At 61.7% G+C, this 67,591-nt stretch overlaps 1 protein-coding gene across 9 annotated transcripts; it reads left to right on the top strand.

Annotated features, from left to right (window-relative positions):
• Positions 1–16,055: 16,055 nt before the first annotated feature.
• Positions 16,056–41,795, top strand: Tpcn2 (two pore segment channel 2). 9 transcript variants are annotated; one of them, XM_027944066.3, is made up of 26 exons: positions 16,459–18,030; positions 18,162–18,224; positions 19,305–19,369; positions 20,005–20,081; positions 20,422–20,599; positions 21,783–21,899; positions 23,578–23,684; positions 24,429–24,504; positions 26,639–26,738; positions 27,612–27,677; positions 28,020–28,084; positions 28,571–28,647; positions 29,144–29,225; positions 29,346–29,432; positions 32,774–32,893; positions 33,014–33,073; positions 34,265–34,393; positions 35,025–35,074; positions 36,251–36,350; positions 38,267–38,338; positions 38,935–39,008; positions 39,330–39,411; positions 39,527–39,609; positions 40,087–40,168; positions 40,561–40,626; positions 41,240–41,327. In XM_027944066.3, the coding sequence occupies exons 1-25, from the start codon at positions 17,976–17,978 to the stop codon at positions 40,579–40,581; spliced, it is 2,088 nt and encodes a 695-aa protein (XP_027799867.2). In that variant the 5' UTR covers positions 16,459–17,975; the 3' UTR covers positions 40,582–40,626; positions 41,240–41,327. The 9 variants fall into 9 exon arrangements, with proteins under 9 accessions (XP_027799866.2, XP_027799873.2, XP_027799871.2 ...); XM_027944064.3 differs by having other exon boundaries at positions 16,463–18,030; positions 40,547–40,626; positions 41,240–41,795; XM_027944065.3 differs by lacking the exons at positions 16,459–18,030; positions 18,162–18,224 and adding an exon at positions 16,056–16,226 and having other exon boundaries at positions 40,547–40,626; positions 41,240–41,795.
• The last annotated feature ends 25,796 nt before the right edge of the window (positions 41,796–67,591 follow it).

The following is a 67,591-nucleotide window of genomic DNA, read 5'->3' as shown; positions in this document are numbered from 1 at the left end:
AGGACAATCACCTCAGGCGAGGAGGACACAGGCATGGCCACAGTGGGGCTTTGTTCCTGAGGTGCCAACCAGGCAGATGCCACCTCCTCTCCCTCACGCCCTGTGCCCTCGGCGGTGAGGGTCTTTGCCGGGCGGGGTGGTCAAAGCTTCACTCCCACGGGGTCCGGCCAGGGTGGGCTTGCCTCTCTCAGTCCCCGTAGCTCCCCACGCGTTTTCTATGGGACAGGGGGGTACTTCGGGAGCCTCTGTCTCCTGGGTGCCAGGCTTGGGGACACCATGGCCTCCAGCAACCAGTGTCCCCCACAGTTGGGACTGGGCACACCAGCGGGGACGGGGACTCCCTCTGTACCCAGGCCTAGAAACTGTACCTCATTCTGTGGCCCCAAAGCATCGTCGCCAAGCCTGGAAAGGCCACTCCTGTGTTCTGAAGTGTTCAGAGAGGCCGTGTTCAATGGCACGTGGAGAAAGGAGATCCTTGACCAGAGGCCATGTTGCGGATATAAGCGCCAACCTTGATCCGACCCACCAGGCTCCCCAAGTCTAGGGGTGGTGGTTTGGAGAAGTGTTGGGGGCAGGGAAGACAAATCCACAGTAGAGCAATTGATTTTTCCAGGAGAAGTCCCTGCTGTCCCTTCCATGATGGAAGATGGAAGTGGCCCCATGACACCAACCTCCCCAGGGCTGGCTGTGCCCCGGGGAGAACGTCCTGCCTGGTCCTGCCTGGACATAGTCATAGGAAGGGCAGGCCAGCTTCTTCCTCTGTCAGTTGGTCACAGGGAATCCCCATGGGGTCATTTGTGTGGCCGTGCGTGAGAAGTCCGTGTAGTGAAGTGGACGTCATTAGCTCATGTCCCCAGGACCTGCTCACATCTGACCTCACAGCTAATGCTGGAGCTGTGGCATGTGTGGACCGTTATCGCCCATGGGGCTGGTGACCACCCATTCGAGGTGGCAGCTGGGAGGTCACCACGGGACCGCATGGGCAGTTCACACTCCAGGGTGGCATTGGGTCTCACCTGCAGCCTGACAGCCAGGCCGGAGCCGGGTCTCCCAAGGAGACTCGTTTCTGTCAGAAGGGGATGTGTCCCACTCCAGGCCTGGTGTCCGCCCGGTGCAGCTGCAGGAGCCCGCCAGGGCATCCGCACGAATCCACTGGACTCTTCATGATCTGTGCATCTGCTGGGTCACCGGGCTGGACGGTGCAACAGCTGCACAGCAGCTGGACGTGTCCAGAGCCCTCCCTTGCTCCAGGCCTACTCCACACGCAGCCTCGAGGGTTAGCAGAACACCCTAAAGCACGAATGCGTCACACCCAGATCACACCCAGGCCCCGGGCAGCTGCGGCCTGAGTCAGAGGCGCTTGGTGCAGCAATGGGGTGCTTCCTCCTGGAGGGGACAGCTCGGCTCGCCCCCACCCTCGCACCTGGAAACTTCACTGAGGGGCGCTCTGACACACCTGTGTGTGACCGAGACTCCTGGGTGGCCCATCAGGCCCAACTCCATGCTGCTGTCTGAGGGGGACCATCCCAGACCTCCGGGATGCCTGAACCGGCAGATGATCCCACACAGGCTGGAAAGCAGGCACAGCGAAGGGCCAACCACCACAAAAACAAAACAGAAAAGTGATGACAATGTCCTGCAATAGAGTCGTGAGTGGGGTCTTTTCTTTGCGGTTCGGGGCCCCCACAGCAGGGCAAGCACCCTTGGCCGGGCTGAGCCTCCATCCCTCCGAGGACAGTGTGAGTTGGTACAATGTCGGCACGACGAGATGAGGTGATGACCTCGGTGACTACCTAAGGGTCCCTAAACACCAGCATTGTGACACTGCGACGGAGGATCTGACTACGACGGGGGACGGTGAGCGAACTTTCGGTCACTGTAAGAGAACACCTGAGAACACGCAGAAAGGAAACGGCTCCTTGCGGCTCATGTTTCAGAGGTGGCAGTCCCCGGGCGCTTGGCCCTGTGGCTCTGGGCCTGTGGGCCGCAGAACGACATGGTGGGAGGAGGCCAGTCCCCTACCTCACGGTGGCCGAGAAGCGAAACAGAGAGATAGGAGGGAAACTGGGTTCCAAGAGCCCCTTCAAGGGCATGTCCCCAAGGTCCTGACTTCCTTCTAGGCCCCACCTCCTAAGTGTCCCACCACCTTTCAGTAGTGCCATTGATGGAGGACCAAGCCTTCATCACTTGTTGGGCTTTTGGGGGACAAGCCACAGCAGTAGTCACAGGTCGGATGCGCTGGACAAGAGGATGGCTCATGTCCTGGGTGGGCTGGGGCAGCGTGAGGTTCATCATGCTCCTCAGAAGGGCATATCATCAAGAACTTGTGAATGTTGATTGCTGGGATTTTCCATGTAGTGTTTGTAGACCATGGTTTTCGGTTAGGGGAGTGAGAGTACAGAAAGCAGACCTGTGAATGAGGGGTCCTACTGCGTATTGGAGCAGCTTGTCCTGCGCAATGCAGAGGTAAGTGATGTCCCGTGGGCCAATGTGTGACAGGGCTGGAGTGTTGATAGGTCCAAGGGAAGGTGGTGAGCTACACTGCCGGGCGGAAACCCACTTCTCAGTAAAGAGTATAGAAAACAGAAATTGCCAGGTTTCGGAAGCTGTGTTCATCTTCTCCACCCAGGATACCATCTCTAAGCCGAGCACAGTGGCACACGCCTGTAATCCCAGTGCCTCAGGAGGCTGAGGCAGGAGGATGGTAAGTTTGAGGCCAGCCTCAGCAACTTAGCTAGACCCTGTCTCAAAATAAAAAGATCTGGGGATGTGGCTCAGTCGTAGAGCATCCGGGTCCAATCCCCAGAACAGTAAGACAAAGCAAAGGGTGACCAGATCCCGGAGACCATGTGAAATTGGAATCTTATTAAGTTCACAGTGTGACATGGTTTTCTGTTTCAAGACAGGAAGAGAGGCGCCCTGGTGGCTTTTGCCCAGCTGTTTCTGCAGAGCAGTCCCCATCTACTAGTCGGGAAGCCACTGTGAGGACTCTGCCAACCACGGGGGCGTCTATTCCACGCTGCTTTACGGGATCAGGTGCAGCAGCCTGTCACCAGGAGCCTCCCGTGAGATGGCTCAGAGCCAAACCCACCAATTCCTTGGCTTCCTCAAACCCTGCTCTGACTGTGGGTCATGGGGTGATTTGTGCCAGCCGGAGTTGGCATTGACCCAGGCCCCGTGTTCCCCCAGATCTGAGAACCGCTTTTCTCTATCCACCCCTCCCAGGTAACAGCGCCAGTTCTCTGGGGAAGGTGGGGGACGTATGTGTCATGAGCTTTGGTAGAATGACAAGGTCCTTCCTTGAAGAGACCCAGCCTCCTCTTCATTCAGGGGCTCTGGATAAACTCTGGGCGTTGGGCGAAGGGCCTTGGGTGTCCACTGTGGCCAGCTGAGTCGGGTCTTGGGCAGCAGGTGTAGAGCCTCACCTTGGGTTGAGCCAGGTGGGACTGAGATGATTCAAGGCACCCGGGAGGAGGTGCCGTTTCACACGGGGACCTGAGCCCTGAGGACCCTGGTGTCTGTGGGGTCCGGGGGCCCATCCCCCGTGGATTGGTCCCCAGGTCTCGACTCTGTGGCTATAAGAAACACGGGTGAGTTGCTCGGGCGGCAGAGGGAGTTTTCCGGCCCTTTCCCAGGCCCTGCGCTGGGTAGTTACAGTCTTCCCACCAAGTCCTCGGGGGCAGCTGGGGGGGGCTGAGCCCACCCTGGCCTCCCGTGGAGGCCTCACCAGCAGGTCTCTTGCAGTGGCTGTGGCTGTGGTCCCTGTGGTTGGCACCTGTGGCACTCACTCCCTGTGCCCAGTAGCAATGATTCCAGGGGCTGCTTTGGCCGCTCTGTGGTGACTAGCAGGTCCCTGCTCCAGTGGCCATGGAGTGCATGCCAGAGGGTACGTCCCAGGACCTCCTCTCTAAGGTCCCTTCTCCTGGTCCCCCTCTGTCCTTTCCATCTGGGCTGGGAGGGGAGAGCGGCCACCAGGGCTTGCTGAAGTGAGGGCCTTGCTGCAGGGGCTCCAGGGTGCGAGGGTCCGGCTCTGGGCATCTACAGCCAGAGAGCCCAGAGAGACCTCTTCACGCACTCTTGAAAGCCCCTCTCATCAGGGCCAGGCCGTGAAGGGCATGCTGGGTCGCATGGCCACGTCAGAGGTGTGCTCGTGGGGTTGTCGTGGTTACCAGGTGTGCTCGTGGGGTCGTCGTGGTTACCAGGTGTGCTGGGAGCCCTGCTCTGTCCCCCTCTGTTCCGGTTGGGTGTTGACATTCGAGTTCGTGGTCCTGTGTCACCTCCGTCACGCTGTGCCCCAGCCCTCTCCTGGACGCCCCTGCTGCCGGCCGCCCGCTCTGAGCTGTGCGGCTCTCTATGACCTTCAAGGCTCTCTCTCTTCGGGAACTTTTTCCTGAGTTCTTTTTCACGTGCTCTGTGCTGTGGCTTTGGTTTTCTCCGGGGATTGCTGCCGTCTGTACCCTGGGTCCTGCTCGCCGTCTTCTCTGCCTGATGTTTCCCCTCCCCGCGACCTTGTTTCAGTGTTTCTTATCGACCTTAAACGCTTCCTCTTTTCCTGTTCTGTTTCTCTTCGGGAGCTACTTGTAGCAATGATCGGTTCTTCGGTTCTTTCCCACTTTTGTCTTCATTTCTTTTTCCTTTTGTTGGGTCTGGGGACGGAACCCAGGGGCGCTAAACCCCTGAGCCGCACCCCAGCCCTCTTTACTTTTTGTTTAGAGACGGGGCCTTGCTAAGTTGCTCATGGCCTTGCTAAGTTGCTGAGGCTGGCTTGGAACCTGCGACCCTCCTGCCTCAGCCTCCCCAGTAGCGGGGTTACGGGCGTGGGCCACTGGGGCTTCATTTCATAGTTTCCTCTGTTATTGACATTCCTCTTTTCGAGTTCTCCTCTCCTCCGACTGCTTGCCTGCTTCGTCTCTGAGGTTTTCTAGCTCTGATTCCTGCTCTTTCCACACCTTCCTGGTGTATGGCATAGTGGCTCATTTCTGAGACGGCGAGGTGACAGCTGTGGTCTTGTTGAGGGTGCATCCCTCTGGTATGTCCCCTCTGGCTCGTAGGGTGGTCATGCTGCTTCCTCGTTTTGTCCACCAGGTCGGAATGTGTCCCCAAGGTTCCTGTGTTGGAAACGCTGCGGCGACTGGATGGGGTTAGGCGTGCTGCCGCAGCAGAGGGTGGCTGCAAGGCCAGCCGGGCCCCACCCTCCCCTCCCGTGCGCCCTTTGCCCTCCCCCCTTGGAACGAGGCAGCCAGGAGACCCTCGCCAGATGCAGGCCTTCCACCTGGCCTTCCGGCCTCTAGGACCACCGGAAGCAGATCTCCTTTCTTTCAACACTACCCAGCCTCTGCCGCTCTGCTGTGACAAAACAGGGCCTGGGCAGCTCTGCCCGTAGCGCCTTTCCACCCCCAGCGAGATGACCTTCCTGAACACTTGAGAGAAAAGGTGGGGGGACGCCTGGCTACTGTTCAGCTCTGCTTGGGTTCCCTCACTCTCCACCCTGCCCCCTTCTCCCGCTGACCTCTGGACCTCTCCCGCCCCCTCCTGCCCTGCCCTGTTTGGATTCCACCCCAGCGCCCAGTCCCAGCGCTGAGCTCTGCTCTGTTGGTTTCAAGAGTCTCTCCCGCCTGTCACCGGGCCATTGACTTCCTCGCTGGGCCCTTCCCCCGCCTGCAGAGGGAGCCTGCCAGACCCACTCCCACTGGTCACTCCTGTCCCCTGAGGGGACTGTAGTACTTTCCAGGGAGCACCTGCTGGAGGCCGGGGTCTCTGGGTTCTCGGGACCACCAGGGCTGCGCCCCCACGGCCATCCCTCCCCCGACCCCCCAATCTCCCACCTGCTCGTCAGCTGTGGGCAGAGGACCCCTGGCCACCCAGGCCCTCAGGCGCTGTCACCGGGGGTTTGGGGTTTGCTGTCCTGGGTGCTCCGCCGCCGCAGGGAAGTTTGGGCCATTAAAACAGCATCGTGGCCCCTTCCCCTCAGAGCTGCCCGCAAGCCCACCTGCAAACAGTAGCAGAAACATTTTAAAAACTAAAGTGTCAACAACGGCCCGCGAGCTGTTCTTCAGTGGGACGAGCCGCCACAGAGGGCAGAGTGCGATGCATGAGGGGCTACGCCGTCCATTGCAGGGGGTGGGGGTGGGGGCTTCTGTGCGCCCAGAGGCAAGGTGAGGTGACAGAGGCTCTGTAGCCTGGCTTAGCCCCCTGGCATGCTGAGGAAGGACTAGCCCTCTGTGTGGCATCACCACCAGGCCCTTGGGGCCTCCCCTTCTGACCTCCAGCCTCAGGGCTTCTGCCCCTAGTGGTCCTTGGGCGTGTCCCACTGTCCCACTGTCGTAGGGTCTTTAGAGCCCGCAGCAGCTCAGAGTCTCTGGCAGTCTCACACATCTTCAATGCCCCAGTGGGGGACCCCAGAAGAGCCCCTCCCTACCACAGCAACCCTCACTTTTCTCTCCCTGCCGGGGGTCCACAGCCTGGGGCAGGGTGCCCCTTAAGACACCTTGGAGTTCCAGTGGCCACTCTAGTGGACGATGCCCCCCACAGCCCTTAAGGCTGAGTCTGAGAGCATCTTTGTTCCAGGTGACCCCAGCTGCCAGGAGGGGTTCAGGTGGCACTGAGAACCGGGATGGGAGGGTATCTGCTGCCTTTCCCTCTCATTCCTCCCTGCCCCCACCCACCCCCAGGGGCCCTTCAAAAGCACAAATCCACTGTCTGCCCCTGCTGGACCCTCCCCGGCCTTCTAATGCTCAGACAGGCAGGTTTGCACTCTGCAGCATACCCAGCCCCTGGGGGACCCTACTGCATGGCCAGGCCCTGGGGGGCCTGCTGTTGCCCCTCCCCTTCCCCTGGCCCTCTCTCCTTAAGGTCACCGTCCTCCTCTCTGAGCCACACACCTGCCCCAGGCCACCCCCACCCCTTGGACCTCAGCTGAAATCCCGAGGCCCTGTCTGCCCAGCCCATTGGAAGACGGCCCTTCAGATCTGATCCACTCCCTACTGAGCTCGCCCTGAAGTGCAGAGTGCAGAAGTTTCAGCGTCCCGAGGCCGTGTGGCCACCAGCAAGTCCACCTAGAAGCTGTGCTCTCATGAGGGCCCACCACGCAGCAAGGGTGCGTCCTTCCCTCCCAGGTGCAGCGACTGCCCTGGTGTCACCTGTGGTCAGGGCCCTGGTGGCAGTCCCCTTCGAGAGGGTAGGGCCTAGCCGTGTGCTGCCCACTGTGTCCCCGAGGCAGGCCCGGTGCTGGGCACTTGGGGCTGGTGAACAGATGTAAAGACCAGGTCCGAGCTGGGTGGTAGAGGCCACTGGTTCCTGTCCGAGCATGTTGTCACCCACGCGTGGGGACGATGACGGTGCCTCTCCATGCAGGGGATTCAGGCCCTAGGTGCAGATGGCACTGGACAGGAGCAGGGGGGCCCCAGCTTCTCGCCCCTAGGCAGAGGGTCCGCTGAGCTCATTCTACATGTTCCCCCAGAGGTCCCCAGGCTGACCCCAGCTGCCACCATCTGAAAACCCCTTTCTTGGCTTCCTCCCTGTCCCTGCCCATGCCCAACCCCCCCGCCACTCCTCCGGCTCTTCCCACAAGCCACTGGGGCGCCAGCCCTTGTCCCAGGCCCTCTTGACCTAAGAGGACACGCGTGTGAGGATCTGGCCTGCAAGGTCCCAGGTTCCGCCCCTTGGCCCTCCCCCCCCACCCTGGCGACCCCTGTCCCCACAGCCCTCCCTTGTAGGCCACCCCGGGCTGCCCAGTTCCCAGCATAGCAAGCCCCCCAGACCCCCAGATTCTTGTTGCTGTGCCCCGCGGGAGAGGGCTCAAAATAGCAAGTGCGGCCCGGGCCTGGCTGGGCAGCATCTGGCTTTTCCAGGGTGGGTCCCCTGACGCCTGGCTCTGGGCTCTGTGCCCGGCCTTCCTGCTCTCCCCCAGGCTGGGGCCAGGGTTGGCGTCCCCTGGCCTTGCTGACTGTGGGCCTCGGACAGCATGTGGTCCCCGAGCCTCTGCTTCTCCAAACGCGGCTCAGGGCTGGTCACCGGGCTGCTCTTGTGACCCTTTTATGGATAAAGTGGCTCCGGGGCCTGGGGAGGCTTTGAGGTTTCAAAACATCTCTCTGCTGTCCACCTGGAAACGGGCCTGAAGGAAAGGGGTGGCCAAGCAGGCAGGGCCCAGGGCCCACAGTGTGTGCCCACTCTCTGCAAACCGGGACACTTCACTTTGTCTCCCTCGTTTTAAGGATGCAGTAACAGAGGGGTTGGGGCTGGCAGTGGGGCACCGTCAAAGACCATGTCTTTTTCACTTGGCCACAGGCCTGGTCTCTGCTTTCCTCCAAATCATCTCAGAAATCATTTGAAACTTAAAACGAGGCCCCTCTGCCCTCTCAGTCCTGCCGTGGGCGGCTCCGGTTGCGTCTCGGGTGCTCCACGGATGAGGTTGCGAACAAGGGAATGAAGGGGTTAAGCCCAGGAAGCTGCCCAGGCTGGATGGGAAGCCCAGCTCCCTGAGCACGGTGCCTGAGGCCCCCAGGGAGGAGACAAGGCCAAGAGGCATCCGGAGCTGGCCTGCCTCTGGACCTAGATGGCCAGGGCTCCAGGATGCGAGGACGCTCAGGACCCCTTGGGGGTCCCTGGGGGCGATGGCTGTGCTGCGTCCTTCAGGTGGCCCTCCCTGAGCCGGAGCTGGTGCTCTCCTCTTCCGTCCCTTAGATCCGTCTAAAACGGCGGGGTGGGGGGGGACAAAACGCAGGGGCGGTGGGCACTTCACCCCAAGTGAAGCCCAGCAGTGTTTGGAAGCGAGGGGGTGTGTCGACGTTCCAACCAAGCTTGGCCTGACCTCTATTCTCTTGGGAGGAAAAGCTCACGGTGACGGAGGGAGCCTCCAGCAGAATCCCTGAGGACACAGGAAGCCACCCTTGGGCCGAGCCACTCAGTGTCCCCACCAAGAGGACATCTTGGTCCATTGCAGTTTCCAGAGTGCACTGCTGGACATAGGATCAGTGTTGGAAAGTGCGACCGACTGTGTGGCGTGGGTGGCTTCTTGGCTCAGCTGTGGCGTGGGGTGGGCTGGGGACGGGAGACATGAGGACAGGGTCCCCTTGGAACCTCCTGCTCTGTTCCATGCCTGGGAGGGGATGTCCCCCTAGGACCCCCTTGCTGGTCTACATCTGGGCTGCTGCTGGCTCTGCCTGGAGGCTTCATCTGGGTCAGTCACTTGCCAGAGGGAGTTGTGGCCCTTGATGGCCGTCCCAAGGCTGCAGGTGGTGGGCCCATCTGGGTGGGCTCTGCTCCCTGCTCCATCCCTTGCTGGTGGGGCTGATTGGGTGGACCCGCCTTGGGAGGGAGTAACAGAGAGCCCCTCTGCCCTCGGTTTCCTCTTCTGCCAACCGAGAGGGTGACAGCTCCCTCGACCTGGGGTGGGGGTGGGAACCGCATGAGAACTAAGCCCACGGGGGTACCGCAGGGGGCCCAGAAATGAGGGTCAGACCAGGTCTTCCTGCTTCTCCTGTGTTAGGCTGGCCTGTTGGACAACCTGGATGTCTGGATGTGGCGAGCCCCCAGACGCCAGGGCGCCAGGCTTGGTCCTCAGTGAGGCATCATTGAGGTGGAGGGATCTTTAGGAGGTGACTGGTCTGGGGCGCCTTCCTCGTGCACGTGGGGTGGGACAGAAGAAATGCAACCTGGGTGGAGTGTGAGACCCAGAGGAGGGACGAGCAAGTCAGATTCAGTCCAGAAGTTCTAGACGTCCCCAGGCCTGTCCCTCTCCAAGCCAGTCCCTCTCCCAGCCCGCCAGTGCCAGATTCCTGGGAACCCCACCTTGTGCACTATTCATTAAACCCCCAATAACTAGATTAATCAAAGAGAGACATGATGTCTTCAGAAACCTATAATTTAGGGGACTTTCCAGCATAATCAGGATCCTGGGACTGACCAGACCAACATGAGCCATCTTTTTATTTTTTTTCTTTTTTTTTTTAAGAGAGAGAGAGAGAGAAAGAGAGAGAGAGAGAGAGAGAGAGAGAGAGAGAGTTGTTTTTTAATATTTATTTTTTAGTTCTCGGCGGACACAACATCTTTGTTTGTATGTGGTGCTGAGGATCGAACCCGGGCCGCACGCCTGCCAGGCGAGCGCGCTACCGCTTGAGCCACATCCCCAGCCCCAACATGAGCCATCTTAAGGTCACCAGACTGAGGCCATCCCTACACACCAACACCTGCCCACCCGTCTCCAAGTTTCCTTTAAGAGCCAGGAACCCCAAAGTGTCTCTGGTTCCCAAGATGGTCTGCATTCTCCCTTGAATGCATGCTCCTTGCTTCACCCCAAAGGCGTCTCTCTCTGCATTCTCCCTGAACGGGCTCCTGCTCTCCTAGAGAGAGCTCTGCCTGTGTCCTGACTGGTGCATGTGGAAATTCTTTTCCATCACATATGACAAGAAACTTGCTCATCCTGAGTCGAATTTGCCCTTCTCTCTAGGAACTCCTGGGACCCTGAACTTCTGGGAAGACGCCTCTTCTCCCATGACAAGTGGTTCTATGTAAGAATTGAGGAGTGGTTTGGGGCAGTTGTTTATTTATTTTTGGAGCTGCTGTTACAAAGTGAGGCCACTCTGCTTCCCCAAATAATGAGCCAAATAAACCTCTTCTCTTTATACAGTTCCCAGCCCCAGTCATTTTGTTACAGCAATTCAAAATGGACTAAGACAACCCCTAAGGAGCCCCTGCTCCTGGCGATCATACCTGCATGATCCCCCCCCCTAGGGTGGGCTGGACCTGGTACTTTCTTCCCATACATAGAAATATAGAAAGAGTGATGGGATGACACTTCTGCAATTGGGTTATAAAACCTAGATGACAGTGTGTAAAGAGCTTCCAGGTTGAAGAATCCTTGGAGGTGCTGGGAAGGCGGTGAGTCCAGAGAAGTCATGAAAATTCCCTCCTCTATCTTGCCCTAGGCATCTCTGCTATTTGGGTATTCCTGAGTTGTGTGCTCTAATTAATTAGTTAATTATTTTTTTTGCTGTGCATGGGATGGAAGCCAGGCTCTTGCAGCTGCTAGGCAAGCACTCTATCACTGACCTACATACTAATCCTCCTCCTCCTCCTCCTCCTCCTCCTTCTTTATTTTTTTTTGAGATGGTCTTGATGAATTGCTCAGGCTGACCTCAAATTTGTGATCCTCCTGCCTTAGCATCCTGAGTAGCTGGGATTATTGTCCTGCATTCTGTGAACCATACTGGCAAATTATTTAATTTTAGAAGGGGGTTGTAGGAACCCTTTATGTCATAGCCAATTGGTCAGAAGTACAGAAGTACCAAGGATTGCTCTTTGTGTCTGAAACAGGGGAGTCTTGTGGGCCTGAGCCATAGCCTGTGGGTCTGCACTAACTGTAAACAGTGTGAGAATCAAGTTGGTGTCCAGTGAGTTGGTTGGCATTTGGAAAACCCCAAGCACATTTGGTGTCAGAAGTGTGAGTAAAACAGGTTGTAAATTCTGAGATGACCACCGCTCCTGCTGAGACCTCTTGAGAGCCCAGAGCCCATGGTGTCCAACTAAGCCACATTCAGATTCCTGACTACGAAAAAATGGGAAGATAATAAACATTATTTGAAACCATTATTCAGCAAGAAATAACTAATGCATACACTGATTTTGATGTATCTTGGAACAAATATGACTAGCAGTTCAAATCGAGTTTGTAGTGTTTATTGCTTGCAACACAACTAAGTAGAGAAAATGAGTCCATTCAAATCAATTTGAAGAGAACTATCAGTCAGAGGTATGAGTCAGGGTAGGGTCCCAAGAGTCAGGAGCTGGAAGGACGTGGACGGCAGTTTGGGGATGTGGGGACGCCTGATGTATCAGTGATTCAAAGGCACAGTGGGCATGTTCAGTGCTAGGGATAATTCAGGGCTGTTCCCTGTGTCTGTATGCACCTGTCTGCAGGGTATAGCAGGTTTCTTCTTCCTGGGCCAAGTTCTACTCTGCTGGGGGTGGGCTGCACTTGAGAACCACTAGGTGCCGCCATCTTCCTCCCTTTGGGGTGACAGTTGCATAATATTATGAATGCATTTAATCCCATTGAACTGTGCACTTGAAAATCCGACCCCAGGGGAAGAAGGACAGAGATGTGGCAGAAGGAGAAGTCAGATTTCAAGCTCTGCCGCAGTCTGGCTGGGCACAATCAGGAGCCACTTGTCAAAAGAAACTAACTTTATTTTTAGAACCACACACGCCAAACAAAACAGCCTCTCAGGAAAAACCCTCAGAGCCCCAACTGCCACCACCGGCTTTCCACAAGTCTCTCTCTCCAACCCAAGCCTCTCTCCACCTCCCACAATCCTCCTGCTCTTGAGGCCGATTGGCTGAGTTACGTGGGCGGAGCCAAAAAAGTCCCCCAATGAGCAGCTCCGTGGTCTGAAAGGGCAGGGAAACAGCCCAATGAGCATCACTGCAGAGGAGCCAATCAGCTAGATGTTGCTGGGGCCGCTGTGAGCCAATCATCAGCCGGCAGCTGGAAGTTTGCTGGCAGCTGGAAGTTTGCTGGGGCCCCTTCGGCTGTGGCTCTCAACATCTCCCCCTCTCTGTTTAAACAAAAAGCATGTGGCTTAGGGACCATGCCTGCCTTAGGTTGTCCAATAGTACATATGGTCCTTACCCGTTAGGTTGGTACCATTGCAATTGGATCTTACCCGTCACTGACTACCGGTCCAGTATACAGCCACACCTGTGGAGAGGTCTTTGTACCTTTGACATTGTTTTATTATGTGTCTAGCTTGTTCCTTAGTTATTTTAAAACGCTTTTGTAAAGTGTTAGCATTGACATGGAACCGTTTGTGAAAATTTATAGCTTCTTCAAGTGTAGAGAAAATATGTATGTCATGTGTAGTTTTATCTGCTAAATCATTGCCCAAACTAAGGGCTCCAGGCAATCCTGTATGTGCCCTGATATATCCTATAAAGAATGGATCTTTTCTGTCCCAGATTAGACTTTGTATAGTGGAAAGCAAAGAGAAAACAGTAGAGGAAGGGGAAATCCTACCAGCATCTTCAAGGGATACTATAGCATTAACTACATACTAACTATCGGAAAATAAATTAAATACAGAATCTTTAAACATCACAAAAGCTTGTAATACTGCATTAAGCTCTACCTTTTGAGCTGATTGTTTGGGTACTAAAAATGTAAAAGTTTGATCAGGGGTAACTATTGCTGCTGTACCATTATTTGATCCATCAGTGAATATATTTGGAGCATTCATGATAGGTGTTTTTCTTGTCATTTTTGGAAAAATTACAGGATGCGATGACCAAAAAGACAACAAAGGATTAGATGGTAAGTGGTTATCAAGTGAAACATTAGATTTGCACATGATTATTGCCCAAGTATTTAACTCATTAGCTAACTCATCAATTCGATTCATAGTATATGGAGTAATAATTTTATTGGGAGAAATTCCAAACACTCCCTTTGCTGCTTTTATTCCTTTGAGTATTAACTGTCCTACAGCCTCAGGATACCTAGTAAGAATAGTGTTAGGAGAATAAGATAAATGTATCCATAATAATGGACCTTCTTGCCAAAATACTCCTGTAGGAATATTTTTTGTTGGTAGTACAATAAATAATAAAGGCAAACTTATATCAATTCTATCCAAATGCATATTTTCCATATATGTTTCAATGATTTTTAATGCCTTTCTTGCTTCAGGCGTTAACATTCAGGGTGAATTTGGATCTGATGGACCTTTTAGGATATCAAATAAAGGTCCCAACTCTCCTGTTGGTATACCTAAATAAGGCCTTATCCAATTTATGTCTCCTAATAACTTTTGAAAGTCGTTAAGTGATTTGAGTTGATCTACTCGTATTTGAATTTTTGGTGGACGGACCATGGTTGAGGATAATAGAACTCCTAAATAATTAATTGGAAAATTTAATTGTACTTTATCTATTGCTATCTCTAGATTATATTTTTTTAATAAGTTTGTAAGTGTGGCATAACATTCTAGCAATGTGTTTTTAGCTTTGTGTGCTAATAATACATCATCCATATAGTGAAATATTTGTAGTTCAGGATTTTGATTTCTAAGTGGCTGGATTACTTTGTTAACATAAATTTGACACATAGTTGGGCTGTTAGCCATCCCTTGAGGGAGTACTTTCCATTCATATCTCTGATCAGGACCTTCATGATTCAGTGCAGGGATAGTAAATGCAAAACGTGGACTATCCTCAGGATGAATTGGAATTGAAAAAAAACAATCTTTAATATCTATAACTAAAACATACCAGGTTTTTGGCAAAGCAGACAACTGAGGAATCCCTGATTGAGCAGGTCCCATAATAACCATCTCATTAATAATGGCTCTTAAATCTTGCAATAATCTCCATTTACCAGATTTCTTTTTGATGACAAAAATGGGAGTATTATGGGGAGATACAGAAGGTTGTATATGTCCTTCCGCTAATTGTTGTTTGACCAGGTCATGGGCTGCTTGTATCTTTTCTTTAGTCAGGGGCCACTGAGGAACCCATACTGGTCTTTTGAAGCATCCCATTCGAAGAAGCATCCTTGCCTAAGGGACCTAGCTGAACTCCTATCTGGACCAAATCTTGTTCATCTTTTAGGGAAGATGTGTGAAGGCTGGGGGTCCCTCTTCTGATGCACTAGCCAGAACTGGTTGGGTCTACGATTGTTTCCAGGCAATCTCTAACTTTATTTTAATCCCATCTGCATGCTTTATGAACTCCAGCCCCACTCCTAGAAGACACAAATATTCCTCTGACCCCCTTTTTGTAGTACAGGGGATTGAATCAGGGGCACCCTGTTTCTGAGCTACATCCTCAGCCCTTTGTATTTACAAAGACAGGGTCTTGCTAAATTGCTGAGCCTGATCTGCCTGATTTGTGATCTTCCTGTCTCAGTCTCCTGAGTAGCTGGGATTACAGGCCTTTGCCACTTTGGTTTCTGACCTCCTCCCCTTTATTAGCCTGTCCTTCCTCCTCATTTCTTTTACTAGCCTACTCACTCCACGGGTATAGGAACAGATTTGCAAGCCTTTCTTTCTGCTTCTTCTGTTCTTTGGCAAACAAACAACAACAACAACAATAAAGCCCCCCCCAAAGAAACCAAAACAAAAAACCTTCCTTCACTGCTCAATCTGGGCTGGCCTCCTTTATTGGTTCTGTGATTCCGAGAGGAAAAGGGACCTAACCCTGGTTCCCACTGTCATAGCAGGAAGGTTCAATATGCTCCTGCTGGCTGTGGTGATGGAGTGGGCCACAACGGGATGGCCCCCAGGACCTGAGAACCACCAGCCGCCAACATCCAGCAAGTAGAGGTGAGCTTCAGTGCTGGCGAACAAATTCCGCAGCACACTGAAGAGGCGGGGAGTACATTTTCAGTCTACAGGTGAAGAACCCAGAGTGGCCGGGAGGTCTGGAGACCAGAACTCAGTCCAGCCTTGGACTTTGGACTGCCAGGACTGCTAGGTAAATGGGAGCTGTTTTAGTTGAGTTTGTGGTAATTTGTCATTTCAGCGACAGAAAACCAACATGAGATTTTTACATATTCATGTTGAAAACACTTTTTAACATATGTTGTAAATATTTTTTCAAGTGTGTCAATTGTGTTTTTAAACTTTACCCTAGATTACATTTACCTTCTCTAATTATCCGAAGACAAACTCAAGTTCCACTTTGGGGGTTGGCTTTTGTGGATGTCCCATCTACCCAATATTCACATGCATCACAATCACCCAGAATGCGTGTTAAAACGTAGTCCTGGGCCCTGTTCCCCACTCAGGAGGTCTGGGAGGGCCCAAGGAGTTGCATTATTAAAAAGTTCCCAGGGGACGCTCAGTTTCTGGTCCCAACAGTAAGGGGAAATGCATTCTTTCCCAGCCCCGGGAGGTAGTTGAAGCCCGAAGGAGCTGCCCCTCCCGGGAAGGACACTGGTCCCACCAGAGGGGCGGGCCCTGTAAACTCCGCCCCCACGCTCGAGGCCTCAGTTCTCATTGGCTGCCAGTTTAGGGCTTCCCCGCTCACCGAGCGCTCGCTCCTCCTCCAGAACGCCCTGGCCCGTGCCTCGCGCCTGCGCAGTGAAGGGGCGCTCGCGGGTCCCGCGCGTGGTGTTTGGATGGCGGAGCTCCAGGCCGAGTCCAAGCCGCTACTGGACCGGGCCCATAGCGGCAGCGGTGACGGCGATTGCCCTCAGGCGCTGTCCACTTGCCGCAGCGTTCAAGTTGGTCCTGGTGAGCGGGCCGGGCTGGCCGGGGTCCCGCGAGGGTCCCGCGGTCCCCGCACCCGCGAGTCCTCCCGGGACCCCACTTGGCTGGCGTTCGAGCGCGGCCGGGCGCAGGGGAGCAGCTGTCCCGAGCCCGGCGGAGTTGGGACGCTGGGGGGTCGTGGCCGGCCCCGAGGGGCCGGGGAAGAGGACGTCGGGCAGCACCCGCGGGGTGCCGGGCTGGTCAGACGGCGGCGTTTCCGTGGTGGCCTTAAGGCTCCTAGGAGGCAGCACTCTCATCCCCTCCTTCTCCCTGTTTCTTGTGGGGGAAACTGAGGCCCAAGGGAGGTGTCACTCAAGGTCACAAGCCAGGAGTGGCTCATGGGGATTCCAGACTCCTGGAGTGACTTTCCTGGCCTGGTCACGGCAGGTGGGCCCCAGCAGCTGGTGGGCCTGGGGCCCTTCTCCCTCCCCAGCCTCATCCTGCCCTTCCTGTTTCTGGTCAGGGATTGCAGAATCTCTGGGAGGGTGCGAGGGTGGAGTCCACCATCCCTGGCTGACCGCAGGGGAATTAGGTGCTGGGTCAGAGGCAGGAGGAGCTGTGTCATCTTATTCAGGAAGAAACGGCTTTGGAGAGGCCCCGAGACTGCCCAAGGTCACGGGTGGCTGCTGCTAGAAACACACTGGACCGTCCTGCCTTGCCACTTCCCTCTCTGGGCTTCTTCCTCCTCTGCCCTGGAGGGGACTGTGTTGGGATAGTGACCACCACCTGTGGGGTGGTGGATCCTTGAAGGTGCCTGACATGACAGGAGATAAGGGAACTAGAGCTGAGCTGGCCACCAGCTGGCCACACTGTTTCTGCCCCCAGGGAGATTCTTGAGTTGCTTCCTGGGACCAGACATCCTTCCAGCCCCTGCCAGGCTGGGACAGGATACATGAATGGTTCAGGGGACACAGGCTTTGTGTCTGGAGGGCTGGGTGCGTCTCTGGGGCTGCTACTTCTTGGCTGTGTGAGGATGGCAGTTGCTTATCCATTCTGAGTCTCAGTAAAAGGGGGCCATGATAGGTGGAGGGGCCTGTGTGATTCAGAGAACATCTGGGAGGTGGTGTGGGTGCCGCTGGCCGTCCAGGGCAGGAAAGCCGTGAGGCTGCAGGTCCCAGCCTGGCCAAGTGGACTTCTGGCAGGTGTGACCCTGGCTGTTGAGACAGGAGCCAGGGTGGGCAGTGTTGATGAGGGGGGTCTCAGGGCTCTTGGCCTTGTCACTGTGGTGAGGGCAGTTTTGTGTCTGTCCCAGCACTGTGCTGGGCTCTGAGATGGCCCCTGTGTTCCACAGGGAGGGGAGCTGCTGCTATAGAGTGCCCAAGGACCTGGGGGGGCCCTGTGGCCAGGTCCTTCTGGCTCAGCCCACCTAACAGGGCTCCATCGAAGGTTGGGAAGAGTGCTTTTCCCTCCGGGTCAAAATCTCCCTCCACAGCTTGAGAAATAGTTGGAGTGAGGGATCCCCAAGCCTGCAGACCCACATTTAGTGGGGTGATGGGGTGTGGGCAGATGATTGCCACCGTGATGGGCAGGTGAGCTGCCCAGGGTGAGATCCCATTCCCACAAGGTGGGGCGGTGCCCCTGGCAGAGGCAGCAGCCTGGGTAAGGGCTTGGCGGGGCCACCGTCACAATGAATGGCATGGTGGGGGACAGGGTGGAGAAGCAGCACGAGCCAGTGGTGGGCAGAGGGGTCCCCCTGCAGTACCAGGCTGGACGGAGTGTGACCCTGGAGGACTCATGGGACGCTGTGTGGGCTTCCCGGGATTTGCGACAAGATCCCTTGGGACTTCAGGTGGGACTGCCTTGGATACTGAGGGCTGGGTGGGCTCTGATGGCTGGACCCAGAATCTTAGGACCAACAACCAGAAACCAGGTGAAGTGAACCACAGGGACAGTGTGGTTTGGTATCCGTCCCTCCTTTAGGGACCTGCGTGGTGGCTGGGCTCTCAGACCCTCTGCTTCCCCGGGCTGTTCATTGCCCACTGGGTAAGTCAGCTTTGGGGTCTGCCGTGTGCTGGGCACAGAGCCAGATAGCGTCTGTTTACAGCCACTCTGGGACACCGCAGCCCCTCTGTGGGAACAGTTAGGGTCCTGAGGGTGAGCCTGTGGTTGAATGTGTGGGGACTGAGCCAGTCAGCCCGGGGAGGTGACTTGCTGGCTGTGCTGTGAGGGGCGGGAGGTGCCCGTGAGCAGCTGGCCAGGCTCTTCCTGAAAGCCCCCCTCCGTCAGGGGCTGGCTGCGTCCATCACCTGGGCCTCCAGGAGGCCCCACCTCCTGTGCCCTGAGAACCAACTTGCACATGGTGAAGGACACAGCTCCCTTTGCCAGGGAGGGCCTGGAAGAGGCCTGGCATTTGGGTGCTGCCTGGGCTCTTCCCTGGGTGACTTGGGTTCCTGGTCCTGGGGCAGGGACCAGGAGGGAGTGGGACTCTGCTTGGTCTCTGTATTCGATGCTTTCCATTTTATGTGTCAGTGTTGATTCTGTGACCTCGGTGGGTGGAGTGGGCTGGTCGTGGTGGCCCATTATATTGTTGGGGATGCTGGGGACATGCAGGAGGCTGGTGGTGGGACCCAGCGGCTAAGGAGTGACACAGCCCTGTCATGGATCATACTTGGGTGCCAGACTGGCTGGGGGCTCTTGTACTCCGTATTGTACCTCACAGCGTCCTCTCAGAACCGGGCAGTGGCTGTCAGCACTCCTGCCGGGCAGAATGGAGTCACCTGTAGAGCCTGTTCCCGGGTGGGAGAGGTCTCTGGACCCCAGTCTAGCACTGGGGCTCTGCAGAGTTCTGCTGCTCTCCATAGGGCTTTGCTGGGGGCAGCTGTCCTCTGCACTCTGTCCTCTGGGCAGTGGTGGCCTGAGGGCAGAGCTGCCTCTCTCTAGGCCTGGTGCCAGGAGCTCAGGCTGCCATGCTCCTCTTCTGGTGGGGACCTGCGGAGGCCAGGTGTCAGGTGCTGAGCTCAGGGTGAGGGATCTGTGGCTAGTGGTCTTCTTCTGTCAGACCACCATGGAGGGTGAAGCCACATGATCCTACATGGTCACTGGACGTGTCCTCTCTGCCCACAGCCGCCGTGGCCAGTCGGGACCTCTGCATCGACCAGGCTGTGGTGTTCATTGAAGATGCTATGCAGGTGAGTGCGGGCTCCCTGCCACTGCATCTCCCTGCCCCTCCAGTCCTTGCTGTCCTGGGTCAAGGCCTCAGCTGCTGGCCTGCGAGTTAGAGTAGCATGACAGCGGGCCCTTGGCCTGGTGGCTGTCCTGGAGTTCTTGCTGTGAAGAGGTAGGTGACTGGGTACTGCGGTCCTTGAGGTGTTGATTCACCACATGCCAGGGCCTGTCCTGGGCCTCCCCGCTCCAGGTCCTAGGTGGGGCTACATCCCAGAGGAGGACATAGTGCTGGGGACAGCGGCAGGCCTCACACATAGAAGAGCCTCGTAGGTAGGCAGGGACATAGTTGTGCCTTCTGCAGATCTTCCCCAGTGTCCCCTTAGTCAGCTGGCCTTTGGGGAACTCCGTCTGCCTGGCAAATCTGGCAGCTTGAGAGGGTCTACAGCTGCAGCCGGGGGGCACCTGGGGCCGGGGCCACGCGCCGACACAGATCCTGCCTGAGAGGGACAGATTCCATCCCTACCCCTGGGCTTGTCCGAGTGGGTCGCCGGGTGTGCCCTGTGTTGGCTGTGCCTGTGGTAATGTGGGGACGCCCGTCAGGACTTCCGCATTGCCGAAGGGCCCTGCTCACGTCCTCCCTGTGACCCTTCCCTCCCAGTACCGCTCCATCTCCCACCGCATGGACGCCGGCTCGATGCGGCTTTACCGATGCTACTACTCGAACGCGTGCCAGCGGTGAGACTGCACCTATGGGGTGTGGGGTGCCATGTCCTGCTTGGTGGGGGTGGTGGCCTCACCCATTCTAGACTCTACCTGCCTCTGTCCAGGTGGGCACCCTCCCTGTGGGCTCAGACGGGGCGTTAGTCTCCCTGAGGCAGGAGCCCTCGTGAGGGCAGTGGGGCTCCGGGTGACGAGAGCTCCCTTCTCAGGATGCTCGGCCAGCCCAGGGCGGTACTGGGCCGGGAGGGGCCAGCTCCTGCTGTCCCCGAGCGGCCTGCCGTTTGCCTGCCAGGCACTTCTTGTCTCTGAGGGCAGCTGCTGCTTGTGCCTTGACCATGTTCTGTCTCCTTCCCAGGATCCTCAACTTCACCATTTTCTCCATCCTGGCCTTGGCCTTTATTGAGACCCCGTGTTCGCTCACGAAGACTGCCGACGTGCGCTACCGCTCCCTGCACTGGGAGCCGCCCTGTGGCCTGACCGAGGGCATCGAGGGGCTGTGCTTGCTGGTCTTCATGACCGACGTGTCTGTGAAGGTATGGTGGGCGGCCGGGGTGCCTCTGGGAGTACTCAGAGGCTGACCTTTGTCGGGGGACAGTGCGGCCACACAAGAGGACTGAGTGGTCTCACCTAAGGGCACCCTGTCATCCCCTAAAGAGGAGGGTGTGGGACAGAAAGGGGTCTCTTGCCCACACAGTGGCTGCTGCACATCTGACTCTCAATTCTGTCTGTGACAAGATCCCTCTGGAGGCTGCAGGTGGCCCTTCTGGCTCATGTGGGCCTGTGGCTCTGTCGGCCTAGGAGCCTCCAACTCCCCCACTGGGCACGGAAGGGCCGGCACTCTGGGGGCTGTGTGAAGCCTTCCAGAACTGTGGTCCCAGGGCCCCCACGGCCTGGGTCAGGCTGCACGTGCCTCCTGGTTGTGCGGTACCTTTGCTGGGAGCCTGCCTTGCAGTCCCTCGTAGGAGGGGTGGGTTGCGTGGCTGGACGCTGGGGGGTGTGCAGAGACACGCAGGCCCTGGCAGCTCTTCTATCTTTTTTTTTTTATTAGTTGTTGGTGGACCTTTATTTATTTATCTTGCTTATATGAGGTGTTGAGACTTGAACCCAGTGCCTCCCCCGTGCTAGGCAGGCGCTCTGCCCTGAGCCCTAGCCCAGCCCTCCCCATCTCTTTTTAACCCAGAAACGGTCAACGGGTCTGGGGATTTTTAAACTGGAACCAAAACTGGTAAGAAGTTGATGTGAGCTGTTCTGAGTGGCTGGTGCATTTGGTGGTCTTTAGACGAGAGTGGCCACCTGCTCTTATCTGCAGGGGTGACCTCAGGAGGCTGTCTTGCTGGTGGGAGTGGCGGTTAGGATGGGGAAGAGCAGACTAAAGCCCAGCCCACGTCACCTCCTGCTGTGGTCCAGGTGCCCTGTGCTGGGGCGCTGTCTTGTCCGTCCCCCCAGGATGCCTTCCCAGCCTGCCCTCCTGCACTGGTGGCTTGCATGGGCAAGTTGGGAACCCTGTGACCAGGGAGGACGCTGAGGCCCGCGAGGCTGAGGGCTAGGCCTGAGGTTGCACAGCTAGTGGTGGTGCTCTTGGCCAGAGGCTACTTCCTGACCACGTGGAGGTGGCCCTGTGGGGCAGTCTCCTGCTCTGTGGGCTCCTCCCGTGGGCACTGACGTCCCCGCCTGGCTGTAGGCGCGTTGCTCACCGCTCCCCCTCATCTCCTGCAGTGCTTCCTGGTCGGGCGCGCCCAGTTCCAGAGGAATGTGTGGCTGCTGGCCTACATCGCGGTGCTGGCTGTGTCTGTTGTGGACTGGACCGTGTCCCTCTGTCTCCTTTGTCAGGAGGTGCGTGGTGAGGACATTTTGAGGTGGCGGAGCTCCCTGGGGTTGTGGGGCACAGGTGCTGCTGTCCGTTTGCCTAGCGCTGCCCTCGCCCTGAGCCCTTGGGCTCCTGCTGGGCAGGGAACATGCTCCCACCTGCGCATGGGGACCCGCTGCCTGGAGAAGGCAGGAGGCGTCCTTGGGCATCCCGAGCGTGAGAGGGTGTCCTGGGAGCACATCCTGGGCCTCTAGCTCCTGGCCCTCAGCCCGCCTGGCAGCCAGACTCACTTGCCTGGGTCTCCATGGAAGTGCCACCCTGGTCCCTTGCTATGCCCAGAGCCCTACCCCAAGCTCTGTGCAACCTAGCAGCGTTGCACAGCCACAGCCACCCCAGAGTCCTGACCGCAGGGCCTTTGTTCCCTGCAGAGCACCCTTGGTGCCTTGGTGGTGTCGAGCGGTGACAGGTTGGCCGCTCTCAGCCACGTCTGTCGGGGTCTGTGGGGGAAGGAGACCCATCGGGTGCTGTTGTAGGGAGAAGTGGAGAAAGACCACGCAGATACCGGGGAACCAGAGGAAGAGGTGGGGTTGTTGGCATATTGGCACCTGAAGCCCCTGGGAGGGGACTCCAGAGCTGGGACCTTCCTTGCCTTTGGACCTCTGGGAGGGGTGGCCCAGCGGGGGCTGCTGCTGGGAATGCAGTAGAGGAGGAAGTGTGGTGCCCTCCCACCTCCAGCTGGCAGACCCAGGCCCATGAGCGCAGGGAGCCACTGCCCGAGAGGGAAAGCCCCCTCCACGGCCTCCTGCTGCTATGAGGGGCAGCCTCTGGCTCTCCCATAAGTGCTGCCCTTCTCTCGTCTGAGAAGGGGAGGACAGCCCAGCAATCGTGAAGCTGAGTGACAGTCAGGGCATCCGCCTGACTGGCCAGCAGATATTCTAACCCATGGGCTGAGTTACCAACCTAACCTCACTGAGAAGGGCGAGGAGGGGTGGTGGGAAGAGTCCACTGGTAAGCACGAGCAGGCCCCCGCCTGCCAGGACCCATGCACGGCACGGAAACAGCCCTGGCTGTCCAGCTGGTCATATCCTAACTGACCTTTGTCCTTCCCTGCTGCTGAGTGGGGCTGTCATGCTACATGGCCTGTGGGGGGAGCCCTGTGATGCTGGACCACAAGACCAGAGCCTCTGCCTGTGGGCAGCCTGTGACTGCGTCTGGGCATGCGGGGTACCCATGCCTCTGCAGAGCCGGGGCAGGCTGGAGCCCCTAGCTCTGTTAGGTCACCTCTATTCCCTTTGGCCTGCTCAGCCCATGCCCGGGGCTGGGGCCCTTCCAAGGATGACAGATGCAACCCAGAGAGGGCCAGCAAGTTCCTGGATGGGTCACTCTAGAGGGCCTGCCGTGCCGGGTGCTGGTGGACCTTATCCAGTGGGACCCAGGTTCTGTGTGAGGGAGAGGCTGCTGATCCCTGAGGAACGCCAGACCCAGGTGTCATTCCACAGTGCAGCTGGCTCTGTCATGGGGGACCAGGGCAAGCTAGAGAGGAAGGGATGGCCGTGACATGCCACTGAGCTTGGCAGGCTGGTGCTGAATCCAGCAGGGCCCTCGATGGGCCTGAGTCCCCTGGGATGTCTGCCCCTGGGATAGCAGGGGTGGGTACAAGTGAGGACACAGACAGGGTTCTGAGTCTGCCCTGGGCTCTTCCAGCGTCTGCGCATCCGCCGGCTCCTCCGCCCCTTCTTCCTGCTGCAGAACTCCTCCATGATGAAGAAGACCTTGAAGTGCATCAGGTGGTCGCTGCCAGAGATGGCCAGGTGTGCTCTGGGTTCCTGGGGCTGCAAGGCTCCCGTGCAAGTGCATAGCCTGAGGGCCCGAGGATTGGCCTGGGCACTCCTGCCCAGAGTGCTGCCCGAGAGGCCCACTGGGTGCTTTGGCGCTCTGAGGAGGTCATTGGATCTGGCGGCCCCCTTAAAGGCCCTGGCAGACCTGCTGCTCCTCCCCTGTGGCTGCTGGTACTGGGGTGCCCCCTGACAGGTCTTTGCTTGCCCCTGTGCTCCCGTGGCGGTCCCCTGCCCCTGCTCCGCCGTCTCCTTCCACTCTTTCCACCCGCAGTTCTGTGGCTGCTGCTGGGTGTTAAAAAGTTCAGATGGCGTCCCTGCTTGCAAGTCCTTGTCATCACCAGAAGGTTGGGGCTTTTGGGGCCAGTCTTAGCTCTCCATAAGTCCCCTCCCCTGCCCACAGAAATGTCACTCATGGTCCTCCCTCTGCCTTGAATCCCTTCCTTGGTGGCACATCTGGCTGATGTCCCTCTCATTCAGCCGGAAGGATGGAGGTGGCCTTGGGCCCTGGGTCATGGCCCTGGGGTTGTCTTTGTCCCACCACAGAAGGCCGGCTCTGCGAGGCAGGAGCAGGCCATCTTCCAGCCTCTTGGGCTGAGTGCTCAGCAGATCCTCTGGGGACAGGAGGGGATGGCTGTGCCTGACTCTGCCCCAGGTGCCCCCTAGGCCAGTCGGCTGGGGCCTACACCTGGTGGGTGCTGAGCCCCGCCCTCTCCCCAGCGTCGGGCTGCTGCTGGTTGTCCACCTCTGCCTCTTCACCATATTTGGGACGTTGCTGTTCACCGTGGGCGAGGAGGTGAGGTGGTGGGCGTGGCCAGAGGTGGGGCTGGGCTGTCCTCTGCACTGGCTAACCCTCAAGCAAGGTCTGCGCACGGTGTCTGTGGAGTCAGTAGGCTGGAGGGAGTGAGGGCCGGTGCGGCCCTGCCTGAACTGTGTAACCAGGAGTCATGTGGCCCACCTTGAGCCCAAGGTCTATCTTCAGGGGCCCTAGTGCTCCCAGCGCCCCACTGCTGGGGCCCTGATGGCCCCAGTTCTCCTGGGCTTGGGGCCACTGTTCCCATCCTGCGCCACCCCTGCCACCTTCCTGCCGGTTGTCCAGGAGGTAGTTCGTAGGTCCCTCCCCAAGGGGCTACCGGGCGTCACACTGAGCCTTCCTCTGCACCCCTCCTTGACTGGGGCCCCTTGGGTCTGCACTGGCTTCTGGGAGTGCCCCTGTCAACACATCCTTGTCTCCAGCCCTTGACCCTGATCCCCGCTCTGCCCAGCCCCAGCTGAGCCTTTGACCCCCAGCAGATTGGTGTTGTATGAGGGTGTGCCCCTGTCACCTGGCCTCGATGCCTGCTGTGGGCCCCCCACTTTCCATCCTCTGTGTTTGCCCTCCTGTCCTGGCTGGGGTCACTGTCTGCCTCAGGCCTTGGCCACCCTCTTCTTTACTCCTTTGTCCTGGGATGTGGCTGGTCGTGGTCAGCAGTCAGGGCTGTTTTTTGTGAGTTTGAAGAACCTCTAGGGTTGGGGCTGTGCCGCCCAGGAGGGGAGCCAGGTGCACTTCTAACCCGGGAGAGGGGTCAGCCTGAGCCACGGCTCCACGTCTTCATGTCTCTGTGTGTGAGTGTGCCTGTGTGCACCTCCGTGCTTGTGTCTGGGGTGTGTCTCTGTCTGTTGGGTGTGTCCCTAGGTGACAGGGCAGTTGCTGGACTGTGAAGGTGGCCCTACTGCTGACCCCCAGTGACTGTCCCATGAGGGTGGTCGTCAATTCCCGCTTCCAGAGCCCAGGGGAGGCGGAGTCAGTGTGGGTGGAGGTGTCCTTAGCCTCTAGCCTGGGAGTGCTAAGTGTCCCCAGCTTCTGGGAGTGTGGCTCCCCCTCCAGGTGGGTCTTGGCCCCAGCAGGGGAGCTGGCTGCGCAGGGTGACGTTGAGCACCCGCAGGAAGATGCTGCCCTTGGTCTTGGCAGAGCCCCGCTCCCTGCCTGGCTGGAGTGGGCGGGGCGGGCGGTGGTGACTGGCCCCGTGAGGTTCTTACCCTCTCTAGCCTGGCCTGGAAGGCAGGCTGGGAACCTGTGCCTGTAGGTCTGGGTGGCCTTGCTCAGTGTCCCCTGCTCGTGCCCCCTGTCCCAGTGCCTGACCTCGTTTCAGCCCTTTGGTAAGCACAGTCCGGGGCCAGCCTGCTCGGCATGCGGGCTGTCCCCCTGCAGTCTGGTTGGAGGTGTTTCTGAGGGCTGGGGTGGTGTAGGGCTTGGTCCCATGGAGCAGTGTACATCCCACCTCTGGACCGTGCCCCAGGCCAGCCTGTCATTGCTGGCAGTGGGTGGGGCAGAAACCCTGGGCCCAGGCTTCCTCTGCTCCCCCACAGGGTGGGCCTTGGGTTGGGGGCTTGGGGTCGGAGGGTCCCATGGGGCGGCCCCCACAGGAATTGACTGTAGAGGTGTGGCAGGAGCCCTGCTGGGTTCAGGCCCTGGGCGGTGCCTGCCTTCCTGGGGAGCTGCCCCACCAGGGGTGGCCTTGTCTGTAAACGGGTGCCGGGTGCTGTGCGCTGGGTGCCAGGTGCCGGGCTGAGGCCTTCCTCGGTCAGCTCAGAGCCCGCTAGGCCTGGGGGGTGGGTTGTTTCAAGCCCAGGAGGGCCAAGCTCACATCCAGTTGCTGCCCACCCCCTGGCCCTTTGCGTTCCTGCTCCATCCTGGCCCTGCTGAGGCCCTGTGGGGGCTGTGTGCCAGACAGGCCCCGGGAGCCTGTGAAGTCCTCCCCTCCAGGAGTTTGTGGTGCCCTTGCCACCAGTCCATGCTCAGCACACCTGGGCGGGTGGGTGGAGGAGCAGTACATGAGGACAGCTTGGTGGATGGTCCTGGCTGCTGGGTCCCAAGGTCGGCCGACTGGAGGCCCAGCCGTGGGGTGAGGGCCTGTGTGGCTTCCCAGAGCCTCCTCTGCTCTCGGCAGGACGAACATGAGAAAAAGGAGAGGCTGACCTATTTCCAGAGCCTCCTGGACGCCTTCACTTCCCTCTTGGTGCTGCTGACCACGGCCAACAACCCTGACGGTGTGTGCGGGTGGGCAGGGCAGGTGGCCTGGGCGGAGCCCCGCGGCCTGGAGGGAGCGTCCAGGGCTGTCCGACCAGGGGACGGGTGACTCTGGAGTCCTCTGTCGTTTTTTCCTGTTTTTCACCCCTCTCTCCCTTCTTGCTGCTTGTCTTTCTGTCTGGCTCCTTGTTTTCCTGCTTCTCCTGCTTCCTGCATCTTGCCTCCTTTCTCCTTGGAGAAGCTGACTGTGAGCCGTGTTCTCTGTGTGACGATGAGTGGCGGTGGTCAGTGGGCCCTCTGGCAGCCTCACGGGGGCCCAGCCACTTTCCCTGCCGCTGCCCAGGCCCAGCGTGAGGTGCGTGCTGCTGGGGAGCATTGCATGCGAGAGACCCTGGGGTCTTGGCTGGCTGTGATGGGTGCTGGCAGGTCCCCCACCTGCCCAGGTGCAGCTGTACCCAGAAGGGAGGCCTCTGGCCTCGTGGGCTTGGCTGTGGCTCTGCCACGCTGGCTGGTGCCTTTCATTTGGGCTTAGGGATGCTCGCACCAATGAGGCCTTCCCCACGGGCAGCCTGGGATGCCCACCCGGGAGAGCCAAGCACCCTGCCCTGAGCTTGGTCCCCTTGTGCTGTGAGACCCTGCCAGTCTCTGTGGGGAAGGGGATATGGCCGCAGGGAGGCTGATCTCAGCGTGGCCCAGGGTTGACTGTCCTCCGTGGACCTCCATGGGACCTTCCTATCCCGGGAAGGGCCCAAGGTGACAGGCTGGGGTTCAAGCCAGAAGCCTTACTTCTCCCACAGCCTCCTGTGCTGTGGGGCGTCTGGCCCGAGTCACATGGGAGCTGGGAGGGTCCCCGCGGGCTCGAGCCTTCTGTCTCTGGTCCCTTCCTTGCTCAGTGATGATCCCTGCATATTCCGAGAACCGGGCCTACGCCATCTTCTTCATCGTCTTCACCCTGATAGGTGAGCGCCCCGTCGGGCGGAGCCTCCCAGGCCACAGCCCCGGTGCTCAGGTGTGCCCTGACCCGGACCCCGCAGACACCTCCCCCGCCCGGTCCTGCCTCCCTGCCACCCCTGGCTGCCCTCGTCCATCCTTCCACCCGGGCCAGCCTGGCCTGCTTGTGCCCACTCATAGATGGGGCGTGAGGCCCTTGAGGTGTTTGTCTTGCTGCGAGCAAGGAGTCTTGCGGCCACCGTAGTCTCTAGTCCTCTTTGTGCCCACTCACCTTGCCCAGGGGAGTGTGTAGGACCTGCCATGCTGGGGCTCCAGGCCACTCTGAGCTGACTGAGGCTTTTCTGTGGCAGGGAGCCTGTTCCTGATGAATCTGCTGACCGCCATCATCTACAACCAGTTCCGGGGCTACCTCATGGTGAGGCGAGCTGCGTTGCGGGCTGTGTCTGGAAGTGTCCTCAGACCCAGCGTGGAGTGGCCCCAGCAGGCCAGGGGGTAGCCCTCAGCCTTGAAGGCCATGTGGGTCAGGCAGGGGCCACTGCCTCCCGTGAGCCAGCTGGGACACACCCTGTGTCATTGCCTTGAGTCATTGTGGGAGTGCAGGAGTTGTTGCCGTGGCTACCCAGGGTCCCCAGAGCTGTCCCAAACCTTAGAGTGAAGCTGCCAGGGACCCACACAGGAGTGAGCCAGTGGGCTTCACTTCCCCTGAGCCTTGGCCACCTCCCTCCTTTGAGGACAGCCCCCCTGGGATCTGTCATCCCCTGTTTGAGGGGTGAGAGGCCGAGGATGGCTGGCTTCCCTGGAGGCTGCTGGGGCCTCCCGTCTGCCCACCCTCGGGGGACGGGGAGGGGCAGGGGCCGGCGGGGTGTGGGGGAGTCCACTGCTCAGAGCGTCCTCCTTGCAGAAATCTCTGCAGACCTCGCTGTTCCGGAGGCGGCTGGGGACCCGTGCTGCCTACGAAGTCCTCTGCTCCCTGACAGGGTAGGCTGGGGTTCTCCAGGCCTGAGTGTGGCCAGGGCCCTTTCTCCCCAGGAAAGGGGCTGTTGCCCTGGGTGGGGTCTGGGCATCCCCGAGGGGTCTCCCCAACAGCCCCTGCTGTCTGGCCACGGGCTCGGGTTCATCTGGAATCCTGAAAATACTCTCTGGGCTCCTGCTGTTCTCATGTCTGCCTTGGCTCCTGCCTGGGCCAGGCGTCCACTCTCCTGTGTTGTGGACGTGGGCAGAGAGCTGGAGGGCATCACTGAGAGCATTCTGGACCTGCTGCTTGGTGGCAGTGGAGTCTGCTCCTCTGAAGGGGACGACTGTCTCCCTGGGTCTTAGATGCTGGTGGCTGTACCACCCCTGCAGGGGGTGCTGCTGGGAGGTGCCCCTCAGGCAAGGCCCTGCCCAGGGCAGTGAGGGTATTCAGGACAAGTGCCGGGGAGGCCGGGGCGGGCTGCCACGGGGCAGTGCTCACTGGCGGGTTTCCGTCCCACAGAGTTGGGGTGATGCCCCAGGACTTCCTGCAGGTGCTTGAGAAAGCCCAGCTGAGCAGTTCCCAAAAGCAGGCCATCATGGAGGTAGCTGCTCCCATGTCTGCCCAGCCTGTGGGCTCTCCGAGGCCAGCGCTCACGGCCCGTGGGGTTGGGGCTGGGGCGTGGCAGTCCCCTTGCGGCCTGCTGACAGGCTTGCCTCCGCAGAAGGTGCGCTCCCTTGATGGTGTGCTGCTGTCAGCTGACGAGTTCCAGAAAATCTTCAGTGAGGTCGACAGAGGTGTGGTCAGAGAGGTAACGGGGCGGGCCTGTGCCGCCTGCCCAGCCCAGGGCCACCAGGGTGCGCGGGGACTCTGCGTTCTTCTAATGCTGTCTGCTGGGGTCTTTCCCCTCATGGGCAGTGGGTGGAGGTCATTTGGCTTTTGCAAACTGGGGAGACTAGGGCAGGCTGGGGCCATGAAGGCCCAGGACTGGAGCCACGTCCCTGCTCTGGCCTTGTCCTTCCCCGTCTGCCAGTTTGCTCTGGTCTGAAGAAATAGACCAGCGCTGGGAGCTGGCCTGGGCCAGGCTTGCCCGGGGAGCTGCCTCCTGGGGTCCTGTCCGCCCTGGAGGTGGAGTACTGTCTCTGCACAGCCTCCACCTCTCATCCTACCATGGACCTTGGCCTCCAGTTCAGCACTGTGTAGAGGTTCTGGTGGGCGGAGGTGCCTGGAAGGAGCAGAGGTGTCCTGGGCAGCAGAGGGGCAGTGGAGGGGCTGCCATTTCTACTCCTTGGCCTGGGGACCCTGCAGGAACCTGAGCAGGGCTAGGACAGGAGGCAGAGCCCTCTGCATCCTGCTACGTTTGTGCAGGGAGGCCGCGGGAATAAGCCTGCACCAGGGGCTGCAGGCTCAGGGCCTTGTCTGACATCCTGGGGCTGGGGGTCGGAGATCAAGGCTGGCTCCTCCGAGGCCTGTCCTTGGGTTGCAGGTGGCGAGAGCCTTCCTCACGTGGTCCTCCCGTGAAGGCCTGTGTTCACTTGCTGAACTCTCAAAAGCCCCATTTCCAGGTGCAGCCGCCCCTGGGGTACCGGCCTGCGCTGAGCAGAGGGACAGTTGGGAGGCAGCGCTTGCCCTGGGCTGTCGGCCAGCCAGGCTCCTGCTGGCCCCCCGTGGGCTCAGCCTGTCACGTGTTTTCTTCAGGACGTGCTTTCCTCAGGTGTCTCTAGGCCACCTCGACCTGCGTGGGATGGTGTGTGAGCTTGTCCCTGTCATTGTTTGGGGTGTCCCTCCTGGGGCCTGGCAGTGCTAGTGATACTTCAGCAGGGGACACTGTGTGTGTTCAGCTACCACACCCCTGCTTGGGACAGGGTGGCTCTGAGTTGTCAGGTGGAGTCACCTGGAGGTGCAGAGTGAGTGTGTTGGAGGTCAGCGTGGATTGGGGACGGCCTCTGCCAGCAGGCCTCTGTAGCCTGCTGCAGGGGGTGGCTCCTGCCCCAGGTGGAGGCCCCCTCTGTAGCACCAGGGCCCGGAGCGTGGTGGGTGTGTAGTGGGTGGTGTCTCTCCTGCAGCTGGCCACCCAGGGTTCTGGTTCCCCAGCTCTCCCAGTGATGCCCACTGGCCTCTGGCTGTCCCTGGCAGCCGTCTGCAGACCTGGGGGTACTGTGGTCACAGTCACATTCACTCTCCTGCCCTCTCCCAGTGCCAGGACCTGTGGGTGTCCATGAGACGGTGCTGCCTCCAGGAGGCAGGGAAGATAGATGGGCTGTGGCTGTCGAGATCCAGGGCAGCAGGCTAGGGCGGGCTGGGGCCACGAAGGCCAGGACTGGAGCCACATCCCTGCTCTGGCCTTGTCCTTCCCCGCCTGCCAGTTTGCTCTTCCATGGGTAGAGTTTGGGGTAGAGTCCTGAGAGCTGTGGTGCAGCTTGTTTGGATGCCACCCTCTTCCCCTCAGGCTGCGGGCAGGGGGCGTATTTCAGTTGGAGTGAGGAGCAGGAAGGCTGGACGTCGGGTGGAACTCAGGCCCTGAGCATGCCAGGCCAGGGCTCCACACTGAGCGACCCCTCCAGCCCTTGGACGTTTTTATTTTGAGACAGGGCCTCGTTAACGTTGTGCTGACTGGCCTTGAAATTTGAGGTCTTCCTGCTTCAGCCTCCAGAAGGGATCATAGGCGTCCACCACCATGGCGGGCAGGTTGTGGTTTTTGGTGGCCCCTTCAGAGTCATGGGCACTCGGGAGGTCAGCTCCTGTCCATCATCCTGGCCCTGCCCAGGTTGCTGGTCCATTCATGCTGATGAGCTGCTGACGAGCTTGCAAGTGAGACCGCCCTGCCAGTTTCCAAAGAAGCCTGTCCTCTTAACGAGGGGCTTTGGGTTAAAGACGAAGCGGTGGCTGTAGTAGACAATAACAAAGGGTGGCGAAGCCCCCTCGCTGCCCCTGGAGGCCACCCATCCGATCACGTGATTTGTCATTCCACGTCACATGCAGCATGGAAGTGCTCTCTCCGTGTGACTGTGCGGTTGTGATGGGGTGCTCAACTCTGTTGGCCAAGGGGTCCGTGTGTGGTCAGGCACAGAGTGGACCCCTCCCCAGGCCGCTCAGTCCTCTGTGCTGCGGCTCAGCTCTCAGGTGGTGGGCATGCAGGAGGCAGCGGTCCCTGGTATGGCACCTAGGCTGCCAGTGGTCAGGGTGTGCTGGAGGTAGGTGGCCTCTGGGCGCTGGCCTCCACGTTGCCAGGTCAGGCTGCAGCTCTGGGTCACCTGGAGTACCATGTGGCTGGAGGACTCTGGATGTCCCCCTATCACACCCCTGCCCCACCCCAGAGGGCACCCAGAGCCTGCACTCCCACCACGTCCAGCGTTCCTCCTGCTCACTGGTGGCCAGGGATGTTGTTGGGGACTGGCCTGTCGCCATGGGGCAGGTGGTGAAGGGTGAATTGGAGCCCAGGGACGGGACCTGACTGCTGAGGACTCTGTTCCCGTGGCCTGGCGTGGTTGGCCTCTGAGCTGCGTGAGTCAGAGGCCATGGCAGCCCCTGCCCCTTCTGAGTGCAGGCCCCGTGCTCTCCTCCTGCAGCCCCTCCTCTGCCTCCGTGTCTTCTGCATCTTCTCTTTTTGCGTGTGGAACACCTTGTGGGGACGAACTGCTCTCTCTCTGCCCACCTGCCGCAGTGGCCTCTCATGTGGGGCTGCCCGGCACTTGACCTGTGGCCTTTGCCACAGAAATGGTGTCTAACTTCACTGGATTGAAAGGAAATGCCCACGTGTGGTTGGCGACTCCCGTGGACACCTGAGCACCTCCTTCCCTGCTGAGTCTCTGGCTTTCCGTGTGGTTTGCCGGGTTGTTCGTCCCCATCCTGTGCACACGGGAGGTGTCTGAAGCAAGGCCACGGAGCTTGGGAAGTGCTGGTCTCGTGAGGGGGCCAGGCCGGAACTCCCACGGCGGCGCTGGGCTCCTGCTGCCCTTGGCGCTCCCGCTGCGCCTGGCTGTGTCAGGCTGTGAGCCGTGCACGCACCTAACATGGCCGTGGGTCCCAGGGTGGCTTGCTGAGGTGCCCGTGGGGTCGTGGCTCCCTGGTGGCGGGGAGGCGGTTTGGGACTGCTTCCTCGACGGCCGGGCCTGCCGCCGTGTGGTTCTGAGCTGCGGGTTCCCTCCTCAGCACCCGCCGAGGCCCTGCTACCGGTCCCCGTTGCTGCAGAGCGCCCAGTTCCTCTTCGGCCACCGCTACTTTGACTACCTGGGCAACTGCATCACCCTGGCGAACCTCGTGTCCATTTGTGTGAGCGCCGGCTGCCCCTGTTGGTGTGGGAGGCAGGTCTCTCAAGCCCCCTGCCCTGGCCGTGCTGCCTGCCGTGTGTCCTGCTGGCGCTGTGAGCTGCCCTCTGCTCTGGCTTCGTAGGTGTTCCTGGTGCTGGATGAGGACGTGGCCCCCAGTGACCGGGACAACTTTGTCCTAGGGGTAAGCCCTGGGATCCCTGGCCTGGCAGGCTGTCCGCTGTGTTGAGGAGAAGCGGGGCAGGGTGGCCTGGTGCAGAGCACAGCGTGGCGCTGTGGCAGGAGGCCGGGAGAGCTGGGGCCCGTGGGCAGGGTCTTCCTGGCCCTCCGCTCTCAGCTGGCAGCTGGCTGTTGGCCCTGGACCTCATGTGGAGAGCTCTGTTAAATCCCTCAGAGAGCTGAAGTTCTTCTCCCGGGCAGTCGGTAGAGCCACCAGCACCCTGCTGTGTCCCCTGCCTTAGGGGCTCTGCCGAGTCCCTGAAACCATGCCGTTCCCTCGTTACCTAAGAATAAAGCTAAGAGTGAAGCTCGATTTGCCAAATTAAAAAGTGACCTCGTTGTCACGTGAGGCCTGGAGTGGAGGGTGTCACTCCATCAGTGTGGGGGTGGCGCTCCACTGGCTTCCGCTTCTCTGGGAAGACCACGTTTCCCGTTTCCCCTTCTTCATGTCGGGCTTTTCCCTGGCCGGCGCCAGGGGGCTCCCGGGCCCTGAGGGCCGGGGGGTGCCGGGCTGGCTGCTCTTCCTCCTGAGAAGCCTGGGGCAGGCCTGCCTGTCTGTCTGTCTGTCTTAGCTTTGCTTGTCTTTCTGTGCTGGAGTGAAGCCTGGGCCTCCTCGTGCCAGGCCAGCCTCCGCCTCTCAGGCCCGGCTCCTCCTGGCTCTCCACACTGGAGCAGCTTGTCGGGAGGGCCTCCAGGCGGACCCGCAGGCAGCCAGCTCTGGCCCTCCAGGGGCTCCATGCTCAGCCCCTCCACGCAGCCGTCTCCACGCAGTCGGGTGTGTGTTCCTCCTCCTCAGTGGTCACTTCCTCCCAGGAGGACGGAGGCCACGTTCACACGTTCACTTGGGAGTAGGAGGCAGGCCACACACCTGGGAACGTGACCTGCGCCTCCCTGAGGGCTGTGGGCCTGTGGTGTGGGAGGGTCCTGTGGCCGCCTGGAGGGGAGAGCCACTGGCTATTTTATTTACTGGTGGAGACCACCTTTGACGGGGAGCCCCCCCAAACTCTCACCAGGGACTGGGAAGCCACCTGTGAGCCGGGAGCCCTGGGGAGGCCTGGGTGGGGAGACGGGCAGAGCGGGGTGCCGGCTGCTGTGGTGTCGGGCAGGGGGTGGTGTGGCCGCAGGGCCGCGATGGCTGAGGCGCCTCTTCCCTCAGGTGCTCAACTGCGTCTTCATCATGTACTACCTGCTGGAGCTGCTGCTCAAGGTCTTCGCCCTGGGCCCGCGGGGCTACCTGTCCTACCCCGAGAACCTGTTCGATGGCCTCGTCACCTTGGCTCTGCTGGTAAGGCTGGAGATGCCCGGCCGTCCTCTCACGTGCTGTGGGCTCGGCCTGTGGCTTCGGGCTGTGCTGGTCTGAGGCTTTGCTGAGGACCCAAGTGCCTAGGAAGCTGGGCTCCTGCCTCAAGGGACGGGGGCTGGCCTAGCCCAACTGAGCTGCTTGGCAGGTACCGGGGGCTGCAGGAGGTGGGGTTTCTACAGCGTCCAAGTGCAGTGGAGTGAGGGCCCCTCAGGCCCGCACACACTCCACCCTCAGTGTGACCTTGGGTGTGGGGGAGGGCCTGCTGGTGTGCTCAGGTGCCCAGGGTGCCCTCAGAGGAGTGTCCACGCCTTTCCCCAGATGCTGGGCCTGGGGGCGGGGCAGCAGGACTCTGGAGTGGTCCACGGGAGCATTTGCCCCTGACCACGCTGCAGGAGAACCCGGGGCCTTCCCGTCTGTCCTTGATTGAGCTGCTCCTGTGTCTGCAACTCCTAGGCCAGAGTGACACAATTCCTGTCATCTGGAGCCAAACCATGGGGGTGCAGACGGAGCTGACCTCTGCCTTTGGGGAGAACGCGTTGGTTGCGCGCCAGCTCGGGTCGTTGGAAGGCTGCGGGTTGGCGTTGCTCTACAAGGCTTTCTTTTGTCATTGAAGGTTTTGGAGATCCTCATGCTGGCTGTGTACGGGTTCCCCTACCGAGGCTGGTATGTGACCCAGGAGAACCCTGGGGGCCCCATTGGCAGCCCCACCCCGTGCCTCCGGTGGCCCAGGCCTTCTCTGCGTGGAGCAGCAGGCGAGCTCGGCCAGGGCGGGGCCTGCCTGGTGGGAGGGGCAGCCTCTTTGTGCTCGTGAGGGTCTGTTCTGGTGCCCCAGGCGTTGGGCAGTGGCCCCCTTGAGGTGCCCTCCTGAGCAGCAGGGGTTCCTTGTCCCAGCACTGCCATGGGCCTGTGGCCCCTGAGGTGCTGAGGACCAGAAGCAGATACTCCCCGAGCCCCCAAACTCAGGCCTGGGGACTGGTGATCACTGGGATCAGCTGGGCCCCTCTGCTCCAGGAAGGTCCTGGAGGGAGTACCTGTCCTATGTGGGACCTTTGGTTGTCCCCTTCCACAGTCTACCCCCTGTAAGTGGTGGGGCTAGGGCTTGTGCCCATGGGCCCCGGTTCTGGCCAGTCAGAGGGCACGTGTGGTGGACGCCTGCTGGTGTGGTGCCTGTCCCAGGATCTGTCAGGAACCGGTTGGTGCCGCGAGCATGTCCCAGAGCACAGTGCAGGCCAGGACGGGTGGCCCCGTCGTGGAGGGGCTTGGGGGCTGGCCTGGGCCCAGAGCTTGCAGGAGGACACAGTGCCGGGACCTGGGTGCCCTGCAGGAGCTGCGTGGCCAGCGCCTTGGTGGCAAGAGGCTGTGCCGCTTGCACCCCAGGACAGGCGTCCCCTTGTCTCTAGTGTGCACTGTACCCTGTCCTCTTCTTGGTCCTTGCCGGGGAGTGGTGGGTGGATGTTCTGGGCAAGGGGCACACAGAGAAACCCCAAGCAGGGCCAGGTGGGGCAGGGCCAGGTCAAGGGGTGGGACTGAGTCACAGCACAGGAAATGGGGTCTGGGGTGAGGGGCACAGGAAGAGGGTTGGAGGTCAGGGGCCGAGGAATGGGGTGGGAGACACGGAACAGTGGAGGGTGGGAGTCTGGAAATGGGGTCGGGGAAGGGCCTGTCCTGCCGGGATCTGAGCGCCCAGTTCAGGACTTCAGTGACCTTTATAGATTGGGTCTTTGCCCCGGGAGGTGTGACCGTGAGGTCCGTGTGTGGCTGTCTGCAGGCCATGCCCTGCTGCGTACCTCCGTCCCCTGGTGGGTCTCTGGCCTCCACTCTGCCCGTGCATCTCCCCAGGAAGCCAGAGATGCGGGGCCTGCTGTCGCTGTGGGACATGATGCGGCTGGTGAACATCCTCATTGTGTTCCGGTTCTTGCGCATCATCCCCAACATGAAGGTGCGTGTGCTGGCCTCTCTTGTCGTCCTCAGCACTATGTGGCTCTGGGACAGGCAAGTCTGAGGCCACGGACCGTCCCCACCACCCCAGACGCCCTTGGGCACACCTCAGCCATGCCTGCATCTGAGGTGGGGCCTCAGTTAGAGGCAGGCGAGTCCAGCCCTGCGTGTGGTGAGGATCAGGGCCAGCGAGATTGGGTGTGCGTGCCCTCGGCTGTCCTAGGAACCCGCGTGCTGGGGATGGCGGAAAGGCTTTGGTGTGGTAGTGAGGGGCAGGTGGCGGGTGGCTGGTGGCCTCTCTGAGCCCCTGTTTTTCTAATGTGCCCTCAGGAGCCGCAACCTGTGGGCAGGCAGGTGGTCAGTGGGTTCAGGCGCAGCCCCTGGAGTGGAGGCAGAGCACTGCTCCCATCCTAAACTCTTTTGGGAGAGGTGAAACTGAGGAGGTCAGACCCCCCTTCCAGGTGTCTTGTTCCTTCCTTCCACCTCTCCCGAGGGTGTGCCATTCCCCTGTGCTCGCCGCAGCAGTGGGTTTACCATGGAAGGTGGCTGGGGTCCTGGGTGCAGATGGAGCTGCTGCGCTGGAGCCTTCTGCACAGGACATGCATGCATACACATGTGTCCACATGGAGTCACACACGGCTGCATGCAACTGCAGGGCCCATATGTGCAACCATGTGAACTCTAGACGGCACTCCTGCACACAGCCATAGAAGCACATGCAGTCACATACATGTCCATATAACCATGTGCAGTGACGCATGTTCACATAACCATGTGCAGTCACACACATCCACATAACCACGTGCAGTCACACACACGTTCACGTAACCATGTGCGTTCACATGTCCACATAACCATGTGCGGTGACGCATGTCCACATAAGCAGGTGCAGTCACATACATGTCCACGTAACCCATGTAGTCACGCATGCGTCCGTGTAACCACGTGCAGTCACATGTCCACATAACCACGTGCAGTGACGCATGTCCACATAAGCAGGTGCAGTCACATACATGTCCACGTAACCCATGTAGTCACATGTCCTCGTAACCATGTGCAGTCACGTGCTCACAGCACATGCGTGCGTGTCATCGCATCATCCACAGTGTGCACACCGCACACATGTGGGTTGTAGGTCTGCTATGTCACACATGCTCGCAGGACGGTGTCACATGCACACTGTTCAGGCACCTGTGTGCATGTGGGTGTCTGGCGTGGGCTTGCACCCTCGCCCTTGTGGTGTCCACCTGCTGGCGCCCCTCTGCCTACAGTGTGCGGGGGGGTGGGGTTGCAGGCCTGGCTGGCCGGTGGGGATCTGTCTTAGTGGGCACCTCCAGGGCTGTTTCCTCGGAGCTGCCCTGGCCCACGGGTGGGCAGGCAGACTGGTCTGAGGCCCTGGACACGGGGGCTCTGCCCAGGGGCACAGGACTAGGCCTGCGAGGCAGCCGGCCATGTGAGGAGTTCCTGGCACAGGTGGGTTTAGGCATTCGGGGTGTGGATGTGTGTCGATGGGTGTAGGTGTGGTGTGTGGACAGGTGTATGGGTGGCGTGGTGTGTGCAGGTGAGGGGGTGTGTGGGTAGCCAGGTGCACATCTAGGTGTGTCCAGGTGTGTGTGGGAGGTCATGCACCTGTCTAGGTGTGTCCCAGTGTGTGTGGCTGGCTTTAGGATGTGTGTACCTGTGTGTCCCGGTGGGTGTGGGCAGCTGTGGGCTGAGTCTGTATGTCCAGGTGTGTGAGCAGTGTGGGGACAGCTGCAGGGTGTGGCCAGGTGTGGGTGGGTGGCTGCTGGGTGCCTGTGGGTGTGTGGCTTGTGGCTTGGTGTCCATCTTGCCTTTCTGTTCAGGGTCGTAGAGTGGGTGCTGGTGTCCCTCAGTGGGCGGGAGGAGTGAGAGGCTGTGCTTTCTTCCTACCTGCAGCTGATGGCCGTGGTGGCCAGCACCATCCTGGGCCTTGTCCAGAACTTGCGGGCATTTGGCGGCATCCTGGTGGTGAGTCCTGGAGGGTGCTAGTGGCGGGGGACCAGGACCCTGGGCAGTGGACTTGGGTGGACTGGCCTTCCATAGTGGCTGACGGGAGCAGCGGCTGGCCGACTTTGCCCTGTGGGCAACAGGGTCCCTGCTTGGGGCATCAGCAGGGAGGTGAGGCCAAGGAGGTACAGGGCTGGGCAGGAAGCCAGGTTGCTCCCCTTCCTGGAGGCGGGACCTGGGGCTGTCATGGGTGGGGCTGGATCGGCATTCCTTTGCCAGGAGTCTGGGATGCCATCCCAGGGCCACCTTGTCACTGGGGACTGGATGGCTTTGCTGGCTAAGCTTGGGAGGAGGGGCCCCATGCTAGCTGGGGTCCCTGAGCCGTCTTTCATTGGTAGGCAGCACCCAGGTCCCCTGGGGAGCATGGACATACCTGCCCAGCTCCACTGGCACCTGAGGTCACCTGGCCCCGGAGGTTGACAGTGTTTTGAAGTAGTGGGGCTCATGGTTGGGGGCAGTGGCCAGGCTGGGAGCCTGTGCCCAGGGCGGAAGGCTGTGGCCTTGCAGACCCTGGCTGGCTCTGGGCAGTCAGGCTGACGAGGCTGCCGGGCTCCTAGGTGGTGTACTACGTGTTTGCCATCTTAGGGATCAACTTGTTCCAAGGTGCCATCGTGGCTCCTGGCAATGACAGGTGAGGGGTCCCTGCTCCCCTTGTGCCCCCCCCCCCCCCCCCTGGGGCTCCTGAGAACCACCGCTCCCATACCCCTCTCTGAGTCCAGGCTGCAGAAGTGGGTGGGATGGGGGGTGGGCAGTACAGGCCCAGAACCTGGAGCCCCACTGTGGCCCCGGAGCCCAGAGGAGCTGTGTCTGTGGTCCTGTTGCGTGGGGGACACTCTGCTCTTCCTCCTTTTTCCCAGGGGCCTGAGGGAGGTCCTGGCTGAGCAGGGGGCTAGGGCAGTGCTGAGTGCTGCTTTTCTGGCCCCTGTCGCTGACAGGGGTGTTGTGTCCCCAGCCTGGCCCACGACAACGGCTCAGCGCCCTGTGGCAGCTTCGAGCAGCTGGAGTACTGGGCCAACAACTTTGATGACTTTGCGGTGAGTCCTGTGGCCTGACCCCTCCCAGTCCCGGCTCCCTGCCCCCAGGCCCCCCTGCCCCCCCAGGCCTGCTCCCCGCCCCCCAGGACTCTCCCGACCCTGCTCTGCCCCGCAGGCCGCCCTGATCACCTTGTGGAACGTGATGGTGGTGAACAACTGGCAGGTGTTCCTGGAAGCCTACGAGCGCTACGCAGGCAGGTGAGCCCCACCCCTAGCCAGGCTCCCCCAGACGGCTGCCGCCTCCGCTCCAGGTGCCCCGGCTGGCTCCACAGTGCGGGGTGGCTGGCCGCGCATCCTGGCCGACCTCGTGTCCCATCTACACTGCTCCTGGGCGATGGCCGAGGACGTGGGTACTCTCTCCCGGGTGTGGTGTGGAGGCGCTGGTGGCCTGCTGTGACGGGAATTCTGTGGGCTGGGCCAGGGAGATGGCAGGACAGCCCTGCCCAGCCCAGCAAGGGCCTGGCCTGGAGGCCTAGGTGTGTGTGGTGCTGAGCTCCCACGTGAGCTCGTGGCCTGGACCCTCCTGCGTGAGCTGGTGGCGGGGGGTCTTCAGTGGGGACACCAGTGCCCCACACCAGCTGGGCATGGATGAGGTCCTGACAGGTGTGCATGGTGGGGTCAGGACTGGACCTCCCCCCTCTGCTTGCCCCAGGATGCACCCCCTGTCCCCCACAGGTGGTCACTGGTCTACTTCGTGTTGTGGTGGCTGGTGTCGTCCGTCATCTGGGTCAACCTCTTTCTGGCTCTGCTTTTGGAGGTACCGGAAGTCCCTGCCCAGGCCTGTCTCGGTTTCTCGCGCGTCAGTTACTGGTGGGAAGCTGGGGCTGGGCCTTCTGGTCTTTGGATGGCTGTGCTGGGCTGGTCTGGCCGTGGGTGCGGCTTGCCCTGGCTGCTGGGCTTTCTTGGGACACGCCTGACGCAGCATGGTGGTGCTGCTCAGGCCCTGGCCTGGTGCTGAAGGAGGGGCCCCAGCCCGTGCCACGGCAGGAGTGAGTATCTCGCTGCCGGAGTCCAGGCGTCCAGGATGAGATGCCCACCCTTGCAGTGATGCTGGCCACCTGGGCCCAGGAGCAGCAGGGCTGGCCTCACACAGGGCCCACACTCACTGGCCGCCCTCCTCCCTCCCGCTCCCCAGAACTTCCTTTACAGGTGGGACCCCCGCAGTCATGAGCAGCACCTCTCGGGGATGCAGCTGACCGCAGAGCTCATATTCAGGTGCGTTCCTGGGAAGGCACTGTGAGCAGCCTCCTGGGGTGAAGTGCAGCAGCAGGCCCTGATGGGTCTCCCTGCCACCATGTCCCTTTCTCCTGAGCCACAGCTGAGCAGGTCACAGCAGCTCAGGGCCAGGGCCAGGAGTGGGCTGGGGCTCTCTGCTCGATGCGGCTCCAGCACGTGAAAGAGCCCCCCTTTCAGTTTCCTGGCCTCTGGGTGCTCCTGTGACCTTCCTTCCTGTGACCATTTGAATGTCTCTGTACTGGTCCAGGAAGGTGGCCAGTCACACTGGAGATGGCCTGCTGAGGGTCTCATTTCCTGCACGGGTGCCAGCTGTGCCCAGCGGGTGTCTGGGCTTTTACGGTCTGTCTTTGCTTCCCCGCACTGCTGGGGCCGGAGCCCAGGGCCGGAGCCACGGCGGAGCCCCGGCAGTGCCCTTCCGGCCTGTGCTGGTGTCCGCGAGCCTTGGTGGCGCTGCTGGCGGCCCTGCGTCTGTCCCGAGGCTGGGTCTGGTCCTTGGGGTCCCAGTCCCTGTGTGTTCGTTCCGGCCCGTCTGGTTTGGGGACCCTCCCCTAAGCTGTGGCTCTCACCCAGCGCCTGGTCCTCTGCCTCACAGGGACATCCTGGAGGAGCCCAAGGAGGAAGAGCTGATGCACAGGCTGCGTAACCACCCGCACGTGCGGCTCTGCAGGTGACGCTCTGACGGCCCCTGGCCAGCCGGCAGGAGAGAGGCTGGTTGGGGATGAGATGGCACATGACCAAGCAGGACAAGCCTGTGCTCTGACTGACCACCTAGGGGACAGCAGGGGGACAAGGAAGCCAGTTCCTCTTTTGCTGCCCTTCAGCCGCTGCGCTGCCGGCCTCTCCAGGTGGCCGCGCCCTGCTGCCGTCCTTCCCCAGCTGCTCCCGGGAGGCACTTGCTTTTCTGTTGTGGAGGCGACTCTGGGGCCTTGACGCCAGCCTGGAAGCCAGAGGCGGTGCCTTCACTGCTGGAGGCCTCCAGGGACAGGGCCGCGTGGGCTGGGCAGGTCCCCTGCAGCCTCGGGCCTGGGGGTGCTGGTGGTCGGACACGGGGGAACCTGGGTGTGTCGTTACGTCACGGGTTGTGCGCGTGATGGGGGCCGGGTGTTTCTGTGGATCAGAGTGCCAATAATTCCACGGTGGCCCGCGGAGGCTGAGACGTCTGTGCTTTCTACCCACGCGGGGCCTGCTGCTGGGGCGGGGCTGCTCGGGAAAGCGCGAACACCTGGCTGAGGGGCTTCCTGCCACTGCACGGTGGCCTGCCAGCCCGAGGTGGCCCTGCTTGGGCCGGGGGGGGGAGGGGGAAGTGGGCGTGTGCGACAGGCCGTGTCATCTCTCCATCCACTCTGGACCCAGGTTGACCCAGGGCTCTCGTTTGGGGCACCAGCTCAGGGGGTTGCTGCCTAGTCCCTGGAGCCCCTTCATGGAGGAGAGCGTTGGGTGGACGAGTGAGGTCTGCCGTGGGCTTGAAGGGTGAGCGCCTGGCAGGACACAGGCGCCCTAGTCTTGCCAGCTTGTGTGGAGATGGGATTTGAGGATGACATCCTGGAAAGGGGCCCAGGGACACTGTGTAGCCCCAGAATGTGGGATCATGAGGATCTAGGTGGTTGTGACAGCACATGCTGGCTTCCTGTGGCTCCTGGTGTCCCCTGGAATCCTGTGCCTGTGCCTGACACTCTGCCTTGGTCGCTGGGCCTCCTGGAGCAGGCTGCCTCTGAGGGGGGGGCTGGTTAGGGCAGAAGGACCCCCAGGGCTGGGCCGCTTGCTGCTCTGGGGACAGGGTGGGGCCTGCCACCCCTTGCTCTTAAGGTTCGGGCGCCACCTGGTGGTGGCATGGGTTCCGCTGATTTCTTTCCAATGTGCGGTGGGCCCTGGGACCCTGTAAGCCACTGCTACCATCTGGGCGGCACCTTCCCTGTGGACGTCTCCCGAGTCCTCTGAGAGGCCAGGCTGGGCTGACCTGTCTGAACTGTGGAGTGTCCCATCTCCAAATGAGCCTAGTCCTCAGGGCACTTGTGGGATGGACAGCTGTGCCCTCTGTCCTGCCTCTGTGCCTGTCCCTCCCTGGCCCTGCTGTCCACCTGTGTCTGGGCTGGGTGCAGAGCCACCTCTATGGCTTTTCTTGCCAGGTGGTGGATGATTCTGGGCGACCTGTGCTGCCCTCAGGAAGGAGGCTGGGGGCGCTGTCCCTGGAGGAGTGTGTGGAGGGGAGGGAGGAGCCTGGCTGGGCCTGCTGGCGCCTGTGGACTGTGGCCTGAGGTCTTGCGGGCATTCTGGGGGCTCCTGACAATTTCATATGCGCTGAGTTTGACAAGATGGGCCCTGACTTGGCTGTGCTGGTCGGGGGCAGGGGGCAGCCCTGGTGCAGTGACCAGTCCACCCTCTTCCTTCTCAGCAGGCGCTCTGCGCAGCGCGGTGGCCATGCAGCTGTGATGGAGAGCACCCCCTTGAGGAGTGTGCTGGCCCCTCATGGCCCTTGCAGCAGCCTGAGCATCTCCAGCCGTCTCCCGTGGTCACCTCCGTGCTCTGGCTGGGCACAGGGTCGGGGCTTGTCCTGCTGGATCCTAGGTTCACCCAGCACCGTGTGAAGCTGGAATCTCGGCCCTCAAGGAGGCCTGAGGAAGGGGAGGTGAGCGGGGGCCTGGGCCTGGGCGCCAAGAAGGCCTGTGTCCGCAGGGTCAGCAGGAGACAGGGTGGAGGCAGCTGGGCTTGTAGTGTGAGGGCAGGAAGGAGCTGGGGCCCACGCGGGACAGCAGCCTGTCAGGGCCACGGGTGGGGTGTGTGGGCACCTGTGGCTTGGACGCGGGGCTTGTGCTGCGCACACCAGAGCGACATGGTTGTGGGTCTGAGCAGCTCATGATGGGGCGGGACGTGTGGGGTCAGCTGGGGAGCACATGAGGTCACTGAGGGGACCCACTCTGGCAGGCACCAAAGCCCCCTGGCCTGAAAGCCTCACGTGCCCCGCTGGACCCATAGGGTTGGCTCTCCATGGCCAGCAGGGCCCCTGGGAGCACCGCCTGGCCCCGTGCTGGGGAGGCGGGTGCGAGCCTGCTCCCACCCTCACACCCCACCCACCAGGGGCTGTTCTCACTTCTGCTCCCCCCCAAGAGCTGCTGGGCCCCACTGGCTCTGCGCCGGATGGCACAAGGCACAGATGCTGTGACCGAGGTGGCGTGGAGCAGGTCCAGGGCGAGATCCTAGGTCTTGCTCGTGTTTGGTCACAGTGACTCGGAGGCGGCAGCAGCCTTGGGGAAGAGTTGCCAGGACAGCAGCGAGCTGGCCTGAGCCCTCTGCAGGAGGTGACGCCGGCCACCGTCCTCTGTTCCATGCCCCCTGAGCACATGGGTCCCGAGACACGTGGCGTTGTGGCTGTGTCCCCGCCTCCTGGATGTGCTCAGTCCTCCTGGCTTTTGTGAGCCGTGACTCTGGGGAATGGCCCCGTCGGGCAGGGTTGCCCAGTACTGGCTCTGGACGCGCCTGTGGAGTGTGGTGGAACCGGCCGTGCCCTCCTGCTCCCTGGGGGCGTCCTCGTGGAGGGTCCTGATTGTTCCTTCTGCCGGCTGGGTTCTGTCCTGCTTAGTTGGGTGGCGGTGTGGCCCTTGTGGCAGGGACCTCCTCCTCTGGCTGCTGCAGCCACTGCCTTTTGATGGTTTCTTTCCTTTTTGGCACAAAAAGATGCTCAGGGCTTCTCTAACGTCCACCCGTGCCCTGTTGCGTTGTCGTCTGGGGGGCCATCTCCAAGGAGCTGTGGGGACGTCCCTCAGATGAGAGAAGTGTCTGCCGCTGGACGCGGCAGGAGGTTGATGCTGCCATCTGAACCGGGCTCCCTCGGGGACAGTTAGAGCGCTTGTCGCTTTATTGGCTGATGGCCATGAGGTTGCTCCAGCTTCCCTCACCACTGCCTCGGTGCCCCGTGGCTTTGCCGGGCTGTGAGGCCCCTTCTCTGGTGGGTCCTATTCTCCTTAATTTCTTTGTTGGATCAGTGCCACCCCCTCCCCATACAGACCCCCTCACCTGGCTTGGCTCTGTGTCTCTGCACGGAGGCCTCCATCCATGGGCTGTCCTGCTGCCTCCAGGGCAGATGTGGAGATGGTCGGTCAGGTCCTTGAGTGAGGAGTAGCAGGTCCCGCCAGCTCCCGAAGACCTGAGAATGAGCAGGTGAGGGGCACTGGGGGCATGTGGCTCTGCAGAGCCTCCCCTGAGCCTCCTGGTAGGCACAAGGCACAGAACACGGCAGAAGCACAGCAGGAGAGAGTGATGCGGATCCTCGGACGGCGACTGTCTATTCAGAAAAGACGCAGTTACGAAAAGTAGTGTGAGCGCAGCAGAAGGGATGGCCAGGAGCCTGCCCTCACGTGCTCCCGACCACAGCTGCAGGCTCTCGAAGCTGCGTCCTGAAAGACGCCATAATTGGGTACGTGCCCGGAGGTCCTGAAAGTCGATATCACGCAGGACACCGCAGGCCTGCACACAGGAAGTCCCCAGTGCCCGTGTCCACTGCGATGGTGTGTCCGTCACCCCGCCTCCATCCACTGCCTTGGTCAGCAGCCTGACATGGCCCTCCCTGAGCTCCTGGCTCCACGGGCCACGTCCAGCTTGGCCTGTTCTCTGCTCTGGGTGCAGGCGATTGTTGAGCTCAAGTGTGTGTGTGGGGCCGCGTCCCCGGGGCTCTGGACAAGTCTGCGTCTCGGCTGGGGGCTGGGTTACTTCCACTTGTGTGCCAATGTCCCTGTGTCCTTGCTGGCCACCAGTAGGGGCTGCTCTCAGGAGCCAGAGGCCACCTTTACCCTTCGCTTTATGGCCCCTCACCCTCAGAGAGCCCCTCACCTCCAATCCCTGCACCCTTGAGGCTCTTCAGAGGGAGCCCAGGGCTTTTAAAGTGTCACCAGATGAGGTCACTGGGATGGTCACCCCTGCTAGTCAGCTGTGCTCTCGAGTGTTACCCAGGCTCTGAGTGGCTTCACCCTCCTACATCCAGCCCACTCCCCATGGGAGGTCATTGGGGTCCCCCGGGCTCTGCCCTCTGGGGCTCTCCTGTCTTCGTGCGGAGGACCTTCCCAGGTCCGTCGCAGCTGTGATCACACGTCGTGACTGCTTTTCAGGACACCTGATAAGTGGTTAAACGTTTACGGGGACATGCAGAATCGAGAGCTAAGCCCCTCCTGTGGCCTAGCGATTCCAGGGACGGGAAGGGGCTGGTTCTCCTCACTGGTGATGAGGGACAGGCAGGTGCCTCGTGCCCCCGCTGGCCGAGCGCAGGGACTTCTGGGAGCAGGTCTGGGCTTGAGCCTCTGAGGACCTCAGGTGTTGCGTGTTGTCGTCGACCGGCCCCGTCCACCCGCACGAGCCAGCGCTTTGCTCTGTGGGTTGCGCATCCGCGGATTGAACAAGCCGTGGACTGAGGACACTCGAGCAGCACTGAGACCACACTGGGCTCTTTCCCGTTGTCGATGCTTTTTACCTGGCGTGACGCCGTTCGGGTTTGAGATCCAGAGCTGATTCCAGCACCCGTGACCCAGGGCGCTCGAGTGCCTGCAGCCGGGTAGCCTGGGTGGGTGAGGGGTGTCCTGGGCCCAGCCCCAGGGTGCTCTTGCAGTTTCCTTCCAAGAACCCCTGCCCGCCGGCATCAGGGGAGATGAGGGAGTGGTCCCCTCCCGGGGGGAGGGGTGGTATGGGGGGACCGTCTGGCAGGGCGCACAGGCTGCCATCGGGAGCTCTTGGGGACGTGTGTTACAATGTGTTAAGGAAGGAAGAGGCGAGGACACGGAGACGAGCACGTGGCCAGCCCCCAGCCACCTTTTCATCCTGGGGCAGTTGTGGGCTGTGGGAGGGTGTGAGGGGCAGCAGGGCCAGGCGCTGGCCAGCAGGTGAGGGCCTGGGCAGTACGAGGGAGTAGAGACCAGGAGTGGCTGTGGAGGAGGGTGGGGCAGCCGTGAGGCCGGGGTGGCTTAGGGGTCCTCTGCACCCAGGGGCCAAGGGCAGGGCTGGCCAGGGCGCGGTTTCTGCAGCTGCAGGCTGAGGCCCTCGGGTCTTCTCCCCGGACCCTAGCTGTGCAGGCGGCTGCATGGGCTCCAGGACCGTGCCCAGTCTGTCTCTGGCCCCAGGAGCCGCTCCTGGTGCGCCAGGCTGGCCTTTCTTGTGTCTGGGCTGCTCCCTGCAGCAGGAGGGCTGTCCCCAGTGGGGCTGGATTGGGTTTCCTGCTGCCGAGGTAATTGGCGGTTCTTATGCAAAGGTTAGAACAGCTCCCGGCCGGCCGTGAAAAGAAAAGTGGGGCTCGCGCACCACACTGCTCTTAAAAACCAGAGGGGGCGGCGGGGCTCGGATGATGTCCTCCACATCAAAGTGGCCAGCAGACGGCCGCGCAGCCGCAGGCGGTGCCCTCCCTCTGATCACATTTCTGGGTAATTCAATCGGGCCTTCGGCAGGGTGGTGGGGCCCACATCTGCGGGGGCCTGGCGGGCCTGGTTCCTACCACAGTTGCCTAATCCAGGCCTGGGCCCGTCCCCCGCCACACCTGTCGCCAGGTGAGCCCACTCTGCCTCTCAGCTTCCCTGGCCCCGGGGGTTGTGGCCGTCTCTCAATCACCACTGATGGGTCATTGACCTGGGGGGGGGACAAGAAAGAGCTGCTGACAGCAGGGTCCCCGGTCAAGACCACTCTGGCTGAACCCAGGTCTGAAGCCCAGCATCTGTCACGTGCCCAGCTCAAGGGAAGAGCTCCTTGTGCCAGGGCTCTGGCCTTGGGGACCTGGATGTCCCCAAGGGATGTCCCAGACTGGCCAGGCAAAGTGGACATCCCTTCGCCCCTCTTTCCCTCCCTCCTCTCCTTTTCCTGTTTTCTTTCAGCAAATAAGAAGCCCTCAGCTGGTGGAGAGTTTTGAAGGCAGCCCTTTGGAAAGGGCGAGTGACCAGGTGGCCAAATGACCCTCTGTGGTTCCCTCTAGGCAGAGGATTCAGGGGAGCTTCCTGGCTTGGTGCTGCTGTGACTGCCACCCCGTTGGTGGGACGTGTGGTGGCCAGCAGGGGCTGGGGGCATTCCCTCCAGTTGCTTCGGCTCAGGGCCTGTGACAAGTGCACAGCTGGGCACAGAGCACCTCAGAAGCCCCGTCATGCCCCTGGCCAGGATGCCAGCAGGAGGTCCTGGGCACGAGGAGGGCAGAGGTGGGGTCGCCCATCTGGCCTACCATCTAAAATAGCTTGAGGTGCCCTGGTGGGGTCGAGGACTGGGTCTGGGATGGCAGTGACCTGCCCCCGCAGCTGTGTCCTCTGGAGGATGGAGGAGGAGGGTGGGTGGGGAAGCCCTGCTAGCTGACCCCGGTGTGGAGTGCGTGCTTGTGGTCCCAAGTGGTCAGGGCCTTGGCTCAGCCACGGTGACTGTGCTCTTGTTGACCACCAGCATCCCTGTGCCCGTGTCCTCGCTGTCAAGTGGACCCCCAGTGAGTGGAGGCTGCCCCCAGGTGTTCTGCCCCTGGAGTGGTCGCACCTGTCTCTGGGGCCCCCCTCCCTGGCCCCAGCTGTGCCTGGCTGACCCCCGGCTCCTCCACACACCAGATGAGAGCCAGGCTGCTGGGCTCCCACCACAGGGTTCCCTGCCCAGCCTGATAGCTCTGCCCCTGGACTCATGAGCTCCTCCTTCCCTCGGAGAGGGGACAGGGGGCTCACCACCCTGAGGAGGCGGTTCAGGCCCAGGGTTCCTCAAGGGAGTGGGACCCAGAGGCCAGAACTCTAGATCTGGAAGGCCTTGGAACCACAGAGCCACCGTCTATGTTTTACTGCTGGGGAAACCGCGGACAGAGCAAGCAGGGAGGGCTGCCCCAGGCCTCGGCCTCCTCTAGGGCTGTTCTGTTGGTCCTGTGACACCAGGGGACAGAGGCCTCTCCCCCACACCTTCCGTCCTGATCACAGAGAGGTCAGCTCTGGCAAGGACCGCGCCAGCACCGGAGAGGCCCAGCGGGGTGCCCTTGGTGTCCGTGTCTGTATCTGACGTCTCTGGGGCTGGGTGGCAAACCCAGGGCCTCGTGCAGGCCGGGACCACGCCAATCGCCAGGTGGCCCTGTCTACCCTGAGCCCAGGGCCTTCCCACGGGGCTTCTCCTGGCACGAGGGCCAGCTGGGCCCAGCTCACCCAAGGGCTCTCAGCCCAGGCCCCTGCCTTGCTGGGGAGCCGAGGGGAGGGGAACCAGCAAGGCCGCGAGTTCTCAGAGGCGCCTGCTGCCTGCTCAGGGAGGAGGGGTGAGCTCGGGACCGGGCATGGGGGGGTGGGAGGGGGGACGGGGTGTGTCTCACCTGCCGTCCCCGTCTGTGGCGTGGCCTTCACCTTGGGAGAACCTCTAGTGCCAAGCATCAGAGTGAAGAGGGCTGGAGAGCTGGTGCCGCTCCCAGTAGGACTTCTGGTGACGTCGGATGGGCTGTGGATGGGCAGCTCTGCCTGCAGGCGACATCAGGGTGTCCCAGAGTCCTGGTACAGGCCAGGGGCCCCCCGCCACCTTCAGGAGGAGAGGAGGGGAGGGGGTCACGGCTGGACCAAGGAACTTGGTTGGACCTGCGTCTTGGGACCTGTGACTCCCTGCCCCCACACCTCCTCCACCGCCTCTTCCTGCAGAGTGGCTGCAGGGGAGGGCTCAGAGCCCGGGCTGAGGGCTTCTGTCCTGGGAGGGTGGAGGTGGCACATGGGCAGCCTGGGCTTGTGTCTGTGGGCAGTTCTTCTGCAGAGGCTCCCTCCTGCCCGCCATCTCCTATGTGCAGGCATGGCACCGTCCTTGGCTGTTGGAGCCTGCGTCCTCTCAGGGTCCCTTGGACAGGACTTAAAATTGTCCATCTCAGTGTTCTCTCCCTGTTTGAGTCTGGCCCTGAGAAGCCTCAGGTGTCCCTAGGCCCATTGGCTGGAGGCCAGAGCCGCTGCCACCCTGTCTCCCGGCCCACCTCCCTGCCTGCATGGTGGGGCTGCTTTAGCATTGGCCGCTGTCCCTATCTGCCCCTGGTTTGGTGTTGGTGGGGACGGCCACACCCCGAAGCACATCCCACCTCTCGGACCCTCAGTGCCTCGTCCCAATGGTGACGGCGCTTAAGAATCAGGCTCAGGTTGTATCTGTCTCCCTTGTAAATCCCTTTGGTTTCAAAAGAGCTCTGGCTGGGGACGTCCCACCGCAGGTGGAAGCACTGGTCTGCAGTCCAGTGACGGGCGTGCTTTCCTGGAAACAGCCGCAGTGCGTGACCCTGACGGCCATCCCTGGGCCTGGTTGGCGGGGCGGGCGGAGGGCTGGTGCCTGTAAGGCTGCTGTTCCCTGTGTGGACCCTCCATGCCGAGCCCCAAGGACCAGGGAATGCTGGCCGCTCCCACACCCCTCCTGAGGGTGGAGAGGTGTTTGCAGCAACCTGGCACCTTCTGGATTGCACCAGGCTCGGGGCAGGTGGCCACAGTGTCTGAGTCTGGCACACCGTGCGCGGAGGTGGAGACAGACAGCCACCTCCGGCAGAGCGTGTGCCATTGCTGAGAACGGCAGCTGCGTGGCAGTTACTCGGAGCAGGCTCAAGCCGAGGGCAAGGTGGGGCCCTGGGGAGTCGCTGCGGCGGCCCGTGTTGGAAGGCTCCTGTGACACCTGGCCCTAGCCAAAGCCTTGCGGACACTCCTCAGGGTCTGGCTGCCACTCGCAGCGTGGGCACTGGTGATGCCTTTGGTTTCCCACCCTGGTGCCCAGCCTGGCTGGTGCATGGCTCAGGACTCCAGCCCCTCTGGAGGGCGAGGGGGTGAGGAGCGTGCTCTGGTCTCAGGCTCAGCTGTAGCCTGCTGTGGTTAGACGCAGCAGGGGCCATGGCACAGCGGGACGGGGGATGGCCCAGGCCCCTTGACTCTCCCCAAACTAGCCAGTGAGCTCGGCCCCCGTCCAGTCAGCCGAGATGCTTTGAGGGCTGTGGAGGGTGGGCACGGACATTCTCTGGCCTGTGGTGCTCTCCAGTCTTGTTGGAGCCCCTGCTGGCCCACTGGGCTTCTGGTCAGTGGGCCTGGGCCATTACTAGCCCACACCCGGTGATGCTGAGGATGTTGGCACAGCTGTGGGATACTAGCAAAGTGGTGACCCCCAAGAGAGGTCTGGATCTCCTAACCCCAGTACCATGCCCATGACCTTACTCGGGAATGGGGTCTTTGTAATTGTGTGTCTAGAGGTGCGGTGGGCCTGGGTTAGGGTGGACTGTGCATAGAGTGACTGGTGTCCTTGGAGGAGGAGAGGACAGAGGAGGTGTGTGCAGATGGAGGCCGAGGCCGGAGGCAGGAGGACCCTCCCCGCGGGCCTGTGCTGTGGTTCTCTGCGTTGGCCTCCAGAGCTGAGGTGAGCAGCTGCCTGCCCTGTGCCAGCTGTGTGGGGTGGCTTCTCGGGGCAGCTCTGAGCCCTGAGCGCAGCCCTGGGGGACCAGGACTCGGATGGCAGGTGCTGGGGCAGTGCTGAGGGACAGCAGTCAAGATAGCCATCTGAACGTTTCTGTTTCCTGCTGTTTTCTTGAAGTGACCCAGGGAAACTTCTGGAACACCCCTGGCCTAAGCAGCCTGGGTCCAGGGGGAGCTCTTGAGGGCTGGCGGAGGGGTATCTTGGTCTTTTCAAAAAGATACCCACAAAGGCTGCCTGGGTCTGGTCAGTGATGCCCGCTGGGCAGAGGGGTGCCCTGCAGTGACTTAGGGGGCTGTGTCATTGGGAAGTGTCATTGGGCACGTGGCTGGTTGGTGCTGACAGCTGCTCCCAGGGAGGTGCTGTTGGAGGGGGTCTGCATTTCCAGCGAGCCCCACAGCTGCTGGATGTCGCAGTCAGCCACAGCAGTCTAAGGTAGGACCCCGGCAGGGCTGTGAGCCCCTCTGTCCCCCAGCACTGCCCCCCGCAGCCTGCACGCGGGTCTGGGTCCTGACGTCAGCTGTCTCAAAAGCCAGGTCATACCCCTTGGGGTCGCTGAGCACCCCCTAAGATGAGGTGTGCTGGCAGCACCTGCATGCAGACACAGTGACCAAGGGCAGGTGCTGCCGTCCAGCGCGTCCCAGTGGGGCCCGGGCAGGCCGGCATTGCCAGCACCCTCCAAACCCACAAGACGCCTGCAGAGCGGCTTGGGTGACGGCGAGTGCGGGCCCCTCGTGACATCCTGCTGGCAGTGGGCCAGGTGCTCAGAGATGATTTGCATACAGGTGAGGGCCTAGGGACTCCGAGGCCCCGAGTCCAGGCAGGGTCAGGCAGGACAGACGCCTGGAGAGCTGCCGTGCAGGGCCCACGCAGTGCCTGGACAGGCCAGCAGGGGGCAGCCGAGCTCCAGTGGCAGGCGCTGGGACAGGCCAGGCAGAGAGCAGGGCAGCCACCTTCTGGCCCTGCTTCCTCCCTCTGACCAGGGCAGGGTGTCCTCCGAGGGGCCTTCTTGGGCCCCACACCTGGGCAGCAGTGCCCTCTGCGGCTCCACCTTTCCCCTCCTGTGCTCACTTCTCTGGCCCCAGGGGCCCCAGGGGATCTGTGTGTGGCAGGGATGTGTCCCCACGGCTGGCAGGAGGCCATGCCAACATTGTTGAATTCGGGGCTGCTGGTCTCTCTGTGGGGGGACAGGGTGTGACGAGGCGGCTGCGGGCTCCCCCACTGAACGCGCTGGACACGGGGTGCAGGGCAGTGCCAGGGCTGCTGGCTCAGGGACCCTTCTGGGTGGGCCTGGGGTGGCCCCTGGCCTGCCCTGCCTGCTAGCCACTGTGGAGGCACTCAGATCCCTGTCCCCCTCTGGAGGGACCTGTGTTGGGAGTCTGGGTGCTGGGCAGCGGGTGGCACAGGCCTTGGGGATCTGTGGACTCCAATTCCCTCCACCCTGTTTCCCCGGAAGCGTGGTCTCAGGTGGCTTCGCTAGCCGCCCCTTACCTGGCCCATGTCAGGCTTGTCAGGGCAAAGAAGAGGGTCCACGTCCGGGACCCTGGCAGAGGGTGTCAGCCAGGGATCTCATTTTTGCAGCAGGGCCATAGTTCCTGGGGGAAAGCCTGGGGTCAGAGGCCATGCTGGACACTGCCCTTGAACAGGGAGGTGGCCGGGCAGTGGATTGAGGCTGGTGTGCAGGCTGCTCCGCCCGCTGCCTGACTTAGTCTTCCCGGGCTGTGCCGTGGTCTGGAGGGCAGACTCTCTGTTTTCCATGGTCGAGTCCGAGGGCTGTGCCCTGGGTCCTGCTGGGCGTGTAGTAGGTGCTCAGAAAGCTTCTGTGGACGGATGGACACAGGAGCAGTGGCCACCTGTGCCAGCGTGCTGCTGACCTGCTGGGTGGGTGAGGACCCAGGTGCCCTTCTTTTGCTGGCACCCACTGTGGGGCGTGAGGCAGCAGGTGGCCCTGGCAGCCATTTGTGCCCTGTGACATGGACGAGGAGGTTAGCCAGGGGCCTGTGCGTGCTGCGGGGAAAAGGTCGAGTGAGCCCCTGGGCCACGCGAGCACTGGAGGGCCCCGGGACCCTTAGCTCAGACTGGCCGTCGCGGGGCCCTCTGTAGTGTGCTGTGGCTGTCTCTCCGAAGAGAGTGCAGCCAGTGTTCTGGACACCGCCAGCATTGACACCCGTCTCTCTGCACCTGGGCTGGCGGCCTTGTGTCAGCCACTCACGGACAGAAGAATGGCATTGATGTTGGGGACTGTCCCCAGTGAGGACGGGGAACAAGGGAAGTTGTCATGGGGTGTCTGCGAATGGTGGTGGCACTGTGACTATGGTGGCTTGAGGGACCACTCACACTCAGGTGGGCTGAGCATGTTAGACTCTGAACGGGTCAGGAAGTGGTGGGGTTAGGAGGAAGTGTGGGGCCTGCACACTAGTTAGGACCACTCTGGTGCTCAGGGGGCAGGGGGCCGTGGTGACCAGGGCTGAGCTGCAGGGACACAGCCTGAGCCCCTTGGCTCGTGGTGGACAGTAGAGAAGTCGCTGGCTCTTGCAGGCTGGAGGCCAGGGTCATGGCCTGTGGAGTGCCCCCGGGAGGCAGTCTTAGCTGGGTCAGATGCCTTTGGCATTTTTATGAGATGCCAGGAATGTTTGGGGTGCTTGGGGCCGATGGTCCTGCGTTCCACCTGGTGAGTTGTTTTGCCGCATACCTGAACAGCAGTGACTCCGCGTGACGGCGGGCGTGTGGGGCAGTGATCTCTGCTCCAGCCAGCAGCAGTGGCCAGCAGCGGGGAACCCCAGGCTTGATGTGGAAAGTGGGGGAATTGAAACTGGCAGAGGGCAGGGGGGCTCTGCCCAGCTGGTGTGGGCAGGAAGTGCTCCTTCCAGCCTCCGGGGCTGGGCACCCTGGCAGAGTGCTGGCTCTGCCTGGCTTTTCCTAGAAGAGAATTCACCTCACCCCCAACCGGTCGGCACATGCCAGGCCCAGTGTGCAGCGGGCGGGTGGGGGCTGACCCCACGCCCTTCTTCAGGCGCAGGGTGCCAGGTGCCCGGCTGGTCTCCTGGGGCTCCTGCAGGCTGGTGGCCTCAGCTGTGGTAGCATGTCCTCTCATGGTTTCAGAGGCCAGAGGCGCAAGGTCAGGCTGTGGGCGTGCCCCCCTCCGAAGGCGCTGGGAGGACCCTGCCTGGTCCCCCAGCTTCTGTGGCTCCCGTGTCCTCCGCCCTCCTTGGCTTGTGCCTGCACCTTTGCAGGCTCTGCTTCTGGTACCGTCGGGCCACCTCCCCCGGGTGTCTGGGCCCACATCTCCCTCCTCTTAGGAGGACGCCAGGTATGTTGGGTTCAGGGCCACCCTCCTCCAGGTGGCCTCTGCTGAGTCCAGCGTGTTTCCAGATCTGGACGTGACTCTGGGGGACGTTCACTGGCTGGCAGCGTGTCTCCCTATTCACATGTGGGACACTTACCCCAGCATTCCTTGGAATGGCTGAGTGTCCAGCGGGGAGGTGGACAGGTAAGGAGGGAGGAATCAAGGGCAGGGTGACCACCTGCTGCTTGGTGGCTGTCTGGCCTTGGGCCAGTGACTCTGCCCCGACCCTGTTTCCAGGCTGGTTCCTGAAGCTGACGGGCCGCGGCAGCGGTCGAGCAGGGCTGAGGGCTGCGCTGGAGGTGGCCACGTGCTCTGCCTGCTGCCTGCACAGGCTTCTGCCCCTCGGGGGCCGCACCCATAGGCCTGGGATGGGGCAGTCCCTCCCTCGCTGACCCATGGTGAGGACAGAGGAGAATAGGGCACAGTGTCCTCCCAGGATCCTGCAGAGATCAGTGTGGGCTCTGGATCTCGGCCACTCAGATGGTCAGGGGCCCTTGTGGATCCCGCTCCTTCCTTGGGAACTGGGGGTCCTGTGGGCAGCGTCAGTGGCCAGTGCGTTGGGGTAATCAGCCACACTGTGGAGCCAGGACCTGGACTCTGCGGCCTCTTGCATGGAGCTGGCCTGAGTGGCAGATGCAGGGCCTCCTGCTTAGCAGTGTCCTGGAGCCCTTCTCTGACGATGGCCAGCAGGACCCCAGGCCTGGCAGCCTCTGTGTCCCAGGAGCTGACACCAATTTGTCTGTGGTGAGGAGACAGCCCTGAGCCAGCGTGACCCCAGGCGGACGATGCCCTCGCCACGCCACTGCAGGCCCGCCTTGCCCTGCGCCCGCCCACCTGTGGTGGCGAGAGAAGTTCCCGTCACTTTCACAGGACCCCTGTGCTACTGTACACCTAGGCAGGGACCTGTGAGTCCCCTCGCTGTCCACTTCCCTGGATGGGCCTGGACAAGAAGCACAGTGTCTTCAGGGAGCCCTGTTCCCAGCCTGCTGTGGTTGGGGTTTCAGTGGATGGGCGGTCGCCCTGTGGTCAGCCCCAAACCCGTCTCTCCATCTGGGTACGACAGCTCTGGCCTTGCCCAGCCTGGTGCCCGCACTTATTCACCTGGCACAGAGAGGCAGCCAGTTCCAAGAAAGGGACTTTTGATCCTTGGAGGCGGCTGCTTTTGCCAAAAGCCCCCGACGTCTCCGCCTGGCCCCGGCCCAAGCCTGCTTCTCAGGGCAGCTCCTCCGCCCGAGGCTGTTGGGAGACACCTTTGAAAAATGGCCCTTGCTCTGGCTGGAGGGTGGCCGACTCAGTCCAGCCTGGCTCCTCCTTGGCTACCAGCCTGGGCCCAGGACGCAGAGCCATATGGCAGGTTCAGAAACCAAGCCAGGGCCCAAATTCCTGCGTGGTGGCCCCGGAGCCCCTGCTCTGCCTGACCCGCAGCCTCCTCAGCCTCCCCGAGCTTGGGGTCAGGTGGTGGGGTGGCCTGCATGCCCAGCTGGCCTGCACGCTGCCGCCAGCTCCGAGACCTAGGATGCGCCAGGGAGTCTTGTCCTGCCGCCCTCTTGGGTTGTGACGTTCCACGGGGCTGCCTCTGCTCCGAGCCGGACGGCCCTGGTCCCTCCCCCTCCTGTCCTGTCCAGCCATGCTGACGGTCTTAATGAGCCCATCCTGAGCACTTCCTTGTGGGCCCGTCTTGAGGAAGTGCTTGTGCACGGAGCACTTTCCCACAGCCAGGAGACAATGTGCTGTCCCTTGCCAAGAATCACATTTGCCATCCTTCGCGTCCTGATGCTGGAGGTGAGCCTGGAGCCCGGCCAGGCCAGCCTGCCAAGCGCCCTCCATTGATCACTATCAGGATGCGTTTGATTAATATCTGCCCTGGATGGAGGCCCGCGCTTGGCCAGGCCCTGGTTCCCCGCTGCTGAGGGGCTCTGCGTGCCGGGTCTGGGTGGCGGCTGGTGGCGGCTGTGAGGCTGGTGCACGGGCCTCAGGCAGGTGGCCTGAGTGACAGTGCTGTGCTTGGCTGTGGCCGTGTGAACCTGCTCTCTGCTCGGCTGCCCAGCCTGGCTCTGTGTTTCCAGTTTATCCAGGTCTGTGAAGCAAAACCCAACTGTCCAGTCCTGGAGTTCGGCTGGCCCTGCCTCCCAGGCTGGGTGGGAAAGGGCCTCTGGGCGATTCTCTGAGCCTGTGGTCGGGGGACAGGAGCCCCTTCGAGCCTCCTGCCTTCTACAGACTGCCCCGGAGGGGACACAAGGTCCAGTCCTCACCTGTCCAGTGGTTGGGTCAGGGGACAGCAGCAGTGTCCAGCTCCATGGGGGCTGGCCACAGAAGGCCAGATGGGGACAGCAAATGGCAGCTGGAGGCTTTTGGGGACCTCAATTTCTGGGAAGGAGAAAGAGGATCTCGGCTGTGAATGACGGCAGAGGGGACTGTGGGAGAGGGGCAGCTGTGTGGCCTGGGCGGGTGGCTGCCGTGTCCTGTCCGTGTCCGAGAGGCCCCTTGGCGGCGGAGTCCTGAGCAGGGGTGAGCAGCCCGGGCTGCTCCCTTGCTGGAGAAGCTGGTGACCCCTGGCCGAGGCCGTCCAGTGAGCACGTTTCCCAAGCGGCCGAGGCTCTGGTCTCTCAGGAGTTGGGGTCTTTGACGCGGGAAGGGCCTGAGGGGCCTAGTGAGGCCCCTGGGGGGCCTGGCCGAGCTCTGCCGTGGCAGGGGTGGCTGGGTCCCCCTGCTGGGAGGGGAACTGGTGGCTCCCACACCCAGCGCTCCCTGGGGCACGTCCAGGCTGGGTGCTGAGAACCCTGAGGACGGCCCTGGCCAGGTGCTGCCTGCCTCTCCTCTGAGCAGCGGTCGCTGAGATCTGCTTGGACCTGGCCGTGAACTTGGCAGCAGCCCACGTCTGTGGGAGGGGGCTCCTCGGCTACCGGAGGGTCCCCAGCTGCGCCCACCCCCACCCGCCCTCTTACCTGTGCTGGCCTCCCAGCCTGGCGCCCTCCCCGCCCCCTGCCAGCCTGAGATGCCGCGGCCCTCTGTGGACGTGCCCACGTCTCCACCTGGCCCCACGTCTCCATCTGTCCCCACGGCCCCACCACCTCTGGGGACCTTGTCCCTCCCCAGTGTGAAGCCAGCCCTGGCGGGGCCTGCAGGAACAGCCCCGCCCACCACCCAGGCACACCCGGGTCACAGCTCCTGCCTGTCACTGTCCTGTTCCATGCCTCTTGGGCTCAGGGCACTTGTCATGTGCTAAAAACACGTGGAAGTCCTGACCCCCAGGACTGGTGGGCATGGCTCAGGGGTCTTTGTAGGTATGATACAGGTGGGGGCGGTGGTTGAATATGGCTTGTCCTCCCCCCCAACTCATGTTGGGATCAAGGCCCTGTTGTGGGGCTTCAGAGGGCAAGGCCTTGGGGAGGAGACCAGGACGAGCTGAGGTCACCAGGATGGACCCATGAGAACACCACCAGAGGAGGTGTCTTGCCCATCTACCAGAACTGTGAGCCCAAATAAACCTCTTTACTCTATAACTCACCCAGTCTGTGGTATTTTGTTATTGGCAAACAGGAAGTGGATGAATGCAAAGTGACTTTGGGGTGAGGTCATCCTGCATGATCCTGTGGGCCTAGCATCAAGTGTCTTGTGAGGGCCAGAAGAGGAGGAGGCCACAGAAGACACAGGCAGAGACTGCAGTGACGAGGCCAGGGAACATGGGGGCCCCAGAACCTGGAGGAAGTGGGAGGGCTCCTCCCGAGGATCCTGGAGGGACCCACAGCCCCTTTTGGGCTCCCGTGCCCAGACTGCGAGCAGAGGTCTACCTTTAGGCCGCTCAGTTTGGCCCGTGGGTCACAGCAGCCCCAGGAGACCCACCCGCCTTCCTTGATCCTGAGGGATCATCCAGGTCTTAACTGAGACCCAAGAGGAGCCCCTGGTGCCCATCAGACCCGCTCCGCCTCTCTGGGCAGACGTCCAAGCCACTGTGTGCACGTAGTGACCCTGCCCTGTCACGGCGCGGTAGTTATTGATGGTTTGTTGATTGATCAGTTACACATTTACGGCCCACTGTGGAGGACGGGGGCAGACCCTTTCAATCAGCCTGGGGCTCGGCTGTCAACAGGCTGATTGATGCCAGCTCTAGTCACGTGCAGTAGGTTGAATGAGTGAAGGGGCTCGTCACCCTCCTCCCCTCCCTCCTGTCATCCCCCCCGGTCACCATTTACCAATGGCCCTCGGGGCCCAGGGGCCGGGATACGGCCGTCCCGGGGAGCGGTGAGAGCAGGGTCTCCAGTGGGACCTGTGGGTGTGGCTGTGGCACGGATGGGGCAGTGGAAGCTGATCACAGACCTGGGGACAGTCGACGCAGGCGGCGTGAGCCTCTGCCTTGTGCTGCGGGAGGTGGGAGCCGACAGAGTGGAGCAGGGAGCGTTTTCAAGGCTCACCCTGGTGGCTGGACACTGGCTCTTGTGGTGGACAGTCGGGCAGTGAGTACCCCAGACGCCTCCAGGATGGCTCCGAGTCTGCGGGTGTGCGGGGAGGGGAGAGCGGGAGGGGACGGGAGAGCAGGCCAGGTCGTCTGCAGGCCCTGCCGTGTCCGAGGGCACCTGAGCCTTCTTCCCTGGACGGCTGCCCCTCCTGGGCCTCAGGTGAACCTGTCCACCTGGCAGAGCTGCGCTGAGCTCCCTGCGCTGGGCACTGCCCTTGTGACCTGCCCACTCTCCACGAGGTGCCTTTCTGCAGATGTGCAGACTGAGGCTCAGCAAGGGGCCTTGGTGACAAGAGGCCGTGGGCTTGGGCTCAGGCCGAGGGGTCTAAGGACAGGGCTGTCAATCGTCCTGCGCACACGTCCCTCACACTCAGGGGTCGGGGCCTGGCGGAGAGAGCATGGGTCATTCAGCCTGTCTCTGGAGCGGGCACGAGCTGGAGGGGGAGTCTGGGTTTGGGACGTGGAGGGGCAGCGCTCTAGGAAGGGACAGTGTGAGCCGTGCCCAGAGAAGGAAGGACAGGAGGCCAGGGAGTCGGCCTGCAGGGTCCCCCGTCTCCAAGGCTCGGCAGGAGGCGGCCCCCTGCTGCCCAGACAGGTCCTTGCTCCACTCCAGGGAGGGACACGGGAAATGCAGGTCATTCCCCCAGGACGGGTGGCTCCACCCCCCTGTCCAGCCACCGGTCAATCTCCGTCCATCCGTCCACCCGTCCACCCACCCATCCACTCGTCCATCTGTCCACTGTCCATCCATCTGTCCATCCAGACTCCTTCCCCTTTCCTCCTTGTGGTCTTCGGGTCCTGGTGGTCAGCACCTGGTCAACTGGTTCCTGCTCTCAGGCGCTCGGACACGGAACAACCCAGCGCACAGACAGTTTTGCCACCAGAGTCGTGAGGGGTGCTGGGGACAGTGAATCTCTCCTGGAGGGTGGCCCATCTGTCCTCGCCTCCCCTGCTGGGCGGGCCTCCCTGACCAGGGCACCACTAAGCCAGATGGACAGAGGAGTCTGTTACCTGGCGGAGAAAGGGAGCAGGTGGCGGTGGGAGCAGAGCAGCCTGTGGAGGGGGAGGGTCCTGGGGAGGTGGGGGCAGAAGGAGCCCTGGGTGTGGCTGTGGGGACACCAGGGCCGGGGACACCACTGGGGCTGGGAGCAGGCGGTGCTGACACACTTGGGCGCCCGAGGGCCCCGGTTCTGTCCTGCAGGCCTTGTTTTCCTGAAGGGTCTCTCAGGAAGCGGAGCTCAAGGTCAAGATGGGCCCTGCCGGCTTTTGACGCCCAAGCGGTTCGCCTTGGCCGGGTCAGCTGAGGGAGCACGTGGCTGACCCGGGCTGGGCGCGAGCTCCCGCGGGCGGGCAGGTCCCCAGCGCCCTCCGGCTGCCCTGCGCTCTCCGCGGACCTTTGGAACATTCCTCAGCTCTTGCTGAACATTTCTGGAATGGGCCTAGAAACCGGCAGAAGTCAGCAGCGCTGGCAGAGGTGGCCCAGGCTGGCGGTGACCATCCCTGTGCCCGCCTTTCCTTCCAGTGGCAAAGGCACACTTTAAAACTGCAGGCCTCGTCCCCAAACCTGCAGCTTGGGAAAGAGTGTGTCCCCTCACAATGCCACCAGGGCATTGTGGGAAGTGGAGACCACCCCGCGTGGGGTCCCCTCGGCCGCGGGCTGCACAAGGTCACGGGAAGGGGAGCCCGGGGAGCTCCGGTGCCCTGGTGGTCTGGTCTGGGCAGACGCCGGGCGCACTTTATAGCCCTGTGATCTCCGGGTCTCTTGGGTGGGGGTGGCCAGTTGATCATTAACTGCTCCGTGTGGCATTCCAAATCCCGATCCTCGAGAGCTCAGCGCAGCCTGCCGAGTCCCCCGACCTGTGGGCCACGCTGGGCGGCCAGCCTCCCGCAGTGGGCGGGGCAGATTCCCCTGGTGCCAGGTCCTTGGTCCTGCAGGGGGCCCTGCAGCAATGACTCATAGATGCCAAGTGTCCTTTGGGAAGTCTGGCCTGCCCGTGAGACCTCCAGTCCAGCTGTCCCCCCGAGCTGGTGGCGTCCACCCCGAGAAGGCACAGGGGCCCCTTCCGCCTCCCCACTTTGATTCTCCCAGCGGTGACGTAGGCACGCCCTGTGCCCCTGACAGCGGGGCCCAGGTGCCCTCTTCTCACGCTGGGCGCTGGCTGGCCCGGGCCCGGCTCCGTCCTCATCGCACACTGGCGTCTCTGACGTTTCTGTCCCCGAGGGTCCCTGGCAGAGCGCAGCTCTTGAAGGGTTGACCATCTCCAAGGTAGCGGGTGGCGGCAGAGCCGGCCGCATGCCCTTGGGGTGGTTGTGCGCATGTGCACACTCGGAAGTCACTTCCTTGTTTTGAGCTCCCTGGACATGGCCTCCGGTCCCCTCTGTGTTCACATGCTGTCCCTGTGCTGTCCCCTTGTCCCCACGCCTGGCCGAGCCAATGTGCCCAGCACAGATGCTGTCTCTTTGGGAAGTGCAGGTTCAGGTCCAGCTTTGCTACCTCTTGCTCTGTCCCCACGCTCCTGGGGGCTCTTAGGAGCTGCCCCTGGTGAAGCTGAGCCTCTCACAGTGGGGCCTTGTGGCCTGGGTGGGCAGCCCCTGGGCCCTGCTCCTCGGCCACCAGGTGACCCCAGTGAAATGTGCACCTTTGACTCATGACCCCCAGCTCGGGGGAGAAGCCTCCCAACCGGGAGAGGGGTCTCCGTACCGAGTTTGGGGAGCTGACCCGGAGTGGCCGGAGTGCCGTTGTCCCTGGCCTGCCAGGCTGGCTCGGAGACAGTGCCCAAAGGCCCATATCAAGGGCAGGCCTCGGGGTCCCTGAAGCAGGGCCACGCGGAGTCGGTGGGGCTGCCCGTGTGGCCTCGGCAGCCTCCCTCCAGGGTCGGACGCTGGGGGAGGGGCCACTGCCTCTTAAGGGAGGCTGAGGTCCAGAGCGGGCAGGCCACAGGCCCGCGGCCCCGGCTGGGGCAGAGGAGCAGTGTCCGGTCGGGCTGCCCGAGCTTGCCACGCCCGCGCCTGGAGCCCGCGCCAGGAGCCCGTGCCAGGATTGAGGTCGTGGTCTGACTCCGTCAGAGCTGGCCAGACAGCCCAGCCGGCCCCAAGCCCCTCTGGACGCCTGTCACTCTGGTGACATCGGGTGGGGCCATGAGGATGGCAGTTCTCTAACTGGGTGCTCCCGGGGCCCCGGGGAGCACTCCTGTGTCCCAGGAGGGGGCTCAAGGTCGGCAGTGGGTGAGGTGACCTCCAGGACCCGGGCCTAAGCCCGGCCCCCGTGTCCTTCCCATGTGAGGGCTTTCAAGGGCCTGGGGAGGCGGGTGGGGGTCCTGCAGGCCCTGACCTTCCCAGGACCCCTGGCAGTGGCCCGCAGCCGGGGTCCCGGGGAGAGTTGGGCAGGGGGAGGGCTTTCCCCTTCAAGGAATGAAAAGGGCAACACATTCCTCGGAATCAAAGGTGTGTCCAGGGCAGGGCGGGCGCTTTGGCCGGACGCCGCCCGCAGCCCGGGCACATGACGGCCCCTGAAGCTGCTGGCACCGACTCTGGCCAGGCATTTGCAGGGACGGTGGTGCCAGGAGGGGGTGGCCTTTCACCAGCCTGGCTCCTCCGCCATGTGACGGCGCCGCCTTCCCCAGGAGGACCAGGCTGCAGCCCCAGGCCCGTGGCTGGCCTCTGCCCTTCCTGTGGGCAGCCGGGCAGGGCGGCGCTGAGCGAGGGGCGCCCGCTGCCATGGCAGGCCTTTCAATAGGTCCTGCTGCTAGGCCTGGAAGGGCGTGTCAGTGTGCCAGGCTGCAGCCTGTCCAGCCCCGGGGCACGGTCACCCCCTCCACTCTGCAAGGCAGCCAAGGCCGGCAACATCCCCCAGCTCCTCTGCACCCTGAGAGCCAGACCCAGACCCCACTGACCCGGGCTTCCAGGGCCAGGCTGGCTGCCCAGCAGCAAGGGAAAGGCTGGCCCCAGTCCGGGGGAGCGTGAGCTTCCCGTGGCGGCTGCAACCGGCCCCCGTAACAGCAGATGGCCACTCTCCCGTCCTGAAATCAGGGACCCACGATTGGGCATCTGCAGGGCCTCACGCCCTCCGCAGGCTCCAATGGAGGCTCCTTCCTGCACTCCCACCTCCTGGGGCTCAGGTGTCCCCTGCCCTGTGGCCACGTCACTGCAGTCTGCTTCTCCCGTGTGTCCTCTGATCCCGTACGAGGACACACGCTGTTGGGTTTCGAGCTCCCCAGGAGGATCTCGTCTCTAGGTTCCCAACTCGACCCCAGCTGTGAAGACCCTCTTTCCCCACACAGGCAGGCTGACAGGTTTCGGGGCAGTGTCAAGGCACGATTCTGAAATCCCCAATAAAACTCGGGGTCTTTTTGCAGAAGAGACAAAGGACTTCTTCTGGCCAGGCCCGAGGGAGCAGAAAGCAGAGAGTCCTCCCGCCCAGGCGCTGAGCGCAGGTGGGGGGCCATTTAAACAGAAGAACCACAAAGTGGGGGGCCGGAGGGGCAAGGACAGTCCTAAGACACATTTCACAAAGTGTCACCACGTCCTCGGAACTGGCACCTCCCGTGCCCACTCAGGAAGGAAGCTGGCCCCAGTGGGCACGTGGTCAGGGTGCAGGTGGGTGGGGGTCAGCTTCTAGGCGAGGCGGCTCTCACGGGAGGGGCCAGTTCGGGCAGGGTGAGCTGTGGGAGCAGGGTGGGCTCGCCCGACCTGACTTTCAGATGGGCCCATAACGTCAGGAGGTGGACGTTTCTTTGTGGGGCCACCGTCCAGCCCCCTGGAGGAGCTCCCAGACACTCAGTTTCCATTTTCTCCAGCAGTGACAGGGGATGCTCTGCGGGGGAAGCCCCTGCCCCCCCAGGCGGGCGGGCACTTGCCAGTTGGCCACAGCACCCTGCCCCTGCCTGGGACCCTGATCTGGCCTCCCCACCATTTCACAGAGGCAAACGGAGGTGGCTGGGGGTGGCTGTGAGGCCGGGAAGCCGAGCGCCCCCCACCTGCACCCCCACCAGCCTCCCTTTATCAGGACTCTTGTCACGTGGAAGTCCCCTGGGGTGTCCCCTGTCCCCGTCTCCCAGGGTGGCTGTGCTGCATGATCCGGAGAGGCTCGAGTCCCTGGGACGAGCCCCCGTGGGTGGTGTTTTCCTCGGAGGCTGAGCAACGCTGGCTGGGCGTATCCCTGGTCAGCGTGGCCTTGAAGGCCAAGTGAAGGAATGTGAGATGCTGGGGACCCGGAGGCAGCGTCTGCCTCCCAAGTCGCCCTGGAAGCTTCCAGAGCTCACGCTGTTCCATGTGCACCTACGAACGTTCAGGCCCGAGCTAGGAGAGGGGGCTCTGCCTCTGGCCCTCTGCATCCCTGAGGTCACCGGGAGCTGGTCAGGGCTCGGCACGGGCGAGGGCTGCCCTGTGGCGGGGACTGCAGAGGATGGGTGTGTGGGCACGCAGGGTGCAGGGGCCCGCCATCGGGGACAGTGCGGGTAGGAGCTGGGACCAGAGCCCAGCCCAAGACGGGTGCCTGGTGGACACCTGGTCGGGGCAGTCCATTTTACAGTCAGGCAGACCGAGGCGGCTCAGGGTGAGTGGCTGCTGGTCCCTGGAGGCCCAGTGTACCCGGTGGGGCAACCCCTGAGTAGGTGGACGATGAGCGGCTGTTCCACTGACCACCTGGGGGGGTGAGGCCTCCGTGTGGCCTGAGCAGAGCCTCCCTCCTCACGTGACTCAGGTCACAGTAGCCAGGGAAGATCTTGGCACTGAGGTGTGGGAAGGCCACCTCTCTTCCACGGGGACTCTGGGTGTCAAGACTGGAGCAGGACCTGGCCTTCTGCTGGGGTGGGGGCTGTGCATGCCTGCCCTGACGTCACAGACCCTCAGGGCCTTGTGGCCCAGCTGATAGACACTTCTCAGCCTCCCCGTGGCTTTTCTGCCTAGCACACAGCCCAGAGCTTTGTGGCTCAAAACAGCAAGGGAGGGTCCATCACCTTTTCTGCTTGGTGAGTTGGCTGACTGACGGATCCAGCCCGGCTGGATGAGGATGTCTTTCCCCATGTCAGGGCCTCACCTTCAATAGCGAATGCTCCCTTATCCCAGGAAATTAGCCTGGGCTTGTTCATATGGTAGCAAAGCACCCCGGCTCCAAGTTGGCAGCTTAAATTCACAAAAGATTTTCAGACCTCTGCTTGCATCCTGTTTACTCTTGCCCCTTTGGACAAGCAAGTCACCAGACTCCTTGGATATGAACATAATGGCTGGAGCTCTCGCAGCTATTCTGGACTATGAGGATGAGAGTCACACACTTGGGGGGGGGGGTGTGAATCAGTAAGTTAGAAGGAAAGTGGCAGCTTCCGACTTCTTGGAGCCATGATCACCTTTACCTAGACATATTTTACATGATGGGAGGGGTACATGGGGTCAGATTTCATTCTGATTGATCCATCTGACAATCTGGGTGATCTCTCCACATCCCTTGGTGGCATGGGGATGGGATTGGAGGAAGTGAAGAGGGTACTTAAGGGCCTGGAGGAGCTCACCAGGGCAGCTTGGGAAGGCCATCCAGGGAGCTAGGGCCAAGCTGGGCAGACTGGCTTCGCGGCCTGAGACCTGGAGGATGGCGGCCAGGTCTGGTCTCACCTGTCGAATGCCACAAGGGCCCTGGGCAGCAGCTTGTCCTGTCATGGATTGGGAGGCCGAGGGGCTAGGTCACTTGTGTAAGGTTGTGGGGACCCAGCAGCGGAGCAAAGATTCAACCCAAGCAAGACCTGGGCCCAAGACCGGGAGGGGCGTCGTGGGTGCAGAGGCCGCCACGCTAGAGCCACCAGCCGGCCCACCCCCGCGCCCAGGCCCGTTCACTCACCAGAGCCTCTGAAGCCCCCGCGTGCAGCGCCGACCCGAGTGTGGCTGGCAAGGCTGACTGGTTCTGCGGTCCCCATCCTCCAGGGATCAGAGACACATCTATCAGCGAAGCCCCAGAGCACCAGTCCCTTGGGGTGTGACCCAGCCCAGAGGCAGGGCGGGGAGACGGCGGCCCTGGAAGGCCTAGGGTCCCCTGGGTGGCGTGTCCTGTCCCGAGGGGAAGCCGTGCTGGCTGGGCTTCCCCACCCAACACAGCAGCTGAGCCACCTCCGTCAAGGGACACCTGTGGGATGGGACAGTGTCCTCCCGCTCCTGGGGCTGGCGTGAGGTGTGGCTGCCCCATGTCAGAGCGTCCCACAGGGCTGCTCCTCTGGGGGCCAGTGGGGACCCTGACCTTGGCTGGGGTGAGACGAGGGAGTGGCCCTGGGTGGCCCTTGTCCTTTTCCCAGGTCCCCCAACTCCTGGCTGGTGGGCAGGGCTGGGCAAGGCCGGGTGCACAGGCCTGGACGTCCAGGACCGGGGGCTGCAGGCCGGCTCCTCCCGAGGCCTCTCCGTGGCCGGCAGACGGCGTCTGCTCCCTGTGTCCTCTCACGGGCTTCTGTGTGTCCGTGTCCCGATCGCCTTTTCCCCTAAGGACGCAGGTGGGTTAGGGCCACCCTAAGTCCCCTTATGCCTTCCGGAAAGCCTTCGTCCCCAAGACCAGCCACTTCTGTGCCGAGGGTCCAGGGCTTCCACCTGTGGATTTCTGGGGTACAGGTTGTCGTGGTCCCCGGGAGGGAGGAGCCAGGAGGCAGAAAGGGGGACCCTGGTCAGCAAATGTGGCAGAAGGGCTCTCGGGGCTCTTGGGCGGTGGCGGGGCGGGCGGGCAGAACCGGGTAGGCGAAACCCCTTCTTTCCGGTATCGAGGACTGAACCCGGGGCGCCTAGCCCCGAGCCACCCCCAGCCCCTTTTTATAAGTATTTGGAGTCAGGGTCTCGAGGAGCTGCTCAGGGCCTTGCTGTGTTGCTGAGGCTGGCCTCCTCATGATCCTCCTGCCCCGGCCTCCCGAGCCGCTGCGCTGGGCCAGAGGCTCCTCCGAAGGCCCCTGCTGCCCTCCACACGCGGTGGCAGTGGTCCCGAGCCCCTGGTCCTCGGCAGGTCCTGGGTGTCCCCTGGGACGAGCACCTGCTTGTGGGTGGTGGGATCGTCGGTGGGCCCCGTGACCGAGGGCTGGATCCGCCTCGGGGCGGAGGCCCAGGGAGCACGGTGCGGCTGGTCCCGGAGCCTCTGCGTGTCCCCTGCGTGGCGTCTGCGTCTTTGGGCTATTTTGGTCCTGGACGCTCGGAGCTCCCTGGAGGGTGGAGGGTCCTGTCGCTCCCGTTGCCCAGCTGGTGGGGAGCAGTCTTGGGCAGGTGGTCTCCAGTGCATGGGCCAAGTCTGTATTGTCCATCGTGGGCACAGGTCTCCCAAGGGTGGCCACCTGGCCTGGTGCAGCGTCTCCCTGGGCCTGGTGGCTTGTCCTTGTCTGTGCTGCCCACGGTGGCCTTCCCCTCCTTCAGAGAGGACCAAAATGGAAAGGGAGCGTGGGGAGGGGGGCCTGGTCTGCAGCCCTCGGATGGCCCTTGGATGTGGCCAGGTCCTCAAGCCTCCGCCCCTCCCCACAGCCCGTCCTGCCCACCCCGTCACCTCTACCCTGTCCTCAGGTCTCCTAGGAGCGGTGGCCTTGCTGGTCCAGGGCAGTGGGTTTCCTGTCTGGCCTCAGTTCTGGTCCTGCTGGCCTCCCTCTGCCCTCTGCCCTCTCTTGGACTTCAGGACACCTGGGTCCCGGGTCCCCACAGCTTCTCTCCATGGCCTTGGCTCCTGGTTGGGGTGTGCCTGCCCTTTGCCCTTTGCCCTTTGCCCTTGCTCCCCACAGTCTCCACCGTCCTGTCTCAGCTTGGCTCCTGCTTCTCCGGCG

Source organism: Marmota flaviventris, chromosome 9 (assembly GCF_047511675.1).
Source record: "Marmota flaviventris isolate mMarFla1 chromosome 9, mMarFla1.hap1, whole genome shotgun sequence".
Classification (NCBI taxonomy): Eukaryota; Metazoa; Chordata; class Mammalia; order Rodentia; family Sciuridae; genus Marmota; species Marmota flaviventris.
The sequence above is the reverse complement of the archived record's forward strand: the minus strand, read 5'-3'. Positions and strand labels throughout refer to the sequence as shown.

What these genes read in the sequence shown, in the direction of transcription:
- Tpcn2 (XM_027944064.3), top strand. Translation starts at nt 17,976, where the DNA reads ATGGGACGCTGTGTGGGCTTCCCGGGATTTGCGACAAGATCCCTTGGG. An exon ending in TCATTGAAGATGCTATGCAG is followed by an intron (nt 19,370 to 20,004) that starts GTGAGTGCGGGC and finishes CTTCCCTCCCAG; the next exon opens with TACCGCTCCATCTCCCACCG. An exon ending in GGGTTCCCCTACCGAGGCTG is followed by an intron (nt 35,075 to 36,250) that starts GTATGTGACCCA and finishes GCATCTCCCCAG; the next exon opens with GAAGCCAGAGATGCGGGGCC.